The following is a 72,089-nucleotide window of genomic DNA, read 5'->3' as shown; positions in this document are numbered from 1 at the left end:
TCTGTTTAAATCTTGTCTGGTGGCATTTTCAAGCTGCTCCCTGTGTCTGGCAGCTGTTAAAGCCTTCGTAAAGACTGGTGATTTCCTTCCATTACTCTGTCAGGTTCCTTGCGTCTGTCGGTTCCTTCTCTTTTCCAGCGAGTGTCGGTTCCCTTTGGAACTCTGTGACTTGCAGGTTCAGTTCATTTACCTCCTGTCTGAGACCCTTGAGGCTGTGGGCCAAGGAGATGATGATGCTGGTCAGCTCCTGCTTGTCCAGGCTGGATGTGAGGCGACCATGTTGCAGTCCCGCTGTTCCTTTCTCTGCCGTTGCAGGCTGTTGGCTGCTTTAGGCTAAAGGATGTCCCTCACAGCACTCTGCCGAGTCTCCAGTTGGTCCTGGTGGTTGGCAGGGCTGGATGTCTGAGACACGCTGGTTAACTTGTGGAGACACGAGAGAGAGAGGCAGAAGGCAAATGCAAGTACAAACACAAAACAGAGGTGGTAAGCTATCTTTATGGTGATTGGCTCTGTAGGCCAGGTAAGGTGTGGATAGCTGTCGTTGGGGAGCTAGTGAGATTGGACCCTGAGATTCTGTGCAGGTGAGCACAAAGGGAGTGGTTTGAGTAACTTTAAAACAGGATGAAAGCAAGGGTCAGCTACTGACCATGCTGTACATGTGGTCACATTTTTACTCAATGCACTGATGGTTCTCAGGTTGGGTCACTAGGAAGGTATTGAATAAAACAAACCGAAATAAAATCGTAAAGAGACAGTGGGAGAAAGAAGGGCTTTCCTTATTTAGTTTAAGTCTGAGATATGACCTAGCAGTTGTCACTCGATCAGAGGAATGCTGCAGGAGTGTCATTAAACCTAGGGGCTGTTAGCTCGGCTAGCAGAGACACATCAAACATCTATGTAAGGAGGGGTATAGAGAGGGACAGGAATTAGTCTGCCAATAACCTGCTTGGTTCGTTAAGGGGGCAGCAGTTTCTGGAACTGCTATAATCCTATACCGGGACAGAGATGATGATGGTCGGACAAACTTAACTAAGGTGAAAGCTTAATGAAAGTGTCCTAATAGCTTTAGGGAACACAAGAGAGAAGTGAATAAATTGATTTAATCAAATTTCTAATTTAATTTAAATCATCTTAGCTGAATTTGTTACATTCAAGCTAAATAAAGGTTAGTAAATTAAACCAAATAAAAGAGAGGCAGAATGAAGTCAAAATAAACATAACATGGTCAAAACCAAAGTATGTGAAGAGGGGCTACCCTGACTGATCCTACATAGAGGGTGACAGCCAAGCAGGAAATGAATCCAAGAGAAAGGGGGAGCTAAATTGTTTAAACTAGTGATGGGGTCTTTGAGCATACTTTGTAGAGGTTTGGGCCCTCAGTCAATTCCTTATTTCTCGAATCCATGATTCGGAGTGCATGGTGATTTCAGTAAACGAGGCTTCTTACACCATGGCTTTTCAAATTGAATTGAAATTTCAGCCGTTCGATGCTAGGTCTCATGAACCAATGTCTAAGATTTATATTCAATCTTGGATCAACTCTATATATTGTACACATTTAGTGACACATTTAAAGGCAGGAGGCATACTTTAAAGTCTCATATTGGTCTGATTGGCAAAGCTTTCATTCGTTTACTGAAATATAACTCATTAAAAGACCCTTATTTTATTAAAGTATTAGGGATCGTTGATCACCTTTAATTAATTACACCTTCAATAAATCATTGTTTATTGGTTTGGTAGGGTGTTTCATTGAGTTACATTTTCACTACAGTTTCCCTGTCTTGACCAGCAGGGGTTTCCAGCACTGGGCGTTTCGCAACAGTGAATCATTTGTGGCACAAATGAATTGTTCGATTCAAACCTCAAGCAGCTTTGCCTCTCCCATCACTAGTTAAAATCAAAGTCCCTTAGTCTAAAATGTTCCAAAGTCTGTATTCTTTGGGTTAAATGTTACACTCCACACTCACACGTGTCTAAGTGTTAGCTGAGTGCTAACAGCTATCAGTTGAGGTGGAGGGCTTTAACTTGCATGCGTTTAGGGCTGCTACAGAGCTAGCTTTAGCTATACGCGGTTGTTAGTTTACCCTAAGGTCTGTGAATTGGGTGGTGCCGTTATCAGATTAACCCAGAAGTGTCTGCTCACATTTCCGGGGTCATGTGTTGCTAAGAGACCAATGCAAGCTCACAACACCGCCCAAGGAGAGCAGTGATTGGTCCGTGCTGTGAGCAAGCACAGGAACTCATATGTGGTCAGATGAGGTGTGCTCAGTCATGACGTCACATGCAACTCTTTCACAAATCAAAAAAAAAAAAACATGTTCGCTTCACAGACAGTGGTGAATTATTAGTCAGCTACACTAGAATAACAACATTTATTTGACGTAAATGTTTCACATGAGCGGATCGATGTGAATACACTGATACATAATACATAATTAGGCCTTAAATCAGTGAAATGAGAGGCATTGCTCAGATCACCATATTGACCCCCCCTTTTGTTCCTGAAAAGCTGGGAGCTGTAGCGATGTTTGGTTATCAGGAACAAATGTGAAGATGTTGTCAGCTAGATGCAGAATGTGTGAGACATCACTGAGTTGTTTTTGGCTTAGTGCCTCAGTGTGGTCGGACAGTGCAAGGTTAGGTGTCAGCATTGCTTGTGAGCAGTGGAGGCTGCTTTAGCAGAGCTATTTTGTAGGTGGAGCCATTGTGCATGGGTTTGATGCAGGCGGCGTAGCAGCGTGAGGTGTTTGCTTGTGGCTTAGAAGCGATGCTTGGGGTGGGTGGGTGGGTTTTTTTTTTTTTTTTGTTGTTGAAAACCTTAGGGTGCCACAAAATACCTCAGTTTTTTTACTGGGCCTTTCACTGTTTTTCCACGGATGAGCATGTAATGTTCATATTGTGATGGCAATGCTTGTCTGGAATAGGTGTTGATGCTCAGCTGGCTTCTGGTTTGCTCTGAGTGGTGATGTTTGAAACTGAGCTTAGCCTACTTTGAGTCTATGCAGGTTAGTAATTTTCAGAGGGAGTTCTTGCGACTTGCTGTGACAGAAGGGTTGATCCGATTGCCTTCACTCTTGCTGTGATGTCAGGTGGCCCGGCTTAAGGTGTCGCAGTGGGACAGGCTTGTCGTTTTCCACTAGGTACCTGCTCTGGGCGTGTCTTGCCTCGCTCTTGGGTCTATGAGCACATGGGTTTGTGTGCGTGGGATCGTTGGTCTGCAGGCATTGACAGTTATAAACATCACACGTTGGTGGCAGGTCTCTGTGATTGTCACATCGCTGGATGGCTTGTGCAGCGCCGCTGTTGACATCTGGGTGCTGGGCTCTGCTGAGAGCCGCTGCAGGTGTAATCCACCCCCCTTCTGGCCGCGCTGTCAGTGTGGACCAGGGTGGAGGTAGTGGATGGCAGATGATATCCCCTTCAGTGTGTGCAACTCAGGGATTTGGTGTAGCGCAGGTGTCATTTTGGTGTTTGTGACACTGTCTTGCGTGCTTGTTTACCTGAGTGGGCAGTTCTTTTCACAGTTTTCCAAGCTTGTAGGTGGTTTCTGTGTAGCCCTGGATGCAGGTAGGCTTGGTGTGATGTCATGTCGTTCTGTGCATGGGACCATGTACATGACATTAGTTCTGGATCATCGTCATATGTGGAGAGCAGCTTTGGCACTACTTCGGAGTGGCCATTTTCTCTTAGGCTATTTATGACGGAAGTATTAAAGTCTTTGAAATACCTGTATGGTATGTACACTGCAAAAGATTACTTTTCAGAAAGGGGGTGTGGCTTCTAGAGTGGGCACTGCTTCACGTATTCCATTGAATGTGTGTGCACCGTTAGGGTTTTGGCCACACCGTGTTTTGAGCCGAACAGTGACCCCTTTTGGTGAATGCAGGTAGTTCGTTCGCCAGAGTGTAAACATCTGGGAGTAATCTTATCTAGCAGGGCTTTCTCGCAGTTGAGGGAGTATCGTAGGGTTGTGAGAAACAGGAAGTAGCAGGTTTTGCATTGTCTATTCGAGGTTAAGTTCAAAACACAGGTGTCCTCAGTGTTGGCCATGGTGGTCAGGCATTAGTGCGATGGAAGCTGTATGCACTTGACATCTGACGAAATACCTTGTGGCCTTGTAGTTTTGGGAGTGTGTGAACAGTGGCTGGGATGTCACACTTGACTTTTGTGACCTGGCAGTGGACTTCCTATGAGTTGACTGGTTGGCTGGCTGGTTAAGTTCCCATACTCGTGCCCAAATCTTTGTAATGTGTGGTCTCAACACGAGTCAGCAGGTTGGTGCTGATGAAGAAAGGGCGTGTCCATCTGTGATTTGTACGTGGTGCGTACATACACTTAGTGTTGATGGTCAGGTGCATGGGAGCTCCAGGCTTGCATCTTTTGGGCAGTGTGGTATGGTTTACTGTAAACAAATGCTGCAATCTGCCCCTCAGGCAGATGTAGCACTATCCAGCTAGCACAGCTCTATCTTCTTCTACTATTTGCTTAATCTTTTACGCCGTTTCCTATTCTACTCTGGTAACAGTTATGCCACCAACATGTTTCTGTTCCTAGATGCCCTTGTTCCCTTTTTTTTGTTGGCCTGCACTGATCTCAGATCACTCCCACACAGTGATGTCGCTGCGTGTTCAGCTCCCATACACCACTGTATGTTCGTTCACCTTAGTCAGTCAGACGTTCCTCTTGGCATGGGGCAGCTGGTCAATCACTTTGCTAATCTTTATTGCCTTCTGGTGCTTGGCCGTTTTCCGGCTGTCCGTAGAGTCCGCTGAATCGAGCGATCGCTGTACGGAAGAAGGCCGTAGCATTTGGGTGGTGACTCACAGTGTGATGTGGATATCTGAGGAGAAAGAGTTCTGGCGTTGATGCCGTCTTCCTTTGGTGTCTGTCGTGTTGTCTCACGTAGGCTCAGATGCTGGTCGTAGCAGTCGTGTTCTTAGCTGCTGTATTCCGCTTTTTTTTTTTTTTGACTTCCACAGTTTTGACTGGTGGTACAAAAGGCTGGGGTCCTGTTAGCTGGAGGTGGAGCTAAGCAGATCTGTCTCGTGGTCACACTGGGCAATGTTCTTGCTTAAAAGTCAATGTTTTGCAGACAGGCGTGTGTTGTAGCCTACTGCAGAATTCAGGAAGACAGCGTTTTGTGGTGACAGCTGTCAGATTCCCGGCCAGTTTGCTGGCGTGTGAGGTGTGAACGGTGGGCTGTTAGGCCCGGGAGAGATTGTGTGTTGAGCTCTCCTGTTTGTTCACATTGTTATCTGCAAGCCTTTGAGTTCTTTAAGGTGTGCTGGGTTCAGCTCACTTTGTTTCTTTGCGGAGTCGTTGCTTGAACTTCGGCGTACGCTGCTTGCAGGTGGCCTTTATAGGCTTTGGCCGTGGCATGATTGTCATTGTCTGCCTGGGGCCATTGTAAAGAGAGCTTCTGCTGTTTAGGAGTGTTCTGCTGTACTGCTCTCTGCGCTCAGTCTGTGGGGGTGTTGCAGGCGTGTCTTGAAGCTTTTCTCCTCTCTCCTCCTGTAGGTCCTTGTCCTCTCCGTCCGCTATCCCTGGACATCCAGCTGGTCTGGGCGGTTCTGCGCGCTGTCCTGGTTCCGTCGTGGTTGAAGCTTTCTCCGCTGCGGGTTTAGACAGACCATCTTGTTGAGGGCGTGGTCACTGATGATCCGGGCTGTAGATGAGTTGATTGGTTCTCTGCAGCTGCAGCTCTTGGCTGGATCGTGATCCATTCGCCTTTGTGCGTGGTCGTCCGGCTGTTCTCCGCTCAGGTGCTGTAGTCACTAGACCCAGGGCAGGATGGCATCTTTGCCTTGTCTGGACTGGATGGCGGGACTGGATGGTGACATGTTGACACAAATAGAGAGGGAGAGACAAAGCACAACGAGCCAATGCAAGTCCGTACAGAACTAATGAGCTAAAATGTTGCTATGTGTTGCGCACTTAACTGATGTCATCAGATGGTGACGCAAACTAAACGCTTATTATCCTAGCCGTAAAGAAGGGGTCAGATAGTTTGTGTGGGTAAACACAGGAAACTATGAGTAAACTTAATGATGAGCGATTAACTTTGGAGCTATTCAGTTCATCGGTGTAGTTACCAAAAGATTTCACTGATGTTCAGACAGGTTCAGTCTCTAATAGGGAGAAAAACAAAAACAAAATCCACCAGAAAGAGAGGTATAAAGGGTTAAAGCAAAAGAGAGAAAGTGAGCTGACTGCCAGCCCTGGGGTCAGTGACGGGGCCCACCGGGTGGGGGCGCTATGGAGTCGTCACACCTGGGAAATGGCAGAGCTGAGAGAGCAAAAGAGAGAAAGTGAGCTGACTGCCAGCCCTGGGGTCAGTGACGGGGCCCATCGGGTGGGGGCGCTATAGAGTCGTCACACCTGGGAAAATGGCAGAGCTGAGAAAGAAAAACAGACCTCCTGGGATGGGCTGAGTTAGCTTTTTGGGGTACTGAGAGTGCAACTTGATCGATTTGGTCAAAGTTTAAATTTTAATCAAGACTGTTTAATCAAAAATTTAAAATGAGCAAATACAATTATAATTGCTAAAGGGAGAGTTGAATCTAAGGCCGTGAAATAATTCAAATTAAATCACACAAAAAAGAAAACATACATTATGTTAATTATCATTATGGTTCAAATAACAATAATTAATAATGTAAAATCAAAAGGGAAAAGAGAAGGGAGAGACTGACTGGGACTATCCATAAGCGTTTTTGCCCAAAGAAAACAAAAACATGAAATCATGCATAGGTATTGGAAAAGGTTTTAGACAGACTTCTAGCTTTTAATAGAAGGAAATACCTTTTTATGCGGGATTTCAGATTCCACCTTGTGTGGATTTAAACGCGCATCTAAGCGCCGTTACCATGGCGAAGAGTTATCGCGGGTGTATATTTCTTATGTCCATTTACTGAACACAGGTACATGTGTGGGTTTGCAAACCTTATCTTAATAGGATGCGTTCACTATTAAAAGGTTGCTTAGTTACGATGCGTGCACGTCGATCTTGAGTCAGGCTGCTGACACAAGAATTGTGTGTGCTTTGCACACAAACAAATAAATAACACTCGATCAAGATTTGTACAGTAATGACGCGAAGTTGTTTACTACATTAAATCTATTCGACGAGCAAAAGGGGTTAATTTTATCAGGTAGCTAATCTGAGGTTTTAACCCAAAGGAGCAAGATAGCTGATTAGCATTGGAATGCACATCAATGGCTAATCTATCTACACTCAAAATATAAAAATAAAGGCCTTAAAGTGAAAGAGGAAACTCGCTCAATCAGCTTCTTCACGCTAAAAAGAGGATTTCTACGCTCAATTTAGGGTGGCTTTAGGACGCGCTATAAAATATTTCTTAGTTTTATAGGGTCAATATATAAACTGCAGTTAAGTTACATCTTTTACAGCTGTTGAGTTTCTCTGTGCGAGAGGCTCAAGCATCTGTGAAGGTGTTGAAGGTGGGCGGGTCCACACCGTTCTTACACACACACACACACAAACAAAAGAGACGCGAGTCACAAGCCGAGTTTGAATAAACAAGCATGGAGACACACAAATTATTCCTGAGTTGCTCACATCACATAGTTTAAAACTGCCCCGCATTCTAACGCCAATATGTAGAGAATGTCATTAGCTCAAAGAATTTCAAATTGATCAATATGTGTGTACAAGTATGAGACTATGTTTCTCTCATCACATGTATACAGTAAATCTCCACCAGGTCCTTGTGACCAATGAATAGGATGAAATGAGTTATTTAAAACATACATTTCAGTCAGGGAAAGTAGTTTAACTCACAGGAAATTGTGTATAATAATCGTCATTAAATATACGCAATTTCCAGTTTCTGATCAGTAACAGTAATAATGATATCGACTGGTTTCTTTGTCCAGCAAATTGTTCAGTGATACTCATTACTCTGACGTTGGCTCGTCGTCACGAGAACGTGTTTTACTTATCAGAACGGAGTTAAAACAATTTGAACAAAATAGGGCAAAAAGGGTAGCAATATGAGATCGACACAGTTTAAGTGACTGTTGTAATGTAAGCATTCAGCACAGAGAATCATTATATGTGAATATATGGTTGTTTATTAAACTTAACTATTTACAAACGATCGCACATAGACAAACATACATAAAACACAAATAGACAGAGAACGCGTGAGAGAGAGAGTAAGAGAGAGAGTGAGAGAGAGACAGAAAGTGAGTTGCATTGGACAGGTATGAAACGGTTCTGAACAACCTGAAATCGTTTTTATAAACGCCTTAAACGCAGCTATCTACGTTAGAAAGGACAGATACTTGCAAGCTCTTGTTGTTGTGCATTGGTTCCGTATGTGTTCAGTTCAGAGAGTCCTTTTCAGTTCCTTGAGTGTCCTTGGAGACCGCATGGCTTCTAAGAAGGGTTTGTAGGCCTCATGATTGCAGGGTGAGCACCCCCCCCCCCCCCCATGGATCTGGGGGAGGCGCGGGTGACGTGTTTTCAGTCCAAGAGAAGAGAGAAGAGTCAGAGAAGAGAGAGGGCGGAACTGTGGGGGAGCCCTTTAAAGGCTTGAAGAATGACGCCCCCCCAGCCTGGGTTTGACCAATGAGAGAGGCTGAAATTCCAAGCGGGAGGTTTGGATAGAAAGGGGGCTTTTTTATGACCCTTTTCCTGAGAGCATGTGGGTACTCATTCATATCTACTAGGGATTCATGCAACTGTAATGTGTTGCATGTGTATTGACATATAATATGTATCATCCTTTAGGCCATCAAAATACGAATTCAGAGATACCAAACATGACCATGTGGTTACACCGCATAACACATCCATCCATATCTATAGTAACACATGCATAAAAACATTACACCAAAAGACAAGATACCTAAACCACAATGAAATACACACTGACTTGGGGATTGGTGTGTTCATTCATAGGAAGGTTTGTTAAAGAATTAATGAACGAAGTCAGTTACTATTGCAGTCTGTTTAGGAGAGAGTTGGTTGGGGAAGTTGCGATTCACATTCTTTTGCGTCGTAAAGTTTTTATGGTCTGGCAGAGGTGTCCTGGTCACTATAGCAACCGGGGCCTTGTGGGCCATGTGAGACTTGCCGGAGCCTACAGTTGGGGACTAAGAAAAGGGAGTGTGTGATTTTTTTCCTACTTCTAATGAACAATTGTGTGTTTGATTGGTCCAGACCCTACAAGCACATCAATGGGAAGCCTGGGGGAACTCCCAAACAAAAGGTGAAATGGGGAGAAACCGGTCACTTCACTTTTTGTACAATTGTAAGCATAGATTAACTTGTTCAATGAGTCTTTCCAATTTGACTTCTGCTTCTCAGTGAGAGTTCTCAGCATTTGTAACAATGTTCGATTAAATCTCTCCACCTGCCCATTCCCTTGAGGGTGGTAGGGAGTAGTTCTTGACCCAGTGATCCCACTGTACTTCTGCAACTGTCCAAACAGCTGATTTTCAAACTCTCCCCCTTGATCATGGTGTATTCTCAACGGGAATCCAAACTTGAGGGCAAAGTCATTAAAGAGTTTGTCGGCAACAGTTTTGCCGGATTTTGACGTGGTCGCATATGCTTGTGCGAATCTTGTGAAATGATCGACTATTACAAGGATATATTCGTATCCTCCTCTGCATCTTTCCAGCTGAAGGAAGTCAACAGAGACAAGCTAGAATGGGTAAGTCGTTGTGATTGGCTTAAGGGGTGCTCTCGTCTCTCTGCACGGTTTCTTCTGTTTTACACAGGAGCAGGTCTGCAACACATAATGCTCAATGTCTCGCTGCATGTGGGGCCAAAAGAAGCGGTCTCTAACCAAACTTGTGGTCCGATCAACACCCTGGTGCCCCATTTTGTCATGCAATTCCTCAAGTACAATCTTTCTGAATTCTGCTGGCAATACAAGCTGAGTTATCTGTGCTGTTTTCCTTCGCAGAATACCATCCTCATCCAGTGTCAACTTATCCCACCCTCTCATCATCGCTTTGGCTGCTGAGCCCGCAGTTCTCAACTGCTTAGAAGAAGGTTTTACTCCAGACTGTAAGTGATGAATAATGAACTGTATGTCCTTGTCTTTTCTTTGAGCTCTCATGATCTCTTCCTTTGGCAGGGGTCTTGCTGATGTTGTACTGGTTTCTGCACATGTTGGAGAATTCTGACAAGCTACAGCGAAGGACCACGGAATACCTGACTCAAGCTGGGCTTCTACCACCTGTATCATAGCCCCTATAGAATCCGATGAAAGCTCCACTGTGTACTCTGGTATGTTTTTTTCTGAGAGTGTTGTCAGTCTGGATAATGCATCTGCATCAATGTTTTCCTTTCCAGGCCTATACCGAATGGTGAAGTGGAAATCAGCGAGCTCCGCGACCCATCGGCATCCCGTTGCGTTCAGTTTAGCAGACGTCAAAACGTAGGTAAGGGGATTATTGTCGCTGTACACTGTAAAAGTTGGGGCATAATAAAGATAATCCCTGAACTTCTCCGTGATAGCCCATTTAAGAGCAAGGAACTCTAATTTTCCACTATGCAAATGGTAATTCTGTTCTGCTGTTGTCAATGTCCTTGATCCATAAGCAATCACTCTCAATCGCCCCTCTTGATGTTGATACAGGACAGCTCCCAGTCCCAGATTTGAAGCGTCAGTGTGCAGTACAAAGGCTTTTGTAAAGTCTGGGAACCCGAGTACAGGTGGCTTGACAAGGCAATCAATCAGTTTTTCGAGCGTTTCCTGGTGTTGCTCCATCCACTCAATCAACTGACTTGATGAAGCCACATGATTCTTGGGGTAAGTCCCTCTTTTCCCTTTAGCTTTTGTTTGTACCTTGTTATTGTCATTTTTCAACAGGCCATACAAGGGGTAAGCAATCCTTGAGAAGTCTTTAATGTATGGGCGGTAGTAACTTAACAAGCCTAAGATCTTCCTCAACTCCCCTACTGTGGTGGGTCTCTTGTCCTTCAGTGCGGTCACTGCTACAGTGTCTGCTGGATCCATCCTACTCCCCTCTTTTGATACAATCCTTCCCAGGTAGCGGACCTCCCCCTTGAACAGCTCACACTTTTTGGGCTTCAATTTCACCCCATGTGACCGCAAACGCTGTAAGACTTTTCTTACTGCCTCAACATGCTCATCAAAGGATTTTGTGAAGACCAGGATATCATCCAGGTAGGGAACACAGATGTGATCTCGTAGCCCTTCTAAACATCCTTCCATGAATTGCTGGAATGCAGCTGGAGCATTCATAAGCCCAAAGGGGATACGGATCCATTCATAAAGCCCCTATGGGGTACTAAAAGCTGTTAATGGCCGGCTTTCTGGTGTCACAAAACCCTGATGGTACGCCTTCCCTTGGTCTAACAGAGAGAACCATTGATTTCCTCCCAAGCCATCGAGTATATCCTGCACCCTTGGAATCGGTTGGCGGTCAGGCACTGTCTTCCGATTGAGATCCCTGTAATCAATGCACAATCTCAGACTGCCATCTTTTTTTCTGACACACACAATTGGAGATGAGTAAGGTGAATGAGATTTTCTAATCCACCCCTGAGCGATCAAATCATGAAGATAGTCTTTCATTTCTTGGTACAATGGCTTTGGAACAGATGTATACATCCGCACACAAGGTGTCTGATCTGTTAAACTGATCCTCAACTGTAGGTCTTTGACGCACCCAATGTCCTCATCTGATTTTGAGAAGGAATGACATTCCTCTCGCAGCATTTGTCTAACCTTCTTCTGTTGTTCCATGGACAAGTGACTCACATCCACAGGTGGGTCCCACACACCTTCACTGTTTGCCTCACACTCACTTGTTGGCTTCACACTTTCCTTAACACAGGCTGTCGTTATGCAAAATGACTCTGTTGCTGGTAACACTGATTTTATTGTTTGTACTGTCCCAAGTTCAGTCTTTCCCACCAGGAGGATATCATGGTCGGTCACATTCTGGACACTGATTTGGATTACAGGTCGACTGCCCTTTTTCAGGGTCAAGAGTGTTTCAAAGGGTTCCAGTCCATCAGGGTACTGTGGATCGACAGCTGGTTCAAACAACATGACACTATCCTGCTTCGTACTTGGGGCTTTTACTTGACACTTCACTTGCACGATAGCATGTTTTGGCACATTGACATGGTTTTTTGTCACTTTAACACAATACTCGCTTGCACTCTCAGCGGTCACCAAGTTAATGAATGTTCGGATTTTGCTTCTCCTCAAACTTGGAAAGGCACTTCTAACAGTCTTGTTCAAGAGCCCTTTGCTCCTGTCACTCTGCCCACACGCTTCACTCTGTTTCATTACCTGTTCAGTTACGTTGTATCCAATGATCAGCTTGGATAACTGCTGTCCTTTTAGAACAAGTACAGGAATGACTAACTCTTTCATCCTGTTTGCAGGAGGAGCCAAACTGAACGTGATTTCGACCCATCCTTCATAGGGAATGCTGGAACCATTGGCTGCGACAAGACCGTCTGCGGCCTCCATCACTTCGGAAACATCTCGCACCCGTACTCCAGGTATGTACTGATCTTTCCATTGTCGATCTACAATGCACACTTGAGATCCTGTATCCCACAATGCCTCTGTTTTGTGTCTGTTCAGATAACATGTTACTAAGCATTGTTTACCAACCAGAGAAGTCACAGGCGAATGGTTATTAACTTGACACTCAGAAATTAAATCACACTCAAAGGGAATTATCTCTGGCTGTAATTCAACACTTTCACTTTTTGGATGTGGGAGGGAAAAAATTTCACTTGCTGGGCTACTCCCTGTCCCGCGGTGGCAACCCGTCCCCGTTTAACTGACCTCTGCTCTGTGATCGGTGACCTCTCTCTTTGCATCCTGCCAGAAAATGTTCATTGCTGCCACAGCGGTAACAATGGGTGCACAGTTCAGTCGATCTCACTTGCTGAATCTTGCCGATCTAAACTTGCTCACTGCCTTGGCCTTGGGGGGCGTGGCTATTGGTACAGCTGAAAATATTGTGGCTGTGGCGTTGTTAGGTATGGCGGTGACTCTGCGTGAAACTGTTGTGGAAAGAACCCTTGGGCTGCATAATGAGATGTCTGAGTTGGTTGAACATACTGTGTTGACATTGGACTCGCTTGTCGTTGATATTGTTGTGGCATGAAATGAGGTGCTTGAAATGGATGCTGCTGTTGTTCACTTCTATTGTGACCTGCCCTCCAGACTTGGTGTTGCGGCACCTGATTCCCTTCGGAGATGGACTGATGGGCTGCTCCTAGAGGTGAGACATCACTGTTGACAACAGCGCATTGTTGCTGCAGAGGTGAGGGTTGCTGCATTGATTCCTTTATCTGCATGACTTCTTCACTTAAACTTTTCAACTGTGATATCAAATCAAATTTCGGCTGCTTTTGTTTGCTTTTTGACTGCAGGGCTGGTTCACTTAACTGAGTGGCATTCACATTGGCACTTCGTTCTCCCTTTCTTTTACTTTGTCTCTCAGCCTCGTGGGAGCATGCTACATTCAACTTCTCCAACAGCGTCTCATCTGTGACTGTGGTGTCTGTTAGGTACGGTTGGAGATCACCCTGGATACGGTCATTCTGTAGACCTGTTAACACAGTGTGAAGAAACATGTTCTGTACAAGTGCTGGGTCATACTTCAAACCTGACTCGTCTTCTTGTGACGCAAAGAGAATTTTCTGCCTCAAGTCAAGCACACGTATGAGGAAACTTTGAGGTGTTTCTTTTGGACGCTGTGATTCTGCAGTCAGCTGTTTATATAACTCCGTTGCATTCTTTTCTTGGTAATGGGAACGAAGGATTCGTCTTAACATTGGTAGAGTCAAATCTGTCTTTCCTTCCAAGTAGCTGCGTAATTGAAGGCCTGGTGTAATGGCCCGAATGACTGCATCAACGATTTCTTGCTCTTGGTAACCCTTATTCAGTCCGCTTTCAATTTGACGCGCCAGACTTGAAAAGGTTAATCTATCTCTTTGGCCAGGCTCTCCGATAAAACCTGAAATCTTAAACTCCCGGTGCCAAACGGCTGGTATCATTTGTCCCTGTTGAGGCAGCAACGAGTTAACTGCTACACCGTCTGCTGATACAGATGCCAATCTGGTGCTCTGTGAAACAGGCAAATTTGTTTGTGCAGAATTGGTTGCATGTTTAATTTCCCCTATTTGTCTCTGGGCTGGGTTTTCCTCAGTCACATCAGTTAACATCATCTCGCTCAATTTCTCATTTACGTTTAGTAGTTCCGCCATGCCTCCATCCTCAAGATCCTCCAAATCCTTTCGTAGCAGATAACTACTTAGCAGACTGACTAGGGAAAGGCGCGTGGCATTTGCTTCTATATGAATTTCAAGGGATTGGCCGAGTTCAATTAATTTTTCTCTGGGCAATGTGCACAATCTCTCACCAATCTCGTCCTGAAGGCTGTGTAAAGCATCCATTTTGACTGCAGTGTTTACAGTTTCGTGTGTGAACTTTGACTTATCTGACTTGAATCAGCTGCTTCTGGTAGTTGCTGTACCCCACGTGCACGCTATGTTCAGTCAGCTCTGCCTGGTCACTTTATTCAACTGCTCCACATCTGGGTAGTTAAGAGATGGATGTCAATGGGCGTTCCTGACGATAACAAGGGATGACCCGTCTGACATCAATCCCAGCGGTGCCTCCAAAATTGTAGTACTCCTGTAAAGAAGTTTATAAAGATGAATAAAGAAAAAAATGAAGAGTGCGATGCAGTGATGACTTCTTCAATTGTGTATTTACTCCGAATGAATTATAAGATCATATGCATATAACAAAAGCTCAGCATATTACAGCATCAACATATTACAGTATACTTTGCCTGTAATGACTAAGTGTAAACATGAGTGACTTCAAACACTATTCATCAGAATAGTAGCAATAAGAAAATACGATCAACAGTCTATTTAACAAACTGTCTTCATACAGTCCATATGCTGTAGTTTGAACTGACACAGTGACATACAAAACACATTTCTTTTAGAAACAGAAAAAGATGTTCAACATGTACACATGAGCACCAAACATTATCTAACATCTTCCTAAATATTCACCCTTAAAAATGAAAGAATTAGATTTATGATACAAAAATACAGCTAGGATATTAACCATGTGTTCATCTCTACACGCTGTTAAATCCCTCGTATCTGATGTACTTCATTCAATACAAGATTAATTCGGATAACTGTAATGCATAACTCAGGCACCAAATGGTTAAACCACCCAAACGTGCCAATTTAAGATAACTCACAAATATGCAACAACGTCATGAACCTTTATACACACGAATAGAATCGACATACTGACCTTTTATCACATAAAGCGGCTATCGCGCTAATCGCGAGGCACTCATACTAACCATGTGCTCAGGCCTGCTAAACTCATGACATACTATAAGTAATGTAAAACGAACTGCTTTCAACACATATAACTCATCAATATCATATTACCCAGTGTTTATACTTAATCGGAGAAGTGTTTTATACATCTTGTTTTACATTTACCTGTAAAGAAGTTTATAAAGATGAATAAAGAAAAAAATGAAGAGTGCGATGCAGTGATGACTTCTTCAATTGTGTATTTACTCTGAATGAAGCACATCACGGCCGCGCCACCTACTGAAACGTGCAATGACGTCATGACGCAGGTATGCCAAGCGAAAATAATTAATTCAATAAATGAACATAACACCTTTTTAAGAACAAATATGGAATTAAACACTTTTTAGCAATATTAAAAAAATATATAAATTTACCACTTAAACATAACTGGTATCCAAACATTCAATCTATCACAAATACACCATGTATTTACTGGTGTCTTTGGTGATGAAGAACTAACTGGCCCTGTAGAGACTGAGCATAATATACTCTTGAGCCAGTGTCTATATATCCAATCCACTCCAGCCCTTTCCCTGGTTTCTGACGGATCCAGTGCATCCAGTTGCTGCTCATTGAGAATCCAAACACAGTGCAGGACAAAGTCACTGATTCTCCAGGCTTTTTCACCACAGAATCTGAGGAGGTCAAAAACTGACCACTGCTGAAAAACATGGAACAAATCATGTTAGATGATTTAGAACAGTGTGATGTTCTCAACAATTCAGAAAAATTAAAAGTTTCTCACATGAAATGATCAACAGCAGAACTCCATGTAGTAACACTTCCATCTTCACTCCGAAACTGTGAACTAAAGAGTAAATATTTTGCTGCACTGCAGCTGGATACAAACACTGACTGAGAATTTTGTTTTATAGTACAAGTCTTTAAAAAGTTTAAGTAACACTGACCCATCTTACTTCATCATAACATTTGCATACTGTATATTCTATTAATTTCTTTTAAGTGCAGTACTGATGTTTGCCAACATGTTATTGTACAGTATGTTTACAAAAATACATTTCAAATTGCATTAAATCATTAAAAACATCTATACAGATAACTTGCATAAAACAATGCTCTTGTGTTATTTTGAAGCAATGTTTAAACTTTTTATCTAGTTTTCCTAGTTTTTCTGGCACAGTGAAGAAATCAGTCTGTTACTGTCATTAGTGTGGGTACAGTAAATGTTAGATGTTTTTATGTTTGGTGTTTTTGGTAGCTGTTAGTATGTCTGTTTACAGTGGTTTTAAAGGTTGAAGTAGGACAGGGAAGATAGGGTTTAAATTCACTTTTAAACATGCTTTTAGTTGTGAAAGCAAAGAGTATTTGTATCTGTAATTTGAATATATATCTCTCAACATTTTGTCTTTAAAAAGAAACACACATGCAAACATACAGTACACATTTAAAAATGTAGGTTTTTCCACACAATGAAAGTATAATGTTGTTTAAGGTAGAATCATGTATGCTATTCCAGAAACAATTTATAACATTTTGAAAAAGTGACAATAGAATAATAAAGAAAAAAAGAAAATAATTTAATAAGAAAGCAAAACTTTACTTTTTTTTTAATCGCAATCAAGATTAAACTCGCAGTGATATAATCTACATGTGGATGCAAACTATATGATATCAAGATAATAATTTGTGTAGCGTATTAGAGTGAATCAGGCAATATAAGGTTCGATCAGAACATTGTGAAACACAAGGAGCCGAATTCCACAAAGAGACCCAAGACAACATGGATGATTGTAAATCAGATCCTAGCGCCACAAGTCTGAAGCTAGTCTAACTAACTAGCTTTGAACAACTTGCAACATTAACACAAAAGAACACTTACTGATAATTTCAACTCAGGAAGGAGAGTCAAATTTGGGTCAAGTAACCAAGATTAATAGTCGAGTAGTAAAGACTTTGTTGGGTGGTCCTAAACGAATATCAGTCCATTAAATAACTCCCTATATGTATGTAACCCACACATTTGACTATCATGTTCAAATTACTCATTGTGTATGTCATTTTGAATAACTATTGAATAGTTTTTAGGTTTATAGTTATGCTTACTATGTGTGTGTGTTTGAATATCCATGCTTTAAACGTTTCTATCAATCAGTTCTCTCTAAAATGTATTATATTCTTGTTATAGAAATCATGTCCAAATTATACTCTGCAAAAACGGGAAAATTCGGACCATGTGACTGATAAGATAACATGTTGACTTATGTATTGGGAGAAGAAACATAGCAACACCCCGAGCTAAGACAGTGTCTAATTGGTCAAGACACCATTTGGGATGTGTCCAACAGCCCAGTTTTTTTGTTCTTTGAGGACTCTTCCAGCGTGCTTCAGCCTGCACACCTGCTGATACTCAACCGCAATGAGAAGAAAAAGCATCTAGTCTCGTTACGTTTCTTTCTTTTACTTCAGTTTCTTTTCCGTTGAGAGTTTTGTGTTCTAAGTTATATTTTCCCGCAAGGCATGTCCGGGACGTCTGTGTCAGAGTTTATGTTATACGGTTTGTTCAATGAATCGCTGGCCAATTACAGTCACTCTGTGATCAGCCATGGAACAGAGATTCTGTTCAAATTCCTTATTCTTAATTTATTCCCTTTGAGCTAAATTGACCTGTTTCCCTTACATTGACATCATCCCACTTCAGTTACTTTCAGTTCTTGTAGAGCTGCCTCATCAGATGGAGTCACTGTGTCTGTCGAGCACAGTAATACACAGCAGTGTCCTCTTCTCTCAGACTCTTGGCTTCAAGATACTGTGTACTTTGAGACACGTCCTCACTCATAGTGAAGTGATTTTTCACAGAGTCTGCATAAATAAGGTAATCAGATCTAGAACTGCCACCAGTGTAAACTCTCCCAATCCACTCCAGAGCTTTTCCTGGTTTCTGTCGTATCCAGTGCATGGTGTAGCTTGTCATTGTAAAACCAGATATTTTACAGAAGATCTTCACTGTTTCTCCAGGTCTCTTTATCTCAGCAAGTGACTGATCTAATCGGATTTCATCACCGCTGATACCTGTGGAATAGTAACAATAAATAAATTACATTGATGTAGAGCATCCAGCAGTGTATCAAATGCACTAAGCTAGAAAAAAAAAAAAAATGTTACACTTACCTTGTTCAGTTAAAATAGCTACAATAATAAACAGCCAAATGCTTTTTGAACCCATTGTTAAAAAGTCTTGTAACTATAGGGTGTAAACTAAATTATAATTGTATGTTCAATGATTCTTGAGCTGAATTGTGTGCTTACATTATATACAGGTGAAGTGGAGAGTGAATTTGCATATGGCACATTTTTTGGCTGTATAATATACTGAAGTAAAATGTGGGTGGAAATGTGAGGAGGTGTTCCTGAAATGGCATTGCTGAAGAATTACACATGGTTTAACCACGTTTACTTCATGTGACTTAAGTATCTTAACTTCTTGGCACTGTTTTTGATTACATTTTTATGATATGTTAGTCTCTTTAATTTACATTTTCAGACAAACAAGTCAAGTTTTATTGTAAATTAGAGTTGTGTTGCTTTTTAAGTTCTCAAAGTAGAAATGTGGAATAACGGCTAGTGTGCATGTGTGGGTTTGGAAACAATGTCTGATTCTTTTTTAATACTGCACAAGGACTGTTTAAAAAACAGGGGTGTTTACAATCCATGAGATGCCATTAGCGTCTGTCAAAGCAAACACAATGTTCTGAGAGTCTGTCCTTGTTTCAGTATCATCTTTTTTTGACCTATAAATTGTAACTACAGTTAGTTAGAAACAGATTCTCCTGAGATAATACATGACGAAAGGGACAAATTTAATTCAGGATTTGTCTGAGGGGGCTCTTGTTTAAAACTTTAACCCTTGTTAAATAGCAAAATTACAGCTAAGCTTAATAATATTCACCTTGTATTTCTGTTGTATGTAACATTCATGTTACTTTCACCAAAAGTAAATGATGACCAGCACAGCTTTACTAAAGACATAATAAAAATTTGTCTATATGGCTTGTGCCTCCATGCAAAGTCTCCTGCAAACATTTGATAGCATTATAAGCAAAAAATATAATTAGTTTAATTTATTTATTCACTGAAGTTTTATAGAGAGAGCTTTTATGTGGTTGTTTTCCGATTTTGTACAGTGCGGTTGCTGTATTCATCACTGTGTCTCTCTTGCACAATAATATACAGCAGTGTCTTCCTTCTTCATGTTATTCATCTGCAGATACATCTGTTTCTTGCTGTTGTCTCTAGAGATGGTAAAGCGACCCGGAACTGACTGAGAGTAGTGTGTAGTACCACCACCACTAGAGATGTATGCCAGCCACTCCAGACCTCCTCCTGCAGCCAGTCTGATCCAGGACATCTCATAGTTACTACTAAATCCAGAGACTGTACAAGTTAGTCTGTGAGATCCTCCAGGTTTAATGATCACTGACTCAGACTCAGTCAGTGTTTGACACCAACAGACTGAAAAGCAAACAGTTCAACATTAACATTTACAACAGGACACATGAATAAGTCTGATTATCAATAAGTTTTCAAGAGCCCCTCTTACATTCTGTGAGAGCAAACATAAAGATTAAACCCAGGTAAGACACAATATTCATTGTCATGTTATAAAAAGAGGAAGCTGATGTGTTTGGAGATGAAAAGTGGAGGCTTTTAAATGAGAATAATGAGAAGTTGGTTTGCATAGGGTGCCCTCTAAAGGTATATTTACATTTATGTGCCAGCTCATTTTACATTAGTAAAACGAATGTCAGACCAAAAAATATAATTAAAACCCCAGGCATGGCCTTATCTTGGTCATCTTGTAAGCAATAGTTGTCATCATTTTATTTTACATTTGATTTGATTTTATAATGTTCACAATTATTACACAAAATAATGGTCCATCATTAACAGGTATGCAGGAAGTAATGCAGGAGAAATGAGTAGTGAAACAGAAACACTATATCTACTGACAAATCACTTTAAAATATTGGTTCAGATTACTATTGGTTTTAGGTAACACTTGGGTGGTGCATTTTATGACCATGTTATGACACATTTTATGACCATTTTATGACACATTGTTTGTGTCTCAGACATGTTACTAATTAGTTATTAATAAGTTTAATCTCATTCAGTAATTATCGATTATCTAATAAGAAATCAACTCCTACATCTAAAGCCTAAATTATTATTAATTAATGATTAGTTATTCTTGTTTCCAAAGTAGCTAGTAGTAGTTAAAGTGTTTCTGTACTATTTCAAATTTTTCCTGCATTTCTTCCTGCATACTGTAGTTACCTGTTAAAGATGGACCATTATTTTAAAATGCTACCGAAGAGGTAACACTTTATTTCGATGGTCCATCTGTTGACACTCTACTAGTTATCACTATTCATTTAGTAGCATGTCAACTAGGGGTGTAACGATACACCAAAGGCACAATTCGGTTCGGTTCACGGTTTTGGGGCCACGGTTCGGTTCGGTTTCTGTTTGCTGTGGGGTTAGGGTTGATGTCATCTTAACAGCAATGCTAAGGAACAATAGATTCACTTAATAACAAGAACAATTAACTTTCTTTATTAACTTTGCCAACCCATTTTAGTACAGTCAGGATACCTGAGTAAGTTAGTGAAAATTAGACATTCACTTGTCCGAGTTAAAAATTTACTTGTCCGGGGCAAAAAAAATGCCTTTTTTGCTGTAAATTAATCCATTCTGAAGCAATAGTCTCATCACTACTCTATAAGGTCTTACTTTAATCTGAATATTTGTGATATTTGCCTTAAATTGATTTCTAGGACACTTTTTAACTTTATTTTCCTAACCTTACTAACTGTATGTGTCATCATTCACATTAAATTCTTAAATTTTATCAATACATCAAATTAGAATAATTAGACTCTGTATGGTTGCACAAATTAAATCAGTATCAACAAACTCCATCTTTCCATTGCACAGGAAAAACCGGGCCTGCAATGAAATTGACATTTAACTGTATTTACTTAGACTGTTTAATGAAGATAAGAGGTTCCAAAAAATGCATTTACACAGTAAAATTGCAAATACATAAATAATGTAATAAGATTAATGTTATACAAAAATATTGGAAAAATGCAATACCTTTAAATATAAAATCGAACCACCAATAGGTGGCAGTAGTCACTGTCTTAATGAGCGAGTCACGGATTCAACCATAGATGGATTCAACCAGTTCGTTCACTGACTCGATTCATTTAAAAAAAATGCTAAATCATTCAGTACTGAAACACCGCTGTGTTGCTCGGAGATTCACGGAGAGGTTCTGCTGTTGCTTAGAACTATTTTCATTTGCAAAATGGTTAATGATGTGTCTAAAATGTAAGTCAGTTAATATTAACTACTAGTTTATTGAACTACTGTTGTATAAAATCATCAATGTCACTCACGTTTGCAATCGTAATGGTGCTTTCCTACCGCAGTATGTTTGTTCATGCTTGTTTCTTTGTGTATGCTGTTGAGCCTATTAGTGTTGATTTTCTGTGAGTCAGATAGCCTGCACGAGCCTGATACCATCCGTTTTAAGTTATCTTAAGTAATAAAATCAGAATTATGCTCACCAAAGTTTCGTTGCTGCGCTAGTTATTGTTTGTACTTGATGTTTTAATCAGGTTACTTGTCCGGTCGGGCAAGTAAAATCCCCTTTCACAAAATCCACTTGTCCCAGACAAGCATTAATGTCGAGCCCTGAGTAGTAACCGAGTTTGATCGCTCACTCAAGTCACATGACATGACATGCACTTGGAAAATACTAACTTTAGAATATAATATTTAGAACAAAATTTAGAACAAAAGCTCATCATTACTAATACAATTTAATCAAATGTGATAAAATAAAGATGTGTTTAAATTGGTTAAATTAGTTAGAGACAAGTGACGTCAACCCCAACAATGGGCAGCAGGGGGCGTGAGAGTACCGCGGTACGCCACGAGAGTTTCGCAATACGTATCGTGGTTGGTGTCTCGCGATATTTCAGTTCGGTTTGTAATATCGTTACACCCCTAATGTCAACAGTGCATCAGTTGACATTCAACAACATTGTTTCAACAGACAAGCAACATACATTCAATTAACTGCCTGTAGATTATAAAGTGCATGTTAGTTTCTAATTTATAGATTTTACAAAAAGTGCATGTTGACTGTCAGTATGTCTTTTGCAACATGTTATTAACGTCTCAGGTTACGAATGTAACCCTGGTTCCCTGAGGGAACGAGACACTGCGTCATCAACGCTTTGGGGAAAGCCATTGGCTGGCCACACTCTGAACATGTCTACAACCAATGAAATGACGGGAGTGACGTCACAGGCGTGGTGACGTAAGCGACCAGGAAGTATAAAGTACGTGCGTTTGATGCCGGCGTCAGCTCTTAGGGAATGAAGCGAGCGCCGTAGGGATGCGGGAATTATGGTCCATGACGCAGTGTCTCGTTCCCTCAGGGAACCAGGGTTACATTCGTAACCTGAGACGTTCCCTTCCGGGAACTCGAACTGCATCATCAACGCTTTGGGGAACGAGATACCCACGCCCCCATGATTCCAAATCCCTGCGCAGTGTCTGTTTGCTGCTAAGCCAAGGGAAAAGAACGCGTTGTGTCTCTGGTGCATCACTCCAGAGAAGAAGTTCCCTCTGTCTGGTGGCACTAAGGCGCCAGAACAAGAAGGAAACAGTGTCTGGAATACTTACCTGCCAAGACACTGTGATAACTCCGCCTGGGAAATCTTGCCAGGACGCGAGTGGTATTACACCTCTGTCTGGGAACCATGCGTGCCAGAACAAGAGGGAGAATGATCCTTGGTCTAGTATGCTACTAGAACCAGAGGGAGGTAATCCTCGGCCCTCAGGCACACGAGGAGAGCATTGATAGTAATCCTCGGCCCTCAGGCCCACGAGGAAAACATTGGTCCTCTACCAGAGTTATATTTAGTCCGGATCCTCAAACGGAGCGAGAGGGAGAAACCCTCCTCGGCCCTCAAGCCCACGAGGAGAGCGATAGACCTCTTCTTGTTCGTCAGCCAGAACAAGAGGTACTCCTCGGCCCTCAGGCGCACGAGAAGTCTTAGTCCTTTGTCTGGGAAAAGCCAGAACAAGAGGGACCGAATAAGCCATTGTCTAGTATTCCTACGGACAAGAGGACAATATGATCCTCGGCCCTCAGGCACACGAGGAAAAGGTAGTCCTTTGTCTGGTTCTCTGCCAGAACAAGAGGGACCCAAGTAGTGTCTGGTGTACCTGCCAGAACACTGGAATGTCTCCGCCTGGGAATTTTGCCAGGACGCGAGTGGTATTACACCTCTGTCTGGGAACCATACGTGCCAGAACAAGAGGGAGAATATTCCTTGGTCTGGTCATACCAGAACCAGAGGGAGAATAACCTTGGTCTAGTCTTACTAGAACCAGTGGGGAGGACATTCCTCGGCCCTCAGGCACCCGAGGAGAACATAGTATTCCTTGGTCTGGTTGTGCCAGAACCAGAGGGAAAAAATAATCCTTGGTCTAGTATCTACTAGAACCAGAGGGAAAGTAAACCTCGGCCTTCAGGCACACGAGGTACATCTCCTGTCTTGAGAGCTGCCAGACCAGGAGGGATGAGACTCTGGGCCTAGCCATGTTGCTAGGACATGAGGACAACGGAGCCAGGAGTGGCTCTGAGATCAAGTTCGTAGAACCTAACGAACGTGAGAGGTGAGGACCAACCCGCCGCCTGCAGATGTCCTGGATCGGGACACCTGCTTTCAGAGCTTTAGAGGCTGACAGACCTCGAGTAGAATGAGCCTTGACTGCCATTGGGGATGGGAGACCAGAGGACTCATAAGCAGTAGAGATAGCATCTACAATCCATCTACTAATAGTAGGTTTTGAAGCTGGGCAACCTTTTTTTGGAGGGCCGTAGCAAACCAACAATTGCTCTGATTTACGCCACAGGGCAGCTCTGTGGACGTACATGTCGAGTGCTCTTACAGGACACATGTAATTATACTTCCGATGGCCGTGCTCCACGAATGGAGGAGGGTAAAACGCCTGTAGCGTTATAGGCTGTGGTGTTGAAGTTGGGACCTTCGGTACATATCCAGCTCTTGGGTAAAGAAACGCTTTGGCCAGCCCAGGGGCAAAGTCGATATAAGAGGGGGCCACCGAAAGGGCCTGAAGGTCCCCGACTCTCTTGAGAGATGTTAAAGCAAGAAGCAATGCTGTCTTGATAGTAAGCATGTGATCTGAGATCTCCTCTATGGGTTCAAAAGGAGGCTTATATAACGCTTCTAACACCACAGCTAAGTCCCATGTGGGGACTCGCGGTCTGACTCGAGGCCTCAACCTGAGTACAACGCGCAGGAAACGTGAAACCAATGGGTCTCTACCCACTGAGAGGCCACCAAGAGGGGCATGGTAGGCCGATATCGCCGCCACGTATACCTTCAAGGTGGAGTGGGTTAGCCCTGCGGAAAGACGAGTCTGCAAGAACTCCAGCACTGTACCAACTGAGCAGTTAACTGGGTCTAAACAGCGTTCATGACACAAACAGGTTCCACTTAAGGCTATAAAGTTTCCTCATAGAGGGAGCTCTGGATTGGAGGATGGTCTCAACAACCTCAATTGAGAGACCAGCCTCTATGAGATGTGCCCCCTCAGGGGCCACACCCATAGTTTCCACATCTCTGGGTGGGGGTGGCATATTGCGCCCCCGGCCTGGGATAGGAGGTCCCTCCTGACGGGAATCTCCCAGGGAGAGCCGTCTAGGAGGGCGATTATGTCCGAGAACCATACTCAGGCCGGCCAGTATGGGCCTACAAGCAGCAGCCGTACTCCAAACCGGCGTACCCTTTCCAGAACTCCCGGGAGCAGAGCGATCGGGGGAAATGCGTACAGACGAAGCCTCGGCCACGTCTGCACCATGGCGTCCAGCCCCAGTGGAGCTGGAGGCACCAGAGAGTACCAGAGGGGACATTGCGATGTCTCTCGAGTCGCAAAGAGGTCCACTTGAGCCTGGCCAAACACTCTCCAAATCTGCTTCACTACTTGAGGGTGAAGCATCCATTCCCTGGGCCTCGGCCCCTGCCTCAACAGGACGTCTGCTCCCACATTGAGACGTCCGGGTATATGGACTGCTCTCAAAGATTGAAGCTTTCCTTGAGCCCACAGGAGGATCTGGAACGCCAGCTTGTACAAGGGGCGTGATCGCAGACCACCCTGGTGGTTGATATAATAGACTACCGCGATGTTGTCTGTCTGGACCAACACGTGACAGTTTCTTAGGTCTGGAAGGAAATACTTCAGGGCCCGAAACACAGAAAAACAGTTGATAACAGTAGAAGGTCTATAAGCTATCAACAGAACACATACAAGCATGCATTAATTGTAGGGATGCACCGATCCGAATCGGCCGATCACTTGCGCGTTTTGTCAGTAAAGCCGGTTCTGTAATCAGCGGTAAATGCCATCAGGTGCGTGATTTCACGTTGAGCCGTATATACTACACACAGCCGTTGTTCACTGACGAGCTGCACACATTCACACTGATAATGAACATTGATTTGCGCAGCAAATGATCGGCCGATTCGGATCGGTGCATCCCTAATTAATTGTATGCTAAAAATACGTATGTATTTGTATGTTTAGATGCTGTAAATACGTCAGTATTGTACATTTTAGTGTCTGGAAAAACGTAAGTAAATGTACATTTTGTAGAACCACATTTTACGTAAAAAAAAATAAGAATTATCATGAGATCACGTTGGTTTTATATATAAATATTTGTTAATTGATGTCAAACTTGCCACACATAATCAGACTGTTCAGATCTGATACACTAGCAAACAGTGGGTTTGTGTAAATATATTGTTAATAAATCAACTTTCTCCAATATCCTGCCTGTAGTGTTTGTTCTATTGTATTTTCATTGTCTGGTATTGACTTTCATTTTAAACTGCAAATATATTGCATACAATTAATGCATGCTTGTATGTGTTCTGTTGATAGCTTATAGACTTTCTACTGTTATCAACAGTTTTTCACTTTAATTGGATAGTCCTAAAATATATCTCCAAATGCTTAGTTGAGAATGCCTACTAATAGTCTGCTGAATGTAAACTTTAGATTAGTTGACACACAAGAGATGCACAACTAATGTTTAGTTAACTATCAACAGATAACAAACTAGTGATTTTGATAAAAATGAGATGGTTAAGTAATTATTCATTTGATGTATTTGAGGCTCTTAAGTAAGGATGATATAATATGCTGTTGATCATATGTTGACATGACTGTAGACTATCAACTGACAGATTAATTTTAATAAGTTGGTAGACAATTTAGAAGATGGTAACACAATCTACAGAAAGTTAGCTGACTATTAGTTAATAACATGTTGCAAAAGACATACTGACAGTCAACATGCACTTTTTGTAAAATCTATAAATTAGAAACTAACATGCACTTTATAATCTACAGGCAGTTAGTTGAATGTATGTTGCTTGTCTGTTGAAACAATGTTGTTGAATGTCAACTGATGCATTGTTGACATGCTACTAAATGAATACTGATAACTAGTAGAGTGTCAACAGATGGACCATCGAAATAAAGTGTTACCAACACGAGTGATATTTTGTATTTTGGGGATGTTTGCAATTAAATTGCTATCGTGATTTGATGCATGAATAGTTTTTGCTCAGCCCTGCATGTAGTCTTTTGTGTAAATGTGAGCTTCGTGCACACTAATACACAGCTGTGTCTTCAGTCTTTAGGCTTTTCACCTCTAAATACAGCATGTTTTTACTGATGTCTTTGGTGATGGAGAACTGGCCCTGTAGAGACTGAGCATAATATACACTTGAGCCAGTGTCTATACATCCAATCCACTCCAGCCCTTTACCTGGTTTCTGATGGATCCAGTGCATCCAGTTGCTGCTCATTGAGAATCTAGACACAGTGCAGGACAGAGTCACTGAATCTCCAGGCTTTTTCCCCACAGAATCTGAGGAGGTCAAAGACTGACCACTAACAGCTGAAAAACATGGAATAAATAATGTTAGATGATTTAGAACAGTGTGATGTTCTCAGCAATTCAGAAAAAGTAAGAGTTTCTCACATGAAATGATCAACAGCAGAACTCTATGTAGTAACACTTCCATCTTCACCTTGAAACTGTGAACTAAAGAGTAAATATTTAGCTGTAACATTGACCCTCCCTACTACATCATAACATTTGCATATGTTCTGCAAAACAAGGTAACTCTGGCAACACTGGAACTGAGAAATTGTTATTTTATTGAATTCTGATTTATATATTACAAAATTCACATTTTATTTTATTTTAGGGCAGTACAGATGTTTGCTGACATGTTATTGTAAAGTATGTTTACAAAAATGCATTTCAAATTGCATTAACTCTTACTTTAACTGTTATAGCCATTGGTGTAGATGAAGTAAATGTTAGATTTTTTTTTTTTATGATTGGTGTTTTTGGCAGCTGTTAGTATGTCTGTTTACAGTGGTTTTGGAGGACTGGTGTTTGGATGTGGCATTTTAAGGCTTAGGTAAAGGTCATTGTGGAGGTTGGAGTAGGACAGGGAGGATAGGAAGGTTTAAAGTCACTTTGAAGTGTGCCTTCAGTCATCAAAGCAAAGACATTTGTATATCTGCAATTTCAATATATCACTCAATATTTTGTTGTTAAAAAGGAATGCACACATACACATATGTTTAAAGGGATAGTTAATTCAAAATAAAAATGAAAATTCTTCTGTACAATAACAAGTATATTTATTATTTATTTAGATTAGAATCATGTTTGCTCTTCCAGAAACAATTTCAGGAATGGGAGGATAAAATAATTCAAATTTGAAAGCAGAAGACAAAAAATAATTTTAATTTAAATTAATTTAATTTTAAAATAAATTTTAATTGCAATCATGATTAAATTCATGGTGATATAATGTACATGTGGACTTTAGATGCAAACTACAAGGTTATAGAGTTCATAACTGACATTTCCTAACTGTGGTTCTCAGTTCTTGTAGAGCTGCTTCATCAGATGGAGTAACTGTGTCCTGGTGCTCGAGCACAGTAATAAACAGCAGTGTCCTCTTCTCTCAGACTCTTGGCTTCAAGATATTGTGTACTTTGAGACATGTCCTCACTCATAGTGAAGTGATTTTTCAGGGAGTCTGCGTAAATAAGATAATTAGAGCTAGAACTTTCACCAGAGTTAACTCTCCCAATCCACTAGACCTTTCCCTGGTTTCTGTCGTACCCAGTGCATGTAGGCGCTTGTCATTGTAAAACCAGATATTTTACAGGAGATCTTCACTGTTTCTCCAGGTCTCTTTATCTCAGCACGTGACTGATCTAAACGAATTTCATCACCGCTGATACCTGTGAAAAAAAAAAAAAATTACATCACTGTAGTGTCCATATCAATGTATAGAATGCTCTTGTCAAGAAAAAGGGGAATGTCAAACTTACCTTGTTGAGTTAAAATCACAACAATAATGAACTGCCAAATGCTTTTTTAACCCCTTGGTAAAATACTTTTTTAAACAAAATTACAATTTTATGTTTGATGATTGTTGAGCTGAATTGAATTGTTAACATTTTATACAGATAAAGAGGAGACTGAATTTGCATATGGGCAAACTTCTTAAGTAACATGTGGGTGGAAATGTGAGGAGGTGTTCCTGAAATGGCACTGCTGAAATATTACACATGCACTCGTAAAAATAAAGGTGCTTTAAAAGTTTCTTCACAGCAATGCCATAGAAATTTTTTGGTTCCACAAAGAACCAATTAGTAAAAGGTTTTTTAAAGAACCATCTCCTTTTTTTATAATAATCTGAAGAACCTTCATTCACTTACAAAGAACCTTTTGTGAAACAGAAAGGTTCATTATGGAACCATTTAGACAAAAATGGTTTTATGGCATCGTGAAGCACCTTTATTTTTAAGAGTGTGAACTCCAGTTTGACCATATTTAAAGTGATTTGAAGTATCTTATTATTATTTTTTTTTCCTGTGGTATGTTGGTCTCTATAATTTACAATCAGACAAACAAGTCAGGTTTTCAATGTATGTTAGGAACTCTCTGTAAGGCTGATGCCATTTGGCTGAACTGGAGGAGGGCCACAGCTTGAGAGCACAAAGAAATCTTACAGGAACCAACGTCGGAACTCTGTCTCATGAACCTAACTTCCTCACTTCAAGAGCACACCCCACTGAGAGAGATAGAAAGATCACACCTGATTCTCCATATCCACTTCCCCTACCCTCTCTCCCCCTCCTTTCCTTCTGAACCAAGGACAATACAGAAAGCACCAAGAATCATTTAATTCAAACAGTGTTTACAAGAATGTAACAATTCATGTTTGGTGTCATCTGAAGGGTCTCAGTGTGTCTGGTAAAGGGGTCTCATTCTCTTAACAATAGGACAAGCAACCTTAAACACTACTCTCAAGTCTTTCACACAAACTACCCCTGTATGTAAATGAGATTACCATTCCCACAGAAAATCAAAGATAAATTCTCACCTCATGCTCACGACATGTGTTAAAGTGAAACAATAGAACCACACCATTTGGTAGGTTATCTGGATATTTAAGGGAAGGTGATAAAGAGTTCGGGTAATCTGTAGACAGATCTCTCGCACGATTGCTGTGTGTAGTTCTCACTATCAGGTAATACTTCTGAATCCTCTCATTTTGTATTATTGAATGCTTGTATAATAGATTAATGTTTTTATATTGTTTTGAATTGAACCTTGAATTGATATTCCGATTACCTGATTAATAAATTGTTATGTTTGAATTTATCTTGATTGCTCTGAAATTATTAACTCTAGTAGGTTATGTTGTATCCTTATTACCGCATTTCTGCATCAGGTTAGTAACAGACTAAATCCAGTTGTGATGGAGCATAGGGCACACCAACTGTATATTTAGAGATCTGGCTAACACTTGGTATTAGTTCAAGTGTACTTAGACTGTAAGGGCTAAAAGGGAATTTCCGTTTAGGTCAACTGAAAGTTGTTCGACCAACCTAAATAGGGTGAGCCTAACCTCTGTTTATTGTAATATCACTTTAGTTAAGTGTACATGAGAAATCATGGCATGACCAAACCAAAACTACTATTAGAGAAGCAATGTTGGTCGGCTTATATCTATAGTAGTGGTCGTGACCTCTGGCTAGAGATAATATTGCTTTATTCAAGTGTGTACAGATCTATGGGGACCAATCAAAGATATTTTTAGAATGAGCAAGCATAGGAGCAGCCATCTAAAGTATGGGTCAATTACCTCTGTCTAATAACCAAGACTGGTGAGTATGTGATCGTGGAATACACAAACGGCCGTTGTGATATTCCTGAGCGACATGAGAATCCGAATGAACCAGTAAAGTAATTAGAGAGTTAAATCAAGAATCTTTAAACACCCACACAAACTTACTAAATTCTTAAATACCATTAAAACCTTTTCATTTTTGGAGTCAGATGAATTAGAGGTAATGCATATAGGAAAATGTATCTATTTTAACATTTGTTGTACTGCACAAAAGGAAAGACAGAAACACGTGAGAATCCTTCTGCCGCGTCATTGGCTACCGTCGTTGGACCAGCGGGCGGACCTTACAGTGGTGACCCCGACGTGATCTCCCTACTTAAGCGAGTGACGTCTTTCCAGCGCGAATTTTCAGTTTCGATTTGAGGACATGAGGTTTGATCTTCTTCTTCCCTGTCTACATCTGCTGTGGTAAGTTCGTTCCTTTTTGCCTATTAGAAGTGTTGAGGGAAAGTTCCTTTACATCTCACATATAGACACATTTTTAGAACGGGTCGACATACCCATTGTTAGACCGGAGACCGTAGAAATCCGGTGGGAGGAGATTTATTGGGGAAACAGGAGATTATGGAAATTCAAGCGCTACAAATAAAAAACACCCTCCTTCGTTTAAGCAACAAGGATTAAACCTAAATTGGAAAAATAATGAAATCATATCCTGGTTTTTGGCCGAAGGCAAAAAATTGACATCCAAATCAAAATATAAAAAAAACCCGACTGCCATCGTCTACCTACTTCGCAAAAACGATCTCGAAACAATAGCTGAAAACGAACGTACGATAGCAAGTATCAAAGAAATTGAAAAAGCACGTTCCGATGAATTACATAAGCTGAGAGCACAAGTTGAGGCATTTACATTCGAAAGACAAGGTTGGGCAAGACAGAGCGAGATAATGTCAAGAAAAATTGAAGGGCTTCAAAAGAAACTCCAATCCGGCAACAGTTATATATCAGCACTTGAAGACTGTTGCGATAATGCCAGCTTCCCAGTGGCTGCAGTTAAGCAAGCAGCACTGAATGAAACTTTTGATTCTGATGGAAATAGCGACAGCGATGATGATGATGCGGCCTCATTAGAAAGTCTAACACGGAGAGAAACTCGTAACCGAGCTCCCGTTCTGAACCACGAAGAAACAAATCAGCAAAATCAAATTAAAACAAGATCAAAACCCAGAAAAAAACTCTCCAAATCAGTCAGAGTTGCTGTACTCAAAACCATGACAAATGCAAACGATGAAATAACCACAATTAGCCGACCGCTAACTTGCGAAGAATGTTCAAAACATAAACAAATTGTAGGAATGATGCCTAGGAAAGGGCCATTTCAACCCTATTGGGAAACACTGATGTTACAAGCCACAGTGTACAAATTAGAGACGAGGGATGTATGGCAAATCGCACTTCTAACAATTCCTGAAGAGCTTAGATCAAAACTAACCCCCGAATTGAAATCTGGAAACATCGTAAAGCGAAATAATAATGAAACAGACGAGATCATATATGAACGACTTAAACAGGCGTTGCTAGATATGAGGGGACCTACACAAGCAGATTGAGCCTTTTGACACATATGCTGAGCGTTTATGGGTGACCTATAAAGAACATGCAGGCTTAGAGACTGCGAGCCGTGATCACGAACCATTATTACAGCTTTTAAAAAATCATGCTGGCATCCCAGTACAGAAAGCTTTATTAAATGGAGTCGATCCGTCTGAAAACACATTTAGAGCGATGGTGGAATGGGGATCAAAAATAGAACATCGATGGAAATCCAAGCCCCGTGCTGTAGCATCCACACAGTGGCTGACAGAAGGGAAAAGCTTGAATACATTTAATCAAAGACCTCAAAACAAACTCCAGTGCAACTATTGCAAAAAAGATAACCATCTCATAAAAGACTGCAAAAAAAGAATCTTAAGAGAACAACAACAGCACGATCAACTATCTGGTAGTGATTCAAAATTGCTAAGACAATTTGAAAATTTTATGGCTGAATGCAAAAGAAGAAATAATCAAAACGGCGAAACCAGTAACATGTACGGAATGACAGAAAATCATAATTCACAATAGGGATGCGTGGCCTCCATTGCAGTCGGAAGTATAGTCAAAAGCGGAAATCGAATCAAAATAAGAGCTAATTTAGGAGGCCGGTTAGCTAACGTACTTATTGATTCTGGTGCATCTTGCTCCTGTACAGATATCCAACTACCTCTAACAAACAACACGATTCAGATCAAGGGCATCGGCGACACTTTAATGATTGCAACTCAAACCCAACCAATTCGGCTTGATCTAGGCGTCGTAGTACTGGAAGAACCCCTCTGGTATCTACCAGATAATAGTGAAGGGACTGTGTTGGGAATGGACATCATGCAGAAACATGGTTTTGTGATTCATTGTTTTGAAAAACAGATTGAGCTAAAAACAAACAAAACCGTAAAGAAATGTCTACCAAAAAACAGAACCAACGTCATGTCCATATCCACCACAGATCCCATTCAACAAATAATGAACAAACATAACAGCATTTGGGCTACCCATGAACATGACTGTGGCCTCATTGACTACGTGGTATGTCTTGAGGGGGAGCCCCCTCCCCCACAAAAACAATACCGCATCAAACCAGAGGCAGAGTCAGCAGTTCATGAAATCGTAAAACAACTTGAAACCAGGGGAATAGTTCGGCGATGTAGTTCAACAACCAACTCTCCGTGCTTGCCAGTACCAAAATCAAATGGTAAATGGCGCCTTTGTATTGACTATCAACGTCTTAACAAAGTTTTGCCCAAGGCTACTCCTATCGTGGCAAACCCATCAACATTACTCTCGCAAATTTCAACTAATGCGTCATGGTTTACAGTACTAGACATAAAAAATGGATTCTGGTCCATCAAAGTCAGGCGTGAAGATCAGTGGAAATTGGCATTCACTGTGAATCAAATACAGTATACCTGGGAACGAATGCCTCAAGGCCTGCATAATAGTCCCGCGATTTTCCACAGAGCATTAGAAGATGCGCTTAATCCACTGGCAGGAACAGGAAATGTAATTCACTATGTCGACGACATACTCGTAACAAATGATTCGACGATCATCTGCAACTTGTTGATGAGGTGCTGTTAACGCTCGGTAAAGCTGGCTTCAAACTAAACAAAGAGAAAGCTCAGATTGCACAAAAAGAAGTCCAGTACCTGGGCTACACAATTACACCCAGCCACCGAGCCTTAACAGAGGACAGACGAAAATGCATTGCCGAACTACCCCGACCACACACATTAAATGCATTGCAGAAGGTTTTGGGAACAGCAAACTACCTAAGAGATTTCATTCCAGATTTTGCTAATATCGCTGCGCCACTATACTCCCTATTAAAGGGAAAATCAAAACCCTCCGACGTTCTCGAATGGTCAGATGAACATGAAAAAGCCTTTACAGACTTAAAAGAACATTTATGCTCCGCTCCTGCTCTGGGCCTGCCCAACCCTTCACGGTCTTTTCATTTGCAAGTTGATGCAAATAAAAATACATTAAGCGGGGTTCTAGCTCAAGATCATGGGGGAAAATTGCGACCGATAGCATATTACAGTAGAAAAAAGTCTCCAGTGGAACAAGGATTCGACCCATGTACACAACATGTGCTGGCAGTTCATTGGATGTTGACAGCAACAGAACCTGTTGTAGGTTTTCAATCTGTTGTTGTGCATACAATGCACACGCCAGTACAAATGTTGTTACAAGGCCGTATAAAAGGTGTATCAACACAGAGATTAGCAAGATGGCTAGCAGACATACAGGCTCGTGACATCACAACTGTCAACAGTCGAATTTTACCACATCTATTGGGAGATGTGGAGGGTCACACACACACCTGTCAGACAAAACCAGAAACACAGAGTCTTGTCCATGACCAAAAACTCCCAGACCAGACTCAAGTCTATATTGACGGCTCCAGATATTGGCATGAGGGTCAATTCTATACAGGTTGTGCAGTGTGGACCCCCAACTCTCCCAATTCAAATGCTAAACAACTGCTAATCAAGTTGCCAGGAAATAGCTCCGCACAAGAAGCTGAACTTATCGCGTTGCTAGAGGCAATCAAGACACATCATGAACCGTTGTGTGTGTATACTGATAGCCGCTATGCTTTTGGCGTCGTGCATGATTTCATGGCACAATGGCAATTGCGAAAATTCCTCACCTCTGCTGGAACACCAATCAAACACTTCAACATCATAACATCAATCTGGCATTCAATCAGAACGCGTGATACCCCAGTATCGGTTATTAAAGTGCGCGCACACATTAGCCGAAATCCAAATGAACATGAACAAAACAACAATATCGCAGATCAACTAGCAAAACTAGCAGCTGTAAAGGGAGACGAATGGCAGCCTGACAGACTGAATTGTCCTGTGGTGAGTGCGATACAGACAACTCCCATTGATTTAAAACAATATTAGCAAGAATTGTGGACTACAGCTGGGGAGCTTGTGCCGCATTTACAGCAGGATCATTTAGTCAAGGTCACTGAGGGCTTAATTTTGAGAGATGGAAAATACATAGTTCCTGATGCCCTCCAAAAACCTGTGATAAAGTTATACCATGACTATGCGCATGTATCAGCATCCAAAACACAACAGCTGATACAAAACTGTTTCTGGTGGCCAGAAATGACATTCTTGTGGAAGCAGTGAATCATTGCTGTAATGTAGTATTCAAAATTTAGTAATGTATTAATTTTTACATTTTAGAAGAATTTTTTTTTTTGGATTCTCAAAGCAGAATGTGGAATGATGTGTGTGTGTGTGTGTGTGTGTGTGTGTGTGTGTGTGTGTGTGTGTGTGTGTGTGTGTGTGGAAAAAAGTCTGATTAATTAATTTATTTGTAATACTTCACACTAACTGTTAAAAAAACAGGGGTGTTTACAATCTATTAGATGTATCAGTCAAAACAAACAACATGCTCTGTCTCTCTGTCAGTGTCATCTGTTTCTGTAACTATATAAATATTTTGAAACTATAGTCAGTTAGAAATAGATTCTCCTGAGATAGGACATGGCCAAATGAAAAAAATAAAACTGTAAGGCAGGATAGTCTAGATTCAGCATTTGTCTAAGGGGACTCGGGTTTAAACCTCTACCCTTCATACTGTATTGTCAAATAGCAAAATTGCAGCTAAGCTTAATAATATTCACCTTGTATTTCTGTTGTATGAAACATTCATGTTGCTCTGAAAGTAAATGATGACCAGCAGAGCTTCACTAAAGGCATCAAAAAATTAGTCCATATGACTTGCAGTCTCCTGCAAAAATTTGATAGTGTTATGTAAGCAACAATCTAATTAGTTTAACAGTAGGAAATTTACAAAATATATTCATGGAACATGATCTTTACTTAATATCCTAATGATTTTTGGCACAAAAGAAAAATTTATAATTTTGACCCACACAATGTATTTGTGGCCACTGCTACAAATATACCCATGCTACTTAAGACTGGTTTAGTGCCCCAGGGTCACATATTAATAATACACTTAATGGAAAGTTAGGAACATGACATAAAAGATGCCTCCATAAAAGAGAAAAAAAAATCATGTGTATGTGGGAAATTTTATCCCTTAAATATTGTGGGGGTACTCAGGAGAATGTTAAATTCCCCAGGCTGTACGCCACTGTAAAAAGTTTGAGAACCACTGATCTAATGAATGAATAGTTTTTGTTCAGCCCAGCAGTCTTTTGTGTAACAGTGACTCTCGTGCACAGTAATAAACAGCTGTGTCTTCAGTCTTCAGGCTTTTCACCTCTAAATACATGTTTTTGCTGTTGTCTGTGGTGATGGAGAACTGGCCCTGTATAGACTGAGCATAATATACAGTTGAGCCAGATATAGATCCAATCCACTCCAGCCCTTTCCCTGGTTTCTGACGGATCCAGCCCATCCAGTAGCTGCTCACTGAGAATCCAGACACAGTGCAGGATAGAGTCACTGATTCTCCAGGATTTTTCACCACGGAATCTGAGGAGGTCAAAGACTGACCACTAACAGCTTAAAAACAGGAAAAACAAACATTATGGCATAGAAGAATGAAATAGCAATAATAATCTAGAGAAGTGTAATCATTCTCACTTGAAATAATCATCAGCAGAACTCCAAACCATATCATTTCCATTATCACCCTAAAACTGTCCATTGAAGACCGTAACAAGACACTGCAGCTTGACAGTGACCAAGGATCCAGTTTATAACACAGTCCATTGAGAGTCAAAGTGACACTGGTCCTCCCTACAAATCATTTGCATATATAAAGGCTTGCAGGTACATTGTCACAATACGTTGCCTCAGGAACATGCTGGAGTCGCAGAGTACATGTAAACAGTACTTTAATCGAGAAACACAAGGGATTATCCACAGCAACGGTTTGAGAAGACACACGTAACGAGTAGACGTGTCGCGGGGCAAACAAGAACTAAATACACAAGATAATTGGAATACAGGTGCTAGGAATAATCAATTAACTTAACAAGAAAAGGAACATGACCAAATAACAGTGGCAGTGGCAATGCAAGACAAAACAGGCCCATAGTCCTGACATACATATTATATATTTGAAGTAGGAGGAACCTAAAATTTTAAAAATAGAAAAATTCTGTACTGTACTATTGTTGTTTTTTTCTCAAAGTTGTCTTTTTTTTGTAATTGAATGGAAAAACAGCAACAGTGTCTCAAAGATGAAAGTTAGAAATCTATCTGTACTGTATATTGCTAATTGTTTGTGTTGGATGTTTGCATGGTTGTTGTTTCTGAGTGTTAAATGTGTAAGTATGATATCAGCTATTCGATCAATTGACATCAGGTGTCTGGTGGACGGGTGGCAGTTTGAGGGTCTGTCTAAAGGTCTGTGAAGAGGATGGAGTGAGACGTGTTGCTTTTTAATATTGTTTCAGAGCGTGAGACAAATTTACATATGAGTGTCTTCATTAGGGAAAGGAGACCTCATTTTTACTCACTTTTTATTTTTAATTCAATTACAACAAGATCAAATTTGTAAGAGTTACTCACATTTGGGCATAAGGTTAGATCACACAGGAATAGAAAGTTGGATGAAGAAAAAAAATATATATATATATATATATATCTAGAGCTTTCCCTGGTTTCTGTCATACCCAGTGCATCTAGTAGCTTGTCATTGTAAAACCGGATGTTTTACAGGAGATCTTCACTGTTTCTCCAGGTCTCTTTATCTCAGCAGGTGACTGATCTAATCAGATTTCATCACCACTGATACCTGTGGAATAAAAGACAAAAAAAAAAAAAAAAAAAACATCAATGAAGAGCTTTTATCAATTAAAATGCTGTTAAAATACACAAATGACAAAATGACCTTGTTGAGACAGAATCACCATAAAGATGAAATGCCAAATGCTCCATGACTCCACTGTAAACACGTTTTCTAGACGCAAAGGCTGCACGTCAGATATTATTTGACTGGACAGTCAACAGTTCAGCTGAATTTGTGTTATATAGAGTTCATTTAGCACATTTGCATAGGCTGCTTTCTCTGTCCTTGTATAATATGATCTTTTAGAGTAATGTGGCTGATCATGTGACGAGGAGTTACTCAGATGGTTCTGCTAAAGGTAAAGACTTGACAATGAAGAGGATGTCTGTAATTGCTCATTGTGGACTCAAATTTAGCCCTAATTTCTATTTTTCCTGGTAATTAAATTGATCTAATTACACTGGTGTTGGGTTATTTATCAGAATTTACACGTCAATTAAGTAATCATCTGATAATTGTGTAAAATCTTAAGAAACAAGTCATGTTTGATACTCAAGTAAGTGACTCCCTCTTGTGGCACACTACTGCTAAAATACTTTATATTATTCAGTACAATATAAAATATTAGCATTGTGATATATAAGTTTATACAGTTTTATATTAATATAAAAAACTTAGGAGCAAATTAAAAGCTAGACTCTGTGCAGTTAGAACACTTTCTGCTTTTTACATTACCACACAAAAACTAGTAACTAAAGTCATGTAGGCCTATCTTTTTTCATGTTGTATTTCTTTTATTAGTTTACTAAAAGGATTATGATCAATAAACAGTTTTTCCAAAATTAGTTTGCAAAGAAAAGACTTTTGTTCCAATTTTACTGTTTTACTATTCACTCAGTCAAGGAGAAACTCATTCATTCACATCAACTTATATTCAGTTACTAATCATGCTGTCACACAGTTATGGCCTCCATCAATTTATCTCCAATAAGCCTTGACACCATCTCACATATTACGATTAGATATTGTTACAGTGTGTTTTATCTGTACCCCGCTGACCACTTTGCACATTTCTCTAAATTACACAATAACACTAAAGGTCACCATGTTATAAAATATAGCAGTTTTTAGAGGACAGACTAAAGATCACAAACATCAAAGTTCCATTTTGTGGTCAATAAATGACAAGAATCTATTCAATGTTATAGGGAGGTGGTGAAGTGTAATTCTTGCCCCTAAAATAGACATTGTTCAATATCCTAAATGTACATGCTTTCAATATTCTCCAATTGAAGGAGAAAACTGATGTCTAAGTACAGCTCATTTCAATTTGTGTCTCTCGAAATAGTGAAGCGACTCTTGAAGGAATTCCCAAAGTCTATTGATCTACCACCCCATATGATCCCGATCCACTCCAAGGCTTTTCCAGGAGGCTGCCTGATCCAAGCTGTGCCATAGTCTGTGAGGGCATATCCAGAGATCTGACAGGACAACCTCACCGACTGACCAGGAGCTTTAGTCTGTGCAGAAGACGAGGTCAGTGAGATGCCAGAAACATCTGTAAAAGAGAACAACACACTGATTCAATCTAATTTAATCTGTTTCTAACTATATAAATGTTTATTAAAAAAAAAAAAAAAAAAAAAAGATTCAGATTGGTGTGACTGAATGAATGTACTTACATGGCAAAAAGGCAAATACAACGAGCAGAGTTTGACTCACGATTGATTTCAGAATCAGAGAGTAAATCCACACAGCTTTATCCTAGTGTTAGTGGGCTGCCCCTGTGCTGGAGGAAACTGACGCTCATATTCTCTCATGGTAAACATTTGCATATCATTACCTCAGTTAAATAAGGATATATTTTTGAAGCTTGAATTTCAGTGAGCTAAACTGCTGTCATACAGGGTTTGCATCTTTGGTTTGCACAGACTCGTTTTAGGAATTCACGAAGACATCAGCACGCTAAAAACAACCATATTCAGGCAGTAATGGGATAACATAAGTTGTTTACATCAGTAATGCTTGCATGGATTGTATTTATATCTTAAATGGCTAGAACTGGACAACATCTACTCATTAAGAATCAACACATGAGTGATAACAATTATGAATGAGATTTTTTTTTTTTTGGCAGACATGTAATGGATGTTGACTATAGTTCATGTACAGTGCTTGTGCTGTTTTCTCATTTTGTGGATGGTAATCTGGCACAGTAATACACAGCTGTGTCCTCAGTCTGTAGATTTTGTCCTTTGAGAGTCACTGTTTTGCTGGAGTCACTTTTGGAGATGCTGAACTTGTTTGACAGCGAGTCTTTTTTGTATATGTTCCCACCTCCCCATATGTGCACAATCCACTCCAGAGCTTTTCCTGCAGGATGTCGAATCCAGGCTGTTGCATAACTATTATCAGTAACAGAGTATCCAGACACCTCACACGTGAGAGTAAGTGAGTCTCCTGGCTGCAGAACTAAAGAGTTTGTCTGCGTCAGGATAATATTACACTCCACACCTGTCAAAGAGAAAATAACAATACACACACAATGAAATTATACAGCTCTGTCCACATAAATGTTTCATATTACTTGCTGATAAAGACACTCACAGGTCATTGCTGCCAAAGGCAGTAGTAAAGATGTCAGGAACATGATTTGTGTTGATTTCTCTCTGCTCTACTGAGAGATAAACCATACAAATGGCTCTCTTTAAAACACCCGAAGAGGCGGAAACACTGAGCAGTTTTGCATAGTATGAAGTATGAAACACTTGTCAGTCACTCAAAGTTCTGACAACCTGATTTATTTTTGTACTGTTCAGCAATAAATAAAACATTGAACACAAAAATATAAACTAGTTTGGTTGCTATTTTGAAAATATTGCAAACACATACAATTACAATGTCATTACCAAACAGATTATAATGAAACAATTTGATGCATTTCATTGATGTAATATTTAGTGCCTCTTGTTTTTATATTAACATACTCCTGTTCTTGCAGGTTTTTATTTTTTTTATTTTTTTTATGGAACACTTGTACAATTAGTATGAAGTTTGGAAATAAGGATGATATGAGGATCTAAGATCAGCAATTTAGTTTTATTTATACAAACTCAAAACTGGAAATATGAATTGAGCAGAATAACCAGAACTGACTATGAACAGAAGAAAACACAGGGTTTAAATACACTTAAACAAATCAATCAGACAGGTGCAAGTCAGTAAGAAGCGGTAACAAACTAGTGGTGGAAATTTGGACAAACAAGCAGCACCAAACATGCATGTGACAGTATAAATGTGTCTTTTATTGATGTACCATTACAGTTATTTCAGTGTAATATGTAAGAAGTTATTTGTGATGTGTTTGTAAAGTTGTAGAGCTTTAATGGGTTGCAGTTGAGTAAATACAGGCAAAAAATAAAATATCTTATTTTCTGTTTATTGCATTCAGATTTTGTGCAGTGCTGTCATTGTATTCATCACTGTGTTTTTCTTGCACAGTAATATACAGCAGTGTCTTCATTCTTCATGTTATTCATCTGCAGATACATTTGTTTCTTGCTGTTGTCTCTGGAGATGGTGAAACGTCCCTGAACAGACTGAGAGTAGTACTTAGAAACACTGCCATCTGAGATGTATGCCAGTCACTCCAGACCTCCTCCTGCATTCTGTCTGATCCAGGACATGGCATAGTCACTACTAAATCCAGAGACTGTACAGGTAAGTCTGTGAGATCCTCCAGGTTTAATGACCACTGACTCAGACTCAGTCAGTGTTGACACCAACAGACTGAAAAGCAAACAGTTCAACATTAATATTTACAACAGTAAACATGAATAAGTCTGATTATCAACAGGTCTTTAAGAGCCTCTTACATTTTGTGAGAGCAAACATGAAGATAAAACCCAGTTTAGACACAACATCCATTGTCGTGTTATGAAAAGAGGAAGCTGATGCATCAAAGTCACAAACAAGTTTTGTGTCTGGAGATGAATAGAGTGAGTGGTTTTAAAAGACACTAAAGAGAAGTAGGTTTGCATAGGGTGCCCTCTAAAGGTACATTTACATTTCAGTGCCAGGTCATTTTACATCATTAAAATGAATGCCACATCAAAAAATATAATTAAAACCCCAGGCATGGCCTTATCTTACTCATCTTGTAATAGTGCAACAGAAACACTTAATTTACTAAAAAGTCACTTTAAAATAGTGATCCAGATCACTGTTAGTTCTAGGTAACACTTGGGTGGTGCATTTTGTTTGTGACAAATGTTATGATCATTTTATGACATATTGCTTGTGTCTGTGCATGTTAATGATAATTACCTGGTAATTCTTTATAATTTGTCATAGTTATTAAATAGTTATTAATTAATTTAAGCTTATTCAGTAATTATTGATTATCTAATAAAAAATCAACTAGTTTACAACAAGTCAACAAGTTTAAAGCCTAAATTCATTATTACTTAATGATTGGTTATTCTTGTTTCCAGAATAGTTAATAGTAGTAGGTAATTTTTTTCTGTACTACTACTCATTTGTCCTGCATTTCTTCCTGCATGGTTACCTGTTAATGATGGACCATTTTATTAAATGCTACCAAAGAAGTGTTTTGAATAACAGCTAAAAACAAGTGATATTTTGTATTTTGAGGATGTTTGCAATTGGATTGCTATCGTGATTTGATGCATGAATAGTTTTTGCTCAGCCCTGCAGTCTTTTGTGTAACCGTGAGCTTCGTGCACAGTAATAAACAGCTGTGTCTTCAGTCTTCAGGCTTTTCACCTCTAAATACAGCATGTTTTTACTGGTGTCTTTGGTGATGGAGAACTGGCCCTGTAGAGACTGAGCATAATATGCACTTGAGCCAGTATTTATGTATCCAATCCACTGAAGTCCTTTCCCTGGTTTCTGACGGATCCAGTGCATCCAGTAGCTGCTCATTGAGATTCCAGACACAGTGCAGGACAGAGTCACTGATTCTCCAGGCTTTTTCACCACAGAATCTGAAGAGGTCAAAGACTGACCACTAACAGCTGAAAAACATGGAACAAATAATGTTAGATGATTTAGAACAGTGTGATGAACAGTTCTCAAGAGTTTCTCACATGAAATGATCAACAGCAGAACTCCATGCACTAACACTTCCATCTTCACCCCAAAACTGTGAACTAAAGAGTGATATTTAGCTGGACTGCAGCTGGACACAAACACTGACTGAGAATTTAGTTTTATAGCATGAATCTGTTTAAGTAACACTGACCCTCCCTACTACATCATAACATTTGCATATATTCTGCAAAATATATTCAGCTGTTTTATTCTTTTATTGAATTCTGATTGATATAATACATAATTTACATTTTATGTTCTTTTTAGGTACAGAGGTTTGTCGACATGCTATTGTACAATATGTTTACAAAAATACATTTCAAATTGTATTAACTCATCAGATCAACTTAAACATACAGATAACTTAGATAAAACAAAGTGCTCTTTTGTTATGTTGCAGCAATGTTTCAAATATTTATCCATTGGTAATTCTTACATAGTGAAGAAATCAGTCTGTTACTGTTACTGGTGTTGGTGCAGTAGCTGTTAGTATGTCTGTTTACAACAGTTTTGGAGGAATTGTGCTTGGATGTAACATTTTAAGGCCTAGATAAAGGTCCTTGTGGAGTTTGGAGTAGGACAGGAAGAATAGAAAGGTTTTAAATTCATCTTTAAGCGTGCCTTCAGTCGTCAAAGCAACATTTCTCAACATTTTGTTTTTATAAAATAATGCACATATACTTTTTTTAAAGGGGAAGTTAATTCAAAAATAAACATAAAAGTACTTCTATACAATAAGAAAAGTATATTGTTATTTAGGTTAGAATCATGTCTTCTATTCCAGGACAGTTTTTGAAATGGGAGGATAAAATAATAAAGAAGTACAGAAAATAATTCTAATTTGAAAGCAGAAGACTAAAATTTACAGATTTTAATTGCAATCATGATTAAACTCTCTCACAGTAATATAATGCACATGTGGATTTTAAATGCAAACTACAAGGTTATAGAGTTCATAACTGACATTTCGTCACCTTAGAATTATAAGGTTCTATCTGACATTTTTGTCAAAATTGAGTTGTTCACATATTCTTATTCTTTGACAACTTATTTACATTACTTGATGTTTCTTTTGTAAGCTGTGTACATTTTGGGCCTTTTTTTAGAAAACAAAAATGGTTCTATCTACAGAAGTCTATGGAATGCAAAATCTTTGAAGCTCAATATCTCGAAAGTGCTCAGAATGCAGATAGAACCTTATAATTCTAAGGTGACGATTTCCTCACTGTGGTTTTCAGTTCTTGTTAAGCTGCTTCATCAGATGGAGTCGCTGTGTCCTGGTGCTCGAGCACAGTAATAAACAGCAGTGTCCTCTTCTATCAGACTCTTGGCTTCAAGATACCGTGTACTTTGAGACACGTCCTCACTCATAGTGAAGTGATTTTTCATGGAGTAGTGGAGGCTTTTAAATGAGAATAATGAGAAGTAGGTTTGCATAGGGTGCCCTCTAAAGGTACATTTACATTTCTGTGCCGGCTCATCTTACATCAGTAAAATGAATGTCAGACCAAAAAATATAATTAAAAACCCCAGACATGGCCTTATCTTGCTCGTCTTGTAAGCAATAGTTGTCATCATTGATTTTATAATGTTCACACTTTCATTATAAGATTCAACAGGCATTATAAAATCAAATCAAATGTAATATAAAATGAAGACAACTATTGCTAGTATGCAGGAGGTAATGCAGGAGAAATGAGTAGTGCAACAGAAACAGTATATATCTACTAAAAAAAAAAAAAAAAAATCACTTTAAAATATTGGTCCAGATCACTATTGGTTTTAGATAGCACTTGGGTGGTGCATTTTATGACCATGTTTATGACAAATTTTATGACCATTTTATGACACATTGTTTGTGTGTCAGACATGTTAATGATAAATACCTGGTAATTCTTTATAATTTGTCATAGTTATTAATCAGTTATTAATAAGTTTATTCTTATTCAGTGATTAGCGATTATCTAATAAGAAATCAACTCCTATGTCTAAAGCCTAAATTATTATTAATTAATGATTAGTTATTCTTGTTCCCAAGTAGCTAGTAGCTAAAGTGTTTCTGTCCTGCATTTCTTCCTGCGTAGTTACCTGTTAAAGATGGACCATTATTTTAAAATGCTATACCAAAGAATTACTTAAGTGTTTTGAATAACATCTAAAAACAAGTGATATTTTGTGTTTTGAGGATGTTTGCAATTGGATTGCTATCGTGATTTGATGCATGAATAGTTTTTGCTCAGCCCTGCAGTCTTTTGTGTAACGGTGACTCTCGTGCACAGTAATAAACAGCTGTGTCTTCAGTCTTCAGGCTTTTCACCTGTAAATACACCATGTATTAACTGGTTTCTTTGGTGATGATGAACTGGCCCTGTAGAGACTGAGCATAATATACTCTTGAGCCAGTGTCTATACATCCAATCCACTCCAGTCCTTTCCCTGGTTTCTGACAGATCCAGTGCATCCACCAGCTGCTCACTGAGAATCCAAACACAGTGCAGGAAAGAGTCACTGATTCTCCAGGCTTTTTCACTAAAGAATCTGAGGAGCACTAACAGCTGAAAAACATGGAACAAATGATGTTAGATGATTTAGAATAGTGTGATGTTCTGAACAATTCAGAAAAATTAAAGTGCCCCTATTATGCCATTTTAAAGGTAGTTAATATTGTTGTATTAGTCTCTTAAAACAGGTTTACATGTATGCAAGTTCAAAAAACACTTTAGTTTTCTCCAAAATTAGATTTAATTTTACCCAGTTTCTAAATGATTCGTAAACGACTCGTGTGAAGCAGTTCGAAGAATCAGTCTCTCTAAACCCCTCCTTTCCGTGAGCCCTCACTGCTGTGATTGGTCAGATGGTGCAGTCCTTTTAGATTGGTCTACCGCTTCAGCGCAAAACGAAACGCCCATTGGCATAACTGAATGACAGCTGTGGAGACCTGTTAATGCATAGATAAGATAGCCTCGATTTTACCCTATCAATTCGAGCCGGAGTCTGACGATGAAACGGTTGAAGTGGCACATAGACAAGAAACTGTTTTGCAAGCACGACTGGAGCAGGACGTTTCTCAGTGGGTGTCATATGTTAACTGTGGAAAGTGCTTGCAATTTGCTTTTGTAAGCGAACCGGGCACACCTCTACGTTGTGAACTTCAACATTGTATAATGCATAACACTGCGTTAAGCCATCGTTTATCATTATCATTACTTAAACTAATAAGGCAGACAGACAGTCAAGCTGCATCAATCACAATTTTTAGACTACATTGCACTCACAGCTGAACAACAGAACTACAGAAACGCAAGTTAGCCGGTTACCAAGACATGTGCGGGGTTGTTACACACCATAACGTACACAAAAACGTATTTTGAACGATCGCTAGAAAATACAATCATCAATTATTAATCATACTTACAGGTAGAAGTTCAGAGGAGCAAGCCGGTCCAAATAAACTGGGCACTGATCCATTTTTTAAAACCAAGCGTTTGGTGAATCTCGCGTTGTAACGTTACTCCCCAAGATTGGAAAAGCAGTCATCAGTAAAATGACGCGAACACAACACAAGATTGGAATTGGACTGCTGAGGTGTTAAAAAAAATTTATGTTAACCACTCATTCTTGGTAGTTTCATCTTTCGGAAGGGCATATAAAACAAATTCACTCTCATAGCGCAGGACGCCTTCTTGACATGATGTAATCCACGTGAAAATGGTAGACCTACTGTTTGTGGGCGGGCAAGTTGTTCGCAACATAGAACGTGGGCGGACATTAAGCAAATGTGTAGCTCGTGACGTGTGGCCGTTACAGAAAAAGATTTGAATTGCTGACGACTCGTTTAGGCGAATGTGAGCCGACTCTTTTTTTTGATAGACAAAAACTTCATTTGTAGTGCACTGTCGGCGTCACAACTTTGCAGATAGTATATGTTCACATACAGCTACATGACACACTACATGAAATATCATATTTGAAAAGGCATAATAGGGGCACTTTAAGAATTTCTTACATGAAATGATCAACAGCAGAACTCCATGTAGTAACACTTCCATCTTGACCCCGAAACTGTGAACTAAAGAGTAAATATTTAGCTGCACTGCAGCTGGACACAAACACTGACTGAGAATTTTGTTTTATAATACAAGTCTTTAAGAAGTTTTAGTAACATTGACCCTCCTTACTACATCACAACATTTGCATACTGTACTGTATATTCTATTAATTTCTTTTAAGTGCAGTACTGATGTTTGCCAACATGTTATTGTACAGTATGTTTACAAAAATACATTTCAAATTGCATTAACTCATTAAAAACATCTATACAGATAACTTGCATAAAACAATGCTCTTGTGTTATTTTGAAGCAATGTTTAAACTTTTTATCTAGTTTTTTAGTTATTCTGGCATAGTGAAGAAGTCAGGCTGTCACTGTCATTAGTGTGGGTACAGTAAATGTTAGATGTTTTTATGTTTGGTGTTTTTGGTAGCTGTTAGTATGTTTACAGTGGTTTTAAAGGTTGAAGTAGGACAGGAAAGATAGGGAGAATTAAATTCACTTTTAAACATGCTTTTGTAGCACCCTCACCGCCTGATGAGGAGAAATAAACAGTTAAGAAAAAAACCACAAGAGACGGAGCTGCTGCGTCTTCTTCTGAAGCTGTGTATTAACTGAGCAGCATGCCCCTCCCCCCACAGGCGAACACTCGCGAGTAAGGCAAAGCTATCAAATGATCATTCGCAAACTTCAGTATTTACAATCAATTGTCAAAGACAAGATATTCCCTATTACACACTAATAGGTATGTGCAAGAAATATTAAATTCAATATGATTTATAATTTTTACCTTACTCCATTCTTTTACTTTTATTTTTTTATAACCACCACACTTTCAGTTGTCAAAGCAAAGAGTATTTGTATATCTGTAATTTGAATATATATCGCTCAACATTTTGTTTTTGAAAAGAAACACACATGCAAACATACAGTACATATTTTAAAAATGTAGGTTTTTCCACACAATGAAAGTATAATGTTGTTTAAGTTAGAGTCACGTCTGCTATTCCAGAAGCAATTTATAAGGCTTTTGAAAAAGGGACAACAGAATAATAAAGAAATACAGAAAATAATTCAATAAGAAAGTAGAAGGCTATTTTTTTTTTATCGCAATCAAGATTAAACTCGCAGAGACATAATCTACATGTGGATATTGGATGCAAACTATGTGATATCAAGGTAATATAAGACAATAAAAGATTCAATCAGAACATAGTTAAACCCAAGGAGCCGAATTCCACAAAGAGACCCAAGACAACATGGATGATTGTAAATCAGATCCTAGTGTCACAAGTCTGAAGCAAGTCTAACTAACTAGCAGCTTTGAACAACTTGCAACATTACACAAAAGAACATAAACTTGGGTCAAGTAACCAAGATTAGTTGAGTAGTAGAGACTTTGTTGGGTGGTTCTAAACAAATATCAGTCCATTAAATAACTCCCTTTTATGTGTGTAACCCACACATTTGGCTATCATGTTCTAATTACTCATTGTGTATGTCATTTTGAGTAACTATTGAATAGTTTTTAGGTTTATAGTTAGCTATGTTTAGGCTACTATGTGTGTGTTTGAATATTAATGCTTTAAACGTTTCTATCAATCAATTCTCTCTAAAATGTATATTCTTGTTATAGAAATCATGTCCAAATTATACTCTGCAAGAGCGGGAAAATTCGGACCATGTGACTGATAAGATAACATGTTGACTTATGTATTGGGAGAAGAAACATAGCAACACCCCGAGCTAAGACAATGTCTAATTGGTCAAGACACTATTCGAGATGTGTCCAACAGCCCAGTGTTTTTTTTTTTTTTGTTCTTTGAGAACTCTTCCAGGGAACTTCAGCCTGCACCCCTGCTGATACTCAACCACAATGAAAAGAAAAGGCATCTAGTCTCATTACAATGTTTCTTTCTTTTACTTCAGTTTCTTTTCCGTTGAGAGTTTTGTGTTCTAAGTTATGTTTTGCCGCAAGGCATGTCCGGGACGTCTGTGTCAAAGTTTATGTTATACGGTTTGTTCAATGAATCGCTGGCCAATTACAATCGCTCTGTGATCAGCCATGGAACAGTGATTCTGTTCAAATTCCTTATTCTTAATTTATTCCCTTTGAGCTAAATTGACCTGTTTCCCTTACATTGACATCATCCCACTTCAGTTACTTTCAGTTCTTGTAGAGCTGCCTCATCAGATGGAGTCACTGTGTCTGTCGAGCACAGTAATACACAGCAGTGTCCTCTTCTCTCAGACTCTTGGCTTCAAGATACTGTGTACTTTGAGACACGTCCTCACTCATAGTGAAGTGATTTTTCACAGAGTCTGCATAAATAAGGTAATCAGATCTAGAACTGCCACCAGTGTAAACTCTCCCAATCCACTCCAGAGCTTTCCCTGGTTTCTGTCGTATCCAGTGTATGCTGTAGCTTGTCATTGTATAACCAAATATTTTACAGAAGATCTTCACTGTTTCTCCAGGTCTCTTTATCTCAGCAAGTGACTGATCTAATCGGATTTCATCACCGCTGATACCTGTGGAATAGTAACAATAAATAAATTACATTGATGTAGAGCATCCAGCAGTGTATCAAATGCACTAAGCTAGAAAAAAACAAACAAATGTTACACTTACCTTGTTCAGTTAAAATAGCTACAATAATAAACAGCCAAATGCTTTTTGAACCCATTGTTAAAAAGTCTTGTAACTATAGGGTGTAAACTAAATTATAATTGTATGTTCAATGATTGTTGAGCTGAATTGTGTGCTTACATTATATACAGGTGAAGTGGAGAGTGAATTTGCATATGGCACATTTTTTGGCTGTATAATATACTGAAGTAAAATGTGGGTGGAAATGTGAGGAGGTGTTCCTGAAATGGCATTGCTGAAGAATTACACATGGTTTACTTCATGTGATTTAAGTATCTTAACTTCTTGGCACTGTTTTTGATTACATTTTTATGATATGTCAGTCTCTTTAATTTACATTTTCAGACAAAAAAGTCAAGTTTTATTGTAAATTAGGGACTCCATCTTGTGGAAGCAGTGAATCATTGCTGTAATGTACTATTCAACATTTAGTAATGTATTCATTTTAACATTGTACTAGAAAAGTTTTTTTTTTTTTTTTTTTTTTGCATTTACAAGTAGTTGTGTTGCTTTTTAAGTTCTCAAAGTAGAAATGTGGAATAACGGCTAGTGTGCATGTGTGGGTATGGAAACAATGTGTAGGAATCTTGGGCGAACAACGTACAAAACAGAAATGGCCATATTCCAAAGAAACAAAAGGACCCTCTTTCTCAGTCACAAAATTGACACATGACCATCACATGATGATCACCAGACGCTAATTGTATGGACCGCTTTTGTCGAGATCTGCGTCTTACGCATCCAGAGAGAAGAAAACGCTCTCTGTCTCAAAGCACCTAAGAAACAAACCTCCAGTCTTCTGAAATAAAGCTGGCATGGCACATGATGCGTCCAGCGTGACTCACATGGTTTTTCGGACTTCCTGTCCCCCTTTCCTCTGACATTCCAAAACACCCCGTCTCTCAATAGAGATACGTACACTGCAAAGACAAACTTTAAGAGACAATCAACTTATTAGTATTGCTATTAGAGCAACAGTATGTTCTCTTTTATATGCCTGCTGTGTTTTATGTGATGATTGGAGTTTAATCTATGCATTATATGCCTTTGGGAAAGGAAGTTATCAAATGTATTAGCATGCAAGCAATATGGCCTTATTTGATATGTAATGAATTGTCTGGATGAATGATACACAGCAAAATGAACGAGGAAATGATATTGTGTAGACTTTATGCATTGAAATTGTTTATTGAAGTTAATAACAAAAGTTGCAGAGAAATCTATATCCTAATAAGTTACGTACCAGAAGGAATTACAGGACGAAAAGGGGGTGGCGAGACCCGCCCCTCTAGCAACGCCATTGGATCCCAGCATCATGGGACGTGCCCTAGCGGCCCGTTTAAAACTTCATGTTCCTAACAGAAAAAAAAAAAAACTCAGCGAACTCAGCGCTCCCAGCTCTCGCCTCACGCCTTTCGCCTCTTGTGGTTGGAGTGCTTTTCCATCTGCGCTCGACCGCTCGACCACTCGACCGAGCAAGCGACGGTGCCATCAAAACTCCACAGAACTGAAGCTTCGTGACTGCCGAACTTTTCCAAGTCTCGCAAACGCCGACTCAAAAGAACTTCCAGCGCATCAACCTGCGCAACTAGGCAACCGAAGCTCCTCCCGGCAAACAGCCCACTCCTCACGAATGTGTTCCTCAGAAGACGTCATCAAGAAGCAACCTATCAGCAAAGCCGGGGTTCCCTTCTGCTAAAGACAAGCCCGTGGAACTCTGACCCGAACGCAAGTAACAAGGGCTGTATCCGAAATCGCCCCCTATACCCTCATTCACTATTCCCTACATTAGTCCACTCTTACAGTTCACTTGAAGGAGTGAGTGAAAACGAGTGAGTGAATTCGGACACTGAGTGCACCGGAAGGACTGCCGCTTTTGCATAGTATTGCTTACTGTTTAACAATCATTTAAAACGGACAGTTCGAGTAGTTAGATTAAAGGATTTATCTTGAACTATGTCAAGGAGTTTACATATAAACCCTGGTTAAACAATTTAATAATCAATTTACAACGAATTTGTACCCGTGTTGTATGCTGTATTATGCAGTGGACAAGCGAATGGATGGATGATTCAGCTGCGGGCGCCATCGTCTGGCGAGACGCGGGAATTCAGTCGGCGCGCGACTCTCACAGTGCATTATGGGTTATCTCTAGCTGTTGAGTGTACATCGGTTGTACACTCGTTTTTGCGGTGCATTGTGGGATTGAATGAGTGCACTCGGGAACGTTCACTATGGTTTCGAACACCACTTAAAATGGCTGTCCCCTCAAATAGTGCACTATTTAAGGGTATAGGGGGCGATTTCGGATACAGCCAAGATCTCTCTTTACTTAGCTGAAACTGGTGCAAAATATTCCTTAAGTAGTTAAAAGCTAAGTCTCTGCTTTTGTGATTTTCTAAGGTTGCGATTGAAGAACTAGTAGTAAGAAATACTAGAACTCTGGGATGCTATTCAAAACTCTGTAACTTTTACTCCCTGAATTGTGCGTGTGAATGTGTGTGTGTGTGTGTGTGTGTGTGTGTGTGTTTATTTGTGTTTAGTAGATTAGCGTTGTGTCTTAGAGTAGTTCAATAAATCATTGTTTCATTAAAAGAAGTGTCTTGACTTTATGTTCACAAAAGTTCTATCTGTGTTTAGATCAAGCTACCTCAGCTTTAAAATTTCCTAACGTAATATTTTGGTTTATTTGTGATCTTGGCCAGGAACATAATATAAACCTTTTTGAGTTAATACAGTATGCTGAATTGACCACTTTGCTGGACGAATGGTTAAGAAGTGTAATCTATTAACTCTGAATCAATTTAATCAAGTTCCGAATCTTTCGATTCGATTCCTTATTTGAATCATTATAAATTTGAGCTAATTAATCCTTACAAATGTCTGATTCTTTTTTAATACTGCACAAGGACTGTTTAAAAAACAGGGGTGTTTACAATCCATGAGATGCCATTAGCGTCTGTCAAAGCAAACACAATGTTCTGAGAGTCTGTCCTTGTTTCAGTCTCATCTTTTTTTGACCTATAAATTGTAACTACAGTTAGTTAGAAACAGATTCTCCTGAGATAATACATGACCAAAGGGAAAAATTTAATTCAGGATTTGTCTGAGGGGGCTCTTGTTTAAAACTTTAACCCTTGTAAAATAGCAAAATTACAGCTAAGCTTAATAATATTCACATTGTATTTCTGTTGTATGTAACATTCATGTTACTTTCACCAAAAGTAAATGATGACCAGCACAGCTTTATTAAAGACATAATAAAAATTTGTCTATATGGCTTGTGCCTCCATGCAAAGTCTCCTGCAAACATTTGATAGCATTATAAGCAAAAATATAATTAGTTTAATTTATTTATTCACTGAAGTTTTATAGAGAGAGCTTTTATGTGGTTGTTTTCCGATTTTGTACAGTGCGGTTGCTGTATTCATCACTGTGTCTCTCTTGCACAATAATATACAGCAGTGTCTTCCTTCTTCATGTTATTCATCTGCAGATACATCTGTTTCTTGCTGTTGTCTCTAGAGATGGTAAAGCGACCCTGAACTGACTGAGAGTAGTATGTAGTACCACCACCACTAGAGATGTATGCCAGCCACTCCAGACCTCCTCCTGCAGCCTGTCTGATCCAGGACATCTCATAGTTACTACTAAATCCAGAGACTGTACAAGTTAGTCTGTGAGATCCTCCAGGTTTAATGACCACTGACTCAGACTCAGTCAGTGTTTGACACCAACAGACTGAAAAACAAACAGCTCAACATTAACATTTACAACAGGACACATGAATAAGTCTGTTATCAACATGTTTAAAAAAGCCCCTCTTACATTCTGTGAGAGCAAACATGAACATAAAACCCAGTTTAAACACAATATCCATTGTCATGTTATAAAAAGAGGAAGATGATGCATCAAAGTCACAAACAAGTTTTGTGTCTGGAGATGAATAGAGTGGAGGCTTTTTAAAGAGGACGAGGAGAAGTAGGTTTGCATAGGGTGCCCTCTAATGGTATGTTTACATCTTCTGTGACCTTATTAACCTCTGTATTCATGTCTGCCTTTCAGTGTATTGTTTGTTTATATGTACTAGTTCAGAGACATAGTAGTGGCTGTAATGATGTGCTCGACAAAGGAGATAATTAAAGTAACAATCAGATCACAAAAATAATCATTCAAAAATATATATAATATAATATATATATATATACTTTTTTCATGATTTATGATTATCATAAATTAATTAAAAGCATAGAGTTAACAAGTGAATTGTGCTGAAACATATTCTCGGACCCTCAAAGATCACATGAGCAGTTTTTGTGCAGCCCTGCTGTCTTTTGTCTTACTGTGAATCTCGTGCACAGTAATAAACAGCTGTGTCTTCAGTCTTCAGTCTTTTCACCTCTAAAAACAGCATGTTTTTGCTGGTGTCTTTGGTGATGGAGAACTGGCCCTGTAGAGACTGAGCAAAAGTAGTGCTAGTGCCAACGTCAATAAATCCTATCCATTCTAGTCCTTTCCCTGGTTTCTGACGGATCCAGTGCATCCAGTTGCTGCTCATTGAGATTCCAGACACAGTGCAGGACAGAGTCACTGATTCTCCAGGCTTTTTCACCACAGAATCTGAGGAGGTCAAAGACTGACCACTAACAGCTGAAAAACATGGAACAAATAATGTTAGATGATTTAGAACAGTGAAATTACAACAACAATACAGAACAAATGTATTTCTCACATGAAATAATCATCAGTAGGAGTCCATACAGTAGCACCTCCATTACCACGGTAAAACAGTTAAATGGTTACACTGCAGCTGTTTTAGTCTCTGGACACACGCATCTGACTAAAAGTTCAGCTTATAACACAATCTTTCAGGAGTCTGGGAGACACTGACCCTTCCCACAAAATTATTTGCATCTGAGTGTTATTACAGTGAACAAAGAAAAAAACAACTTCACTTACATTTTAGTAACTGAGAAAAGTTATATTTCTTAATTTTCCAATATATAATAATTTATTTTACTTAAATTAACCAAAAGTGACATCTCTCGAAAATGATCAACAATAATATTGTGGTCAATAAAATAAAATGCATTTGAATTATAATTTATATGACGATGTGTACAAAACAGTAACAAATGGCTAAGGAAACGCCTGTTATTTATTTTTTTATTTATTTATCTTTTTTATTTATTCATCTGTCAGTCTGAGACGTTGTTGCCATTGCATTGCTATATATTGTGTTCATCTTAAACAAGCTCAAATTTCATTGGATAATGTGAAGTAGAGCAGTATTTTCCTGGTCTTTTTTTTAACAAACCTAAAACTGTTAAAATAGAAGAAGTCACATTAAGTTGTGTTTAATTAACTCCTATTTACATACTGCATATTGGTACACCATTTGATGATACTATCACTGTTGTTTAAATGAAGCCCAAGTGCCACCAACAGGCCTTTTATGTGGCGTGTAAACTCAAGAACATGCAAATGACTTTATTTTTAGATTTATATAAATGACCCCTTTTTTAATTTGAGCCCCTGCTCAGAAGGAACTCTCTACACATCCTGGCTTTTGTTCTGTAATGTCTTTCATGGTGTGTTTTTAATATTGACCCAATGTGGCAAAGTGGGGCCTGAGGTTGGTTAAAAGATTAATTGTTTAATGGAGATTCACCAACCGTGTTCAGTCATTTTCAGCAATCCAGTTTCTAGCTCTGAAAGGAAGGAAGGAAGCCACACTTGTAGCATTTTAGTGCGGTAATGTTGTGTTTATTGGTTTAATTATTCTATTAATCATATTACTACTTTTAATTCTCCATTGCAACAGTACCCATGTAGAGTTAATAAAGTTATGAAGTAGAAATGCTATAAGAAAAAAGGCCCAGTTCATTATAAGAGAAATTTAAATACTGAATATTATAAACCGTACAGATTATACAGTATAGATTTATTGAAAAGTAAGTGTGAAAAGAGTAATTCATGTTTTATAGTATTTACATTTTAATGATTTTTTTTGCATTTAATACGTACAAAACAGCTCAGATGGGCCTTATGTTACGTTACAGCTTGCGTAACTCAAACATGTCAACCTCATTTCTCATGATGAGTTTTTGAACAGCTGCCTGTATTTGTGTTGCCACAGTGTCTGTCTTGCACAGTAATACACTGCAGTGTCTTCAGTCTTCAGCTGATTCATTTGCAGATAGAGATTAGAGCTGTCCTTAGATGCTGTGAATCTGCCCTGCACTGACTGAGCTGAGCTCTTATCAGAATCTGAATAATAATAAATAATCCATTCAAGTCCTTTTCCAGGGGCCTGACGGATCCAGTGCATGTTAGTGCTACTAAGAGTAAACCCACTGCAGGCACAGGTCAGTTTGTAGGAACCACCTGGAGCCACAACTACTGACTGTTCAGACTGTGTGAGCACAACCTGACAGTCAACACCTGTGGATAAACACAACATTTAAACAGAATTATGAATATTATTTACACTTAGAAAGCAGTGTGTTTTGTCCAGCGAATTTACTTACAAGACACAGCAGCCAGCAACAGCAAGAGAAATGAAGTGAACATGGTTTATATGAAGGCTGAACTGGTGATGAGTCCTCCACTCGACAGTGTAGCTGTTCAAATATAAAATAGACTTCAGTTAATTTGCATTGAAATGTTAAATTAGCAAAATCAGTGGGGTCACTGGTGCTTGAGTCAACTGAGTTTCATTTCATGGATGATAGTACCACCTACTGATATGGAAATAATATTGTACTTCAGTGAATAAACACGAATGTTTGTGTGTGTGTGTGTGTGTGTGTGTGTGTGTGTGTGTGTGTGTGTGTGTGTGTGTGTGTGTGTGTGTGTGTGTGCAACCCATGAATGATTATTACACCAATTAATTGAGTGTTTCAATAAAACTATTAAATATAAAAGTGTAGTGCAGTTTTTGTCTTTATTGCTATGTATTTTTGTATGTGTCAGTAGTACATACAGTACATACAGTAATATAAGCACCAATTTCATATGAGAAATGTGTTTTTTTAAATATATAACATTGTGTTTTCCCAATATTGTTTCATAATATTATGTATGGAAACTGTACAGGTTTTTTATCTTACTGATTTATGAACTGCCTATGATCTTTATAATTTACCTTAATTAATCCAGACCTTTATACATTCATTCATTTATTTAAGAATCTGTTTATAAGAAAGTATTTAAATGTTTCAAATAACATTTCTAAATAAGTATAATTGTTAAATTGTAAGGAAGTTGCTACATTGATCTAATGCATGAATAGTTTTTGTTCAGTCCTGCAGTCTTTTGACTTACTGTGACTCTTTTGCACAGTAATAAACAGCTGTGTCTTCAGTCTTCAGGCTTTTCACCTCTAAATACAGCATGTTTTTGCTGCTGTCTGTGGTGATGGAAAACTGGCCCTGTAGAGACTGAGCATAATATACAGTTGAGCCAGATATCTGCCCAATCCACTCCAGCCCTTTCCCGGGTTTCTGACGGATCCAGCCCATCCAGTAGCTGCTTATTGTGATTCCAGACCCAGTGCAGGACAGAATCACTGATTCTCCAGGCTTTTTCACCACAGAATCTGAGGAGGTCAAAGACTGACCACTAACAGCTGAAAAACATGGAACAAATAATGTTAGATGATTTAGAACAATTAAGTGACAACAATCTGGAGAAGTAAAATCATTCTCACCCGACATAATCATCAGCAGAACTCCATACTGTAACATTTCCATTATCACCATAAAACTGTCAAATGAAGAAAAAAAAAAGAAGATATATATCTGCACTGCGGCAGAACACAAACACTGACTGAGGATCCAGTTTATAACACAGTCCTTTGAAAGTTTGAGTGACACTGATCCTCCTGACTAAATCATGACATTTGCATATAGTGTATCTGTCCTACAAAGACAAAATGTGGTTAATAGCCTACACTGGAACTGGGAAAATTAATTAAAAGATTTTTGTTCAAATTCTGATTGATCTGAAGTGATATTCACACCCTGTTTTCTTTTTTGTAGGGCAGTGTAGAGGTTTCCTGATATATTGTACATGATCTGTTCCTGCAATAATGCATTTGAAATTGCATTAAAACACCCTAAAAAGCAGCCTCTTTTAGTATTTGTTTGTTTCTTTCTAATTATTAGTGATCGTAGATATTTCAGGCTGTACAATGTATTATTGATGTGCATGGAGTAAGTGTTTAATATTTTTATGTTTTTTTTTTTTTTTTAGTTGTGATAGCTGAAATGAGGTCTGTGGAAGGCTGTTGTTGAAAGGCTGATGCTTTGATGTGGCATTTATAGGCATTTATAGGCTAGTGAAGATGAAGGAGTGAGACACGGTGGGCAGAGAGGTTTAAATTAATTTCAGGACATCCATTATTATGACGGTGATTGCTCTGTCTTGGTCTTGGTCCTGAATAACCCCCAACACTGTACATTTTATAGGCTTCCTAATCAAACCTGATTCAACTCATTAGCTCATTAGTAAAGACTCAAGGACTTCAAATATGTGTTTCACACAGATTAGAGCTATAATTCTGCGAATGTAAAAGAAAAAGTTCAGTAGGCTACTTATACCCTCTAAGTGTCAAGCAGTGATCGACCAGAGCTAATAGTTATGATTGAATGGCATGCATTAGAATCTTTCTGGTTGAACTTAATCTAAAGCTATCATTTCTGGTTGTATATTATATTGCTGTGTGTAAGTAATTTGCTTTTGTGTTAGCTGAGTAGGTCTATGGATGGCAGTTGGAAGACTGGTGCTTGGATGTGTTAGATTACATATGTATTGTAAAAGGTTATTGTTTAAATTGTTTATTGTTTAAAGCTAATAGTCTGGCAAAAAAGACTTGTACATCAAGAAACAGATACATTATATCAAATACACTGCCAACCACTCCAGAGCTCCTCCTGCATTCTGTCTTATACAGGCCAAGTCTGGGTCACCCCTAAATCCAGAGAATGTACAGGTAAGTCTGTGAAATCCTCCAGGTTTAATGACCACTGACTCAGACTCAGTCAGTGTTTGACACCAACAGACTGAAAAACAAACAGTTCAACATTAACATTTACAACAGCACACATGAATAAGTCTGATTATCAACAGGTGTTCAAGAGCCTCTTACATTCTGTGAGAGCAAACATGAAGATAAAACCCAGGTTAGACACAATATCCATTTTCATGTTATGAAAAGAGGAACTTAATGCAACAAAGTCACAAGCAAGTTTTGTGTCTTTTTAAAGAAGAGGTAGGTTTGCACAGGGTGCCCTAAAGGTACATTTACACATCTCTGCCCTTATTATCCTTTAAAAATATTTAGCATAGTGTTTGCTTTTCCTTTTTATTGAAATCTATTATCACTGCTAATGTATTAATAGCTGATATGTCTTCTCCACTGTGACACCTATTAAAATTTTATAAACTCTTCAATTATGCAATAATGATTTATTTGAAACAACACATCAGACTAGAGTTTAGCATTTCTGAAGGAATTGTTGGTAGTATTTTCCCATGTAAAACTTATCCTTAATGTCAGTGTTTCATGGTATAATAGGGCTAAAGGCAGGCATATAATTAATTTTTCCCACATTAAGCTTTATTAAGCAAAATAACTGACAGAAGGACAGAACATTTTTTTGTAATTTAATACAATGCCCTGAGAGTAACAAGTTGGATGAGACTGTAAACACAAGATTGCAGTGTTATATTTTCATGTATTTCAGTTCATGAGTGGGTCACCTCCACAACTAGAACAAATAGTTTTTGTACCGCTCTGCTGTGTTTTGACTTACTGTGAATCTCTTGCACAGTAATAAACAGCTGTGTCTTCAGTCTTCAGGGTTTTCACCTCTAAATATAGCATGTTTTTACTGGTGTCTTTGGTGATGGAGAACTGGCCCTGTAGAGACTGAGCATAATATGCACTTGAGCCATAGTCTATATATCCAATCCACTCCAGCCCTTTCTCTGGTTTCTGACGGATCCAGTGCATGTAATAGCTGCTCATTGAGAATCCAGACACAGTGCAGGACAGAGTCACTGATTCTCCAGGCTTTTTCACCACAGAATCTGAGGAGGTCAAAGACTGACCACTAACAGCTGAAAAACATGGAACAAATAATGTTAGATTATTGGAACAACAAAATTACAACAATAAAATACAACAAATGTGCGTTTCTCACATGAAATAATCATCAGTAGGAGTCCATACAGTAGCATCTCCATTACAACAGTAAAACAGTGATAGGTTACACTGCAGCTGTTTTAGTCACTGGACACACGCACTGACTGAAAATTCTGCTTATAACACAATCTTTCAGGAGTCTGGGAGACACTGACCCTTCCCACAAAATCATTTGCATCTTTGCAGGTATGCAGATCTGTATTTTAATGCAGTAATCTGAGCATTATTACAATAGACATTTATATTTTAATAACTGAGCAAAGTTATATTACTTTATCTATGTTTACTTTTTGTACTTTTTGTTTGTTTTTCATGGTGTGTTATTTAATAATGACACGTAATGATGAATTGTTAATTGTTCATTATCAACACTGTTATTTCCTATACTTAGCAGGGGAGGGTTTTTGTTTGTTTGTTTCTTGGTGAATGTTATTAGTATCAGTGTCATGCTTATTTTGTGGGGTAAGAAGATAATTACAATATCTGTTTGTAATGGCAATTCAGACAGGCCTTATATCACTTGAGAGTTTTTCAGTTTGCACAAGCCAACATATCTTCTATACGCCACATTTCTCATGATGAGTTTTTGAACAGCTGCCTGTATTTGTGTTTTCACAGTGTCTGTCTTGCACAGTAATACACTGCAGTGTCTTCAGTCTTCAGCTGATTCATGTGCAAATAGAGATTAGAGTTGTCCTTAGATGCTGTGAATCTGCCCTGCACTGACTGAGCTGAGTTCTTATTATTATCATCATAATAATAAATAATCCATTCAAGTCCTTTTCCAGGTGCCTGACGGATCCAGTGCATGCTAGTGCTACTAACAGTAAACCCACTGCAGGCACAGGTCAGTTTGTAGGAACCACCTGGAGCCACAACTACTGACTGTTCAGACTGTGTGAGCACAACCTGACAGTCAATACCTGTGGATAAACACAACCTTTAAAAAAGAATTCTGAATATATATTATTTACAATAAGAAAATAGTTTATTTTGTATATGGAATTTACTTACAAGACACAGCAGCCAGCAACAGCAAGAGAAATGAAGTGAACATGGTTAAATGAAGGCTGAACTGGTGAAGAGTCCTCTACTCAACAGTGTAGCTGTTTAAGTATGAAACAGACTTCAGTTAATTTGCATTAAAACCTCAAATGAGCAAAATCACTGGAGGAACTGGAGTTTTAGTCCATTGAGGTTCATTTCAAAGACAACAGTACCACCTACTGATATGGAAATAATATTGTACTTCAGTGAATAAACGTGATTATTTTTTTTTTTAATTATTTAAAATGTGACATTTACCTCTACATCATAATTTATTCAATTTTATATTCAGTAATGCAGTAATATATAAATGTGCATGTTATAAAATTTGGTACTGTGCATGTATATATTTGATTTTGATATTTTTACAATATATGTTCACATTTATATGTACATAGAAATATTGTCCATTGTCTTTTCTGTCTATTGTGTATTTATATACATATGTAAAGTCTGACATAAGTTTATAAATATGTATATTTAGCTTTAAACCATTTAAAGTGTTAACTCATGAAGGATTAATACACCAATTCATTCAGTGTAAAAAAATGTAGTGTGTTCTTTCAACAGAACGTTTCTTCAAATGTTAAAGGTTTCATGGAACCATTTAGACAAAAAAGGTTCTTCTATGGCATCGTGAAGCACCATATATTTTTAATTTAAGTGTATATAGCCATACATGATGCATATTGCAGTAGTGAAAAATATAAGCACCAGATTCCTATAAGAAATTGTGTTATTTAAAACCTATTATATTATATATTTCTAGATATTGTTTCTTAATATTATATATGGCAACTATACAGGTTTTGTATCTTGCTCATTGATAAACCCTCAAGGCTGTGAATCTATGATCTTTATGTTGTACCTTAATTAATCCAGGCCTTTATCCACTCATTTGAGAAGCTGTTTATGAGAAAGTATTTAAATGTTTCAAATAACATTTCTAAATAAGTATAATTTGTTAAATTGTGGGGAAGTTGCTACATTGATCTGATGCATAAATAGTTTTTGTTCAGTCCTGCAGTCTTTTGTGTTACTGTGACTCTCGTGCACAGTAATAAACAGCTGTGTCTTCAGTCTTCAGGCTTTTTACTTCTAAAAACAGCATGTTTTTGCTGCTGTCTGTGGTGAAGGAGAACTGGCCCTGTAGAGACTGAGCATAATATACAGTTGATCCAGCTATACGCCCAATCCACTCTAGTCCTTTTCCTGGTTTCTGACGGATCCAGTGCATCCAGATGCTGCTCACTGTGATTCCAGACCCAGTGCAGGACAGAGTCACTGATTCTCCAGGCTTTTTCACCACAGAATCTGAGGAGGTCAAAGACTGACCACTAACAGCTGAAAAAATTGTACAAAATATGTTAGATGATTTAGAACAATTAAGAGACAACAATCTGGAGAAGTAATCCTTCTCACCTGACATAATCATCAGCAAAACTCCATAATGTAACATTTCCATTATCACCATAAAACTGACAGATGAAGAAAAACTAAAATATATTTATTTATCAGCAGAACACAAACAATGACTGAGGATCCAGTTTATAACACAGTCCTTTGAGCGTTTGAGTGACACACATCCTCCTGACTAAATCATGACATTTGCATATAGTGTATCTGTCCTACAAAGGTAAAATGTATTAGGTAGCCTAGAAACACTGCTGGGAAACCAAATTAAAAGATTTTTGATTGAAGCGATATTCACACCTTGTTTTCTTTGAATCTGAATTTTTGTAAGGGGGTATAGGTTTCCTGATACACATTGTCTATGCTCTGTAGACAGCTGTTGTTGATAGACAGATACTTTTAGTGAAGATGTGAGTGAGACATGGTGAGCAGAGATGTGTAAATTTATTTTCAGACATCCATTATCATGGCAGTGATCTTGTAATATACTTTGAATACTCAAACTAAAGCCACTAAAACATTAGCCGCTAAAATGCTGTGATATTTTACTATGATTAACCAAAGAGCAAAAGAACTTAACTGGTAACTTTTCTGGTTAGTATTCTCAGGAAATCTTAACAAAAAGGCTGGCAGCTGTTAGCTTATTCTGGGTGAACTATCCCTTTAAGGAATGAGAAATCGAATTATGAAGTTTTGTTTTAGAGAGCCATTTGTTTTCAGATTTTGTGCAGTGCTGTAGCTGTATTCATCACTGTAACTCCCTTGCACAATAATATAAAGCAGAGTCTTCATTCTTCATGTTCATCTGCAGATACGTCTGTTTTTTTTATTTAATCAAGTTTACATCAATTATTAAACACACACATTAACACAATTTAACAAAAAAGTAAAGTGTACTGAAACATATTCATCAAAGATCACAAGTTTTTTTGTGCAGCCCTGCTGTCTGATATGCAGTACATGCTTCTAGTTGTATTTTCAGTCTGCTATGGCTCTGTAATTTATTATGTCTGTGTGCTTCTGTTTACATGAGAGAACGGTGGAGATTTGCATTGATGTAAAGATCTATCTAAGTGTAGTCCTTATGGTAGTTATTAACAATAATGCAAAATTATTTATTTATATTTATTTGTTACCTGTTAAAGAGCTAGTTGTAATTTATGCATTTTCTTTTTCTCAGATGAATGTCATTAGTATCAGTGTCTTGTTTATTTTGTCGGGTAAGGATTACAAGATGTGTTTGTGGTGACACTTCAGACAGGCCTTATATCACTTCAGAGACTCATACCCTTTTTCAGCTTGAATAACTCACCCTATCTTCTGTCTTTCCCATTTCATGATGAGTTTTTGAACAGCTGCCTGTATTTGTGTTGCCACAGTGTGTCTCTTGCACAGTAATACACTGCAGTGTCTTCAGTCTTCAGCTGATTCATGTGCAGATAGAGATTAGAGCTGTCCTTAGATGCTGTGAATCTGCCCTGCACTGACTGAGCTGAGTTCTTATTATTACTATCATAATAATAAATAATCCATTCAAGTCCTTTTCCAGGTGCCTGACGGATCCAGTGCATATAAGAGCTACTAAGAGTAAACCCACTGCAGGCACAGGTCAGTTTGTAGGAACCACCTGGAGTCACAACTACTGACTGTTCAGACTGTGTGAGCACAACCTGACAGTCAATACCTGTGGATAAACACGACATTTAAAACTAAATTATGAATATATACTATTTACTGTTACACAGTTTATTTTGTCAATGGAATTTACTTACAAGAAACGGTGACCAGCAAAAGCAAGAGAAATGAAGTGAACATGGTTAAATTAAGGCTGAACTGGTGATGAGTCCTCTACTCAACAGTGTAGCTGTTTAAATTTGAGACAGACGTCAGTTTATTTGCATCAGCAAAATCAGTGGAGTCGGTTGAGCTTGGTTGTTTCATGGACAATAGTACCACCTATTGATATGAAAATGATATTGGTGTTTCATAACATGAAGAATTTTTGTTTAAATATATGTTTTTTTTTTTTTGTTTGTTTTTTTTTTTCTACTGGTGCATGCATGTTCCTTCATATGAGTTTCTGCAAACAGATAAGCAGTGACATTTTTGGTGAAAGTGGGTGCAGGACTGTTTTTAGGCATAGTCTTATGGGCAGAGTCTATGTTATTTGTTAAGACTGACTCTAGAGACCTTTTTTAATAATGTTAAAAACAATACCAAACAACAGAATAACATACGCATATTTGTCTCCTATTCAAATATTATAATCTCCAGAAATTTAGTTTTCTAGCTCATCAGTCATTATTTTGTGTTTAAATGCCTTTTCTGTCTACTCTCTTTGCAGGTTTTGTGCACAACACTGTAGTCATTTCAGTCACTGTGTCTCTCTTGCACAATAATACACAGCAGTGTCTTCATTCTTCAGGCTGTTCATCTGCAGATACACCTGCTTCCTACTGTTGTCTCTGGAGATGGTGAACCGTCCTTGGACAGACTGAGAGTAATATATAGACTGGCTATCATATCTGATCCACGCCAGCCATTCCAGCTCTTTTCCAGACTTCTGTCTGATCCAAGCCATCCAGGAGCCAGCAAAGTCAAAACCAGAGGCAGTACATGTCAGCTTATGGGATTCTCCAGGTTTCGTGACTACAGGCTCAGACTCAGTCAGTGTTTGACACCAACAATCTGCAAAATAAAACATGATCACTGTGTGTAAATTCAGATAAAACAGACCATTATATTCTGAACAGTAAACACTGGAATCATACATTGAGAAGCCAGCAACAGTATCGTGAATCCCAAGATGTTGTGCTCCATAATTGTGTTCTGAATTACTGAGCTGTAGTGATACAGAACTGATTATGAAGTATTTAAGAAAGTCATGTATTTGCATAATTTATTTAAATATTCAGTTAGGGATGTCCAATATTTCAACAGTGGCATCATATTACTGAGTCTCACACACACACATGCACACCCATATATATTTACCTATTTAATCATTTACTCAATAAATGTGTTTATTTGTTTACTTATTTGGTAAATGAATAAACCATATTAAGTATTTTTTATATAATTCATATGTAAGTAATGTCATTGAACTTGTTAAATGTCTTTCAATTATAGACACATTTTGTCTTAAGTGTATATTGATTTCGGTCTTATAATGGCATTCAACATCCAAACTAAGTCATGCATGTTAAGAATAGACTAACGTGTTTGTGCACATGGTTTTTGCATAGACATTAGACTGTTATTCATCATGGTGCCTGTGTAACGAACACAATAATACACAGCTGTGTCTTCAGTTTGCAGATTTTGTCCTTTAAGATATACTGTGCTAATAGATGTGTCTCTGGAGATGGTGAACTTATTTTTTAATGAATCCTTGTAGTCTATTCCACCGCCAGCATGGATCATGCCAATGAACTCAAGGCTCTTCCCCTGAGTGCGTCTAATCCAGGAAGGTGCCTTAGAGCCATCACTAAGAGCATATCCAGATATTTTACAGGAAATGGTAAAAGGTTCTCCAGGTTTTACCAAAAGGGAACTTGGCTGGTTGTGTTCCACGCTGCTGTACACATCTGCAAATTAAATAACAAAAAGATGTTGATTTTAAAATGCTCTTATTAATAGTGAACAGTTAAATACTGCTCAAAAAGCCTTAAAGATTTGTACTCACAAGGTGTGACAGACATCATTAAAAGCACAAACAGAAAAAAACATGATTTTATGAGTGGTTCTTCTCAGCTTCGTGGGAACACAAGAGAGTTATACACAGCAAGGCTGGACTGTGTATATAAATACTGGAAAATTTGCATTGAGTATTGGTCATGTGCATGTGCTCAGGGTGAATACTAAAGGATGGCTCACCAAGAAATGCACATTCTGTCATCATTTACTCATTTCAAACCTGTTTTTTTATGTGGTTCAGAAAATGTGAATATTGTGGCTGTTTTTTCCATAATACGAAAATGAAAGTTCAGTAATTCATAAATGAAAGTGGTCATACTCCAAAAGTATGAAATGAATATCATTAAATGTATTATTAATGTCATTATGACTTGTGCACTTCTCCTTTTGTTTTCTAGGAAAGAACAACATATAGGTTTGGAAATAATTTGGGGTGAATTCTGTCTTTAATATGAAATTAACTGCTTTGAATGTGTCGCACACTCTTAAAAATAAAGTGCTTTAAAGGTTCTTCACAGCGATGCCAAAGAAAAACTATTTTTAGTTCCACAAAGAACCATTCAGTCAAAGGTTCTTCAAAGAACCATCACTTTCTTACTGTACCTTTTTATAATCTGAAGAACCTTTTTTGCCACAAAGAACCTTTTGTGAAACAGAGAGGTTCTTCAGATGTTAAAGGTTCTTTATGAAGATTGTGAAGCACCTTTATTTTTAAGAGTGTAGGCATTTTAGTGTTCATCTAAATAGAGCTCAATCATTAAGACAACTGAGATGCTGCTGTTTTTAACCCTACTTTATAACTTGAACATGTTTAAGGATAAGGAAGAGAGCAAAATATGTATCAGAGTAATTTATTTATTTGAAAATAAACATGTAAATGAATAAGCAACTTAACTAATAAAACAAAATAAAACTACATTTATAAAACCCCAATAAATAAAAATATAGTCTGACCCTGCATTTCATTCCTCCACCTCCCCTCATGGGTTTTTGTATGTGTAGCTGTATGAAAACAAGCAAAGTGAATCTCTTGCACAGTAATACACTGCAGTATCTTCAGTCTTTAACTGACTCATGTGCAGATAGAAATTAGAGCTGTCCTTAGATGCTGTGAATCTGCCCTCCACTGACTGAGCTGAGCCTTTGCTAGAGTCTGTATAATAGTGTAAGATCCATTCCAGTCCTTTTCCAGGGGCCTGACGGATCCAGTGCATCCTATAACCACTAAGAGTGAATCCACTACATGCACAGGTCAGTTTGTAGGAACCACCTGGAGACACAGTTACTGATTGTTCAGACTGTGTGAGCACCTGTGAGTAAACACCTGAACACAGAGACAAAAAAGGCTTTACACATCTAATGAATCACAATACTGATGAAATAGATTTGGATGTTATGTTGTAACTCAAAAAAATACACCCTTCTAAAGTCTTATATAAAAAATAAATAAATAAAAAGACTCACTGTCTACAGCTGCCAACAGCACAAAAAGCTTCAGGGAGAACATTGTTTCTTCTCTTCAGATCAAACACTCATTTACTAGTTTTAAATAGGATATATGGCAACTGAGTTTGCATTGATATATTTGCTCATGCATGGGGACACACATAGTGGGTGTGTTCAAAACCTAGTGTCAGTTTTAGTATTAATTATCAAAGGGTGTCCTCTTCTGGCATACAAATGTTAACTCCAAGGGGTCAGTTGAGTATGTGATGTCATTACATGCCATTTAGTGGATACATTTGCTAATTTAGTATTTACAAAGGCTAAAACATCATTTGACTCATTCGGTGTTCTGTATTCATCATTTATTTATTTGCTTTGAGTTTGCTATACTTTGGTTATTGTGTCATAAGATGTATAATGTGAAAAGAAACTTTTTATTGAATGTAATTAATGTGTTTAGTGGTTTGGGGATTTTGTACAGGTCCTGTGGCAGTTTGTGGCATAGTGCATTGCGAGCACAGTAATACACAGCTGTATCCTCAGTGTTGAAGTTCTTTCCTGTTAAAATAACTGCGTTGCTGGAGGAATCAGATGAGAAACTGAGCTTATTTGTAAGGGAATCTTTGACACCATTGCTACTGGAAGTATGGTACCAGCCGATCCATTCCATCGATTTTCCACTTGAATGTCTGATCCAGTTTGTGTAGCCTCCACCTGATGCTGAATATCCAGTGATCTTACAGGCAATGGTAAATGTTTCTCCTGGTTTTACAACCTTTACAGGAGGCTGATCAAGCTCAATGCATAAAATACCTATGAACAATTAATAAAATGTTCTCACTGACTTAAACTGAGATCCACAATTAATTTAAAAATCTAAAAATGCTTATTATTGGGCTAAAGATACTCACAGTGTGCAGTTGCCAAAATCAGTAGTAGTGAAATGCAGTACATGATGCTGGTTGTATTTTCACTCTGCTATGGCTCTGTAAAACAAAAAGCTTTTATTGTGTCTGTGTGCTTCTGTTTACATGACAGAAGGGTGGAGATTTGCATTGACGTAAACATCTATGGTAATTATGGTAATTATTAAAAATAATGCAATATTAGTTGCCCAATTTTATATTCTTGATTTATAAAATAAAGTTTTGAAGATACAGATGTTTATTCATATTTAGTGTAAACATATTGCTACTATAAATTAATCCAAAGAAAAATATAACAATCATATTCGCTAAACAGTTAAAAACAAATTAAAACACCAAAGGAGAGGGTTTGTGAGTCATGTAAATAAAAGTTATTGGTAACACTTTATAATAACGTTCAGTTGTAAGTCATTTATAAGTGGTTAGTTAATGATAAAATAATGATTTGCAAAACATTCATAAATGTTTAATAAGTGATATGCTAACAATTTGTGTATGTATTGTTAATTCTTTTACAAGTAATTTACAAGTAATTAGTTAATGATGAACGAATCATTTACAAAACATCACTATGCATTCATAAATGATTAATACGTGATATGTTAGTATTTTTATATATGTTTTGTAGATTAAGTTATAAATCATTTACAAGTGATTAGATAATGATGAACTAATAATTTACAAAACATGACTATACATTCACAAATGATTATTAAGTAATATGCTAACAATTTACAAATCTGTCATAAGTTATCTTAAAAAATAGCATATCATGAAATAATCAAACAGATCCTTAGTAAGTAGTTAATTGTCACACCCCTGGACTTTTTGTTGGTTTCTCCCATTCTCCCCCGCAGTTCAGTGTGTTTTGGTTTCTCCCTCATCGTCTGCACCTGTGTTTGTAATTAGTCTGGTTATTTAAGGTGTGTGTTTTCCCCGGTACGGTTGTCGGTCTTTATTGTTATCCTGATGTTTCCACTCCATGTTCCTGTGTCTACCTGTTCCCATTGGATTTATTAAATGTTCGTTTTTATCTACGTCGTTGTTTGTGTGTTCCTGCCTACAGCGTGACAGAAAGACCGACCGAAACAGTTTATTTGTTGCGATTCTCCCCGTTTTGTTTTGCGTATTTTTTACCAGTCTTTTTGTTTCCGTTGTGTCTCATCCATGGATTCCTTCTTCCGTCCAGAATTCATCCTCCTCCGGCTGAAGCAGGGGGAATTACCGCTCGAGGGCTACACATCAATGTTCCAGCTAGTAGCTAACAACACCAGCTACCCGGACGACGCGCTCTGTGCGTTCTATGACGCGAGCCTAAACGCATCATGCAGAGCGCCGTCGTCCGAGGACGGCCCTCGAGCCGATTTTGCCGCGTTTGTGGAGTGGACACTGGCGAGAAACAGACCCGAGTTCCCCGCCTGCTCCAAGGAGAATCTCGTCAGTGCCACTCCGGACCCAGAGCCCAGCCAGCCACCCCGACCCGCGGATTATGAGCCCGTCACAGACGGAAAGCCACGAGCCCGGAGCGACAACAGTATGGAGTGCTGAAGAGGTCAAAACTGCTGATCAGGTGCGTGAGCCAACCATTACATCCGCGCCAGTGGAGTGCTTCGAAGAGCAAGAAGGGGCGGTAGAGAGCCCCGCCCACTGCACTATCACTGAGGGTGAGCTGGAACAAGATTATGGGGATGTTGTTGACTGTGTCATGGAAATGCCTATCTGCCTGGATTTCCCACCCACCCTCCCTCTTCTGCCTAGTCCTGAATCTCCGCTGGTTCCGCCCAGCCTACCTGAATCCCCGTTGTCAACTGTCTGTCCCCTTGCTCACCCTCAGCCCACCATCTGTGCGGTGGGTTCGCCGCGGGTCTGCCAGTCTCCATCGGTGTCATGGCTGGAGGATCCCTCACCATCGCCTCCAGCTTCAGAGTCCTGGACTCCACATCGGCCCTCCGACCCTGTGGCTCCACCCCGGCTCTCTGCTCCCTCGTCTCCGCCGTCGCCCGTCGATCCACCAGCTCCACCGGGCTCCATCGCCCCTCCGGCTCCGCCCTGGTCAGTCGTCGCCCCACCTTCGCCTCAGGACTATACTCCTCCGGCTGTGCCTCGTCGCTCCGTCCCACCGGCTCATTGGACCTCCTCCCTCCCGCGGGAACAGCCTCGGTCCTCTGTCGCTCCGGCTCCGCCGCGGATCTCCGGATCTCCATCTCCGCCTTGGTCGCCAGAGCCTTGGGTTCCGCCTTGGCCCTCCGGATCCGCGGTGTCACCCAAGATCTTCGGCTTTCCGTCTCCGCCTCGGGCTCTCCCACCACCTGCTCCGCCTCCGTCGGTCGGCCCCATGGAGTTGTCAGCCTCTCCTCCACCATGGCTCCTCCCTCCATCGGCTCCACCGTGGCATTCCATCTTGGCTGCGTTCTGGGTCTCACCTGGCTCCTCCTGCTCCAGCCCCCTCCTGTCACCTCCTTGGCTCCTCCCTCCGTCATCACCTCCATGGACATTTCTGTCACCATTCTGGACTTCATTCCTGGCCCCCCTTCCGGAAGAACGTCCTCCACCCAAACCCCCTCCTAAGGACTTTGTAGTTCGGTCGGCGCGTGGACGCGCCTTTTCCGGGAGGGGGGTGTAATGTCACACCCCTGGACTTTTTGTTGGTTTCTCCCATTCTCCCCTGCAGTTCAGTGTGTTTTGGTTTCTCCCTCATCGTCTGCACCTGTGTTTGTAATTAGTCTGGTTATTTAAGGTGTGTGTTTTCCCCGGTACGGTTGTCGGTCTTTATTGTTATCCTGATGTTTCCACTCCATGTTCCTGTGTCTACCTGTTCCCATTGGATTTATTAAATGTTCGTTTTTATCTACGTCGTTGTTCGTGTGTTCCTGCCTACAGCGTGACATTAATATGTTACTAGTTAATATATTTGTCACTTAAAAATAATTAAAATATAAATAATTTAAATGTTTATCCTTGACTGAAGATCGCATCATGAATAAATCATTTACAAATCTTTCTGCATCCCATAATCTAAAGTGTAAACAATTCATCAGTTATAAATGTTTTACTCATTATTCATAGGTCTTTCACCCAGTGTGTATACCCACCTGATACCCACACAACCTGTAACCGACAGGTTTGTAAAACATTTGCAACTGATGAGTAGTTTACACTTTAGATTAGGGGATGCAGGAAGTGTTGTAAATGATTTATTCATGCATTTACACAACAGCTTTTGAATACTTTGAAGTGTGTACTGCAATGTAAAGGGCTGACTGGTGAGGGTAAAGATGTCTTCTCTGGAAAACATGAGCTGCGCCCCCAATTGACGCACTATACACTCTGCACTTATGCTGCCTTCATGTGCTATCGTAATTATGGTAAATACCAAAATCCGACATCGAAATTGCACATGAACACCCACTCACGTTGTAATTTCCACTGGAAAGCTCGAAATTTTTTATGATACCCGAGTTGCCGAGATGGGATAAACTTTGACCTTTCAACATGGCGGACAGCAAC

General features: G+C 39.2%; 4 gene segments (V, D, J or C); all 4 read right to left on the bottom strand.

Annotated features, from left to right (window-relative positions):
• Positions 1-27,138: 27,138 nt before the first annotated feature.
• On the bottom strand, positions 27,139-27,555 carry LOC141334574 (immunoglobulin heavy variable 3-53-like). The segment is given in 2 exon segments: positions 27,139-27,428; positions 27,513-27,555. Coding segments are annotated over 2 exon segments (333 nt in total).
• A 21,839-nt stretch (positions 27,556-49,394) lies between these two features.
• LOC141306797 (immunoglobulin heavy variable 1-46-like) lies at positions 49,395-49,881 on the bottom strand. The segment is given in 2 exon segments: positions 49,395-49,726; positions 49,827-49,881. Coding segments are annotated over 2 exon segments (387 nt in total).
• A 3,393-nt stretch (positions 49,882-53,274) lies between these two features.
• LOC141306631 (immunoglobulin heavy variable 3-48-like) lies at positions 53,275-53,730 on the bottom strand. The segment is given in 2 exon segments: positions 53,275-53,585; positions 53,673-53,730. Coding segments are annotated over 2 exon segments (369 nt in total).
• A 453-nt stretch (positions 53,731-54,183) lies between these two features.
• On the bottom strand, positions 54,184-54,659 carry LOC141306465 (immunoglobulin heavy variable 1-46-like). The segment is given in 2 exon segments: positions 54,184-54,494; positions 54,577-54,659. Coding segments are annotated over 2 exon segments (354 nt in total).
• Between the last annotated feature and the right edge of the window lie 17,430 nt (positions 54,660-72,089).

This window comes from Garra rufa, chromosome 1, assembly GCF_049309525.1.
Source record: "Garra rufa chromosome 1, GarRuf1.0, whole genome shotgun sequence".
NCBI classification, from domain to species: domain Eukaryota; kingdom Metazoa; phylum Chordata; class Actinopteri; order Cypriniformes; family Cyprinidae; genus Garra; species Garra rufa.
This window is presented reverse-complemented; position numbering and strand designations above follow the sequence as displayed.